We start from the raw sequence: 72089 nt of genomic DNA, 5'->3' as shown, positions 1-72089 counted from the left end.
GGGGGGGTGGGGGGTAAATTATATATAAATGAGCAGTTCCACGGGAAAACCTATATTGATGGGATGACTGCATATTAAGTACATACACTTGTTTAAGATACTGGAATATCACTGTTTATCTGATGTGCATGCGTAGACTTGAATCAAGTATACTATTTTACAGTTATCTAAAAGGCAATCTATTTCTACTATATTTTATATATAAATGTCATTTGTGTTGTCATGGGAACGGAAAACTTCAAAAGCATCCGTTTGTCACTCGTGCGTAGGTTAAAGGCCCGTCAAGAAACTAAAGATAAACGATTGAATTATTTTTCAATAACAAAAAAAATAAATAAACCGTTCCCAAATATTTAATTGTATGTTTTTTATACACGTGATGTGTTGCTTTAATGACTTGAAAAAGGCACGCCATGCACGGCGACGTCGCAGGCCTACGACTCTTTACCTCACATCTCTAATTGCCTTCGGCGACTTACTTAAAGCCATTGTAACTCTTGAAATAGTACTTCTAATTTTCACTAATACTGAAATAAAAGGAAGACGTGTTGTATCTTTATCATGCTTATGTTCAATTTATGAAGTTTGTAGCTAATGTTTTTTTTCCTCTAACAAATAGTAAATCACTTTTTTATTTAATGTTTCTAGCTTGTACTTACAAATATTATAATCAAATATACCCGCCAATGAGTATTCAAGTTTACAACATTCAAACGAAATAGCCTAGTAATTCTAGTCATAAAACAAGCTTGCATTACTCCTCCTCGTACAACCAAGGTTTGCACTGACTACAATACCAAAACCCACCGTCCTCTTCAAGACTCTCTTTAACAAGCTCCTTCTCTGCACAACTCAGACACGCTTCATGGTACCACTTACCACACATTTCCTCATCGCACCCAAACCACATAATCCCATTTACTTCACCGTCAATTATACGATGCACACCACATGTACCACACACATACAAGCTATCTGCCAATATGGCTGTATTGATGTCATTCTCATTCACTTTACTGACCTTTTGTCTTCAACTTTATTCTTCTTCTCTTCATCTTTCGTCTTCTTTTCATCGCTTTTCTTGTCTCGTGCAGCCTGCCTCATAATTCTCTTTGAAAGCTTCTCTTCTTGTGCAAGCTTTTTCTTCTCTCTCCTCATCTCTTTTTTTTTCCTTTTCATCTCTGCCTCCTCTTTCTTTTTAAGTTTTAATTCCACTTTTTCCTGGAAAATATCAGTTTTGTGATGTTCATATCAAAGTCCTGAATTCAAAACCATTAAACCTGATTAACGAACTTCGTAAATTTGTAGGGATAACGCATTTTATATTTCGTGTTATAATTTCTGCAGAATCCAGAGGGGTTGATTGGTGTCCGAGCCCGTAGGGCAAGGGTACCAACGTATGCTGAGGGACTCTAAAGATGTTATAACTAAAAAAAACATGCGCTAAAACTATTCTAGCATTAAGTGCGAAAAAAAATACATTCTCCCTTAACGTTATCAAATATCCATGAAATTAGCGAAAATATCTGAGTTTTTTTCACGTTGTCTTCATTTCCATTTTAAATTATTTTGGGCCGTAATACCTAGCTTTACACCTATATGAAAAGGTTCTTTTCTCTCCCCGGTTAAAACGCACTCAAATAGTGAGAGAAAAAAAAAACGGCAGTTTAGAATAATTGTTGACATATATGCAAATATGTGTGTGTATAAATACATGTACATAAGTTTAATCCGATTACCAATGTTTAAATCACTGTAACAATTTTATGTTCACGTCACTTTGATGTTTTATATATTTTGCGCTATCGATTTTGATAAGATATTTTACAGAAGCATAACTTTCTTGATTAATGATTTATGAGCGCACACGCATACAGTTCATAATAATTTGACAAAGTTGCGCTCTTACTGAACTATTTCGCAAGACGCATTACCATCTCCGGTTCAGGAGCGGATAAACAAATAAGCATGAAGACCTACAATTTAGAAACAGTTCTATCATATTTGATCTAAAATTATAATAAAAGGATAACTAGAATCAAAATAATTTTTAGCAAAACTGTGTTTGAACCGGCGGTTACGTAATTATTTCACGGGGGCGTAGTAGCCCTCGTGAAATTATTACGCAAAAGCCCTCGTCAATTTATTACGCTCGGCGTACAACCGTCCATCGTGAATAGATAGTTTTGCTATAAATTATTTCTGAAATAAAACACTGAATATTTATGAAATTTAAACAAACAGCCAACCTTCAACTGCTTAAGCATGTCTTCTCTGTTAATCATGCGGCCCTCGGAAATGACTCTCTTTTTCTTTGATGCTACATCGCTGGCGGGTTTTACAGGCGCTGGAATCAAAATGTCCGCCAGTGGCTGTGGAGTGAGTCCACGCTTGACTAGGCAATTCACAATAAAATGTCCACATTTATCACGATCAAACGGAGATGTGTTTAAATAGCACATTTAAATGGAGGAGAGACAACAGCGTGTGAACTTTTAAATTTCGTGCAGATATTTAACATTCAAGTTCCTTGAATATTTTCAAATTACACGAACGTGCTTACGGTATGAGGTTTATCTTGAGTACAATATAAATAATAAATAAAAGTGTTATGAAAACATTACCTTCAGAACAAGGCTCAAAGGACGGAGTCACAAGTTGTGGAGTACCGACGGCTGCAGGTTTGAATGGGCATCCTCCGGTAGCGGCAAATGCTTCCTGTACAGAAACCGGTGTTGTTTTGTCCAGGGCATATTTTAAGACAACGGGAAATTTTGCTTTACCGATGGTCATTTACCCACTTGTGAATCCGAGATTCGTAGCTGTCTCGCTGAAGCGACTCTTAAGTGGACCGATCACCTGTAATTTATATTTCAAATGACAAAACTTCTTTCATCTATTTTAGTTTATCTTTAAGTTTTCTATTTTTGTTGAAGAACAGAAGTATAGATATAAGGAACACTACTAAGACTTAATGTCGGCTAACGAAACGGAGGTCACAAGTTCGAACTATAATATATTGACAACTTGTCAGGTTGATCACCAGACAAACAAGTACTGAGTTCCAGACATCTTGAAGTTTTCTTGATAATTTGCATAATCAAAAAAGTTAGCATGAGAATGTCATAATACAAGTTGTATCGAAATATATTTATCTTCTCATACAGGAGAATTGATGTGATAAGATTTCAGATTTTAAAGCAAAAACAATGTCTCATACCTTTACATTAAGGGGCTGCATGATATGTGTGGTGTGTCCAGGGAACCCGACCAAAACTATTTCATTTTCAATAGCCTTTTCAACAACATTTAGAATTATGTGGCTGTGTTGGTTGTCCATTAGTAGCACGACAGGTCATGCCCGGCCACAATTAGGGATGAATAGTTCTGTAAACCATCTATAGAACAACTCTGTATCCATGTAGCCGCTTTCACTCTTGCCAAAAAAAACATGAATCTGGGATTCCATCCCTGTAGCTGCGATGTGGAAACGACCCCTGTCATAAATAGATTTCGTGTTTAGGTCCTCGTTTAACTGTTATTTTATCACAATTGCAAGAAATGTTCCTTCCTTTTAACGCTCTGACTTACAGGTTTAAAGGACATTTATGTAAATGGATAAACATCTTGGTACAAAAGAGGCATTTAACTGTATTTTCATCATACCTGAAATATTACAATCGTTGGAAGGAATCTACCGTCTGCACAGACACAGAGATAGGCTGTTATATCAGTGGTCGTAGTGCGCCTGCGAAACACGTGCCCTAACTTCGGCCCGATCACCTTAGCCTTTGCCATTTCCTTTTCTGACCACCCCGTCTCGTCACAGTTAAAAATCTAAAATTAAGAAACTTCAATAACATAACGGCATTACGAGAAAAAAATACAAAGAATTGATGTGATATAATTCAATAACTATGACGGAGATTATAAATATTATGACTATTGTAATAGTATTTTCCTTACCTGTGACGGTTTGTTCATGACGTCGTACTTCACAAATACATCCTTTAGAAATGAGAAAAAGCGTCCCATAACGCCCTTGTTCGACATGGCTGTTCTGGCTTTGTCCTGATTCTCAGGCTTTCTCTCGGATAGCTCCGGGTGTCTCTGGATAAGCTTTTTGAACCATTTGTCCGATGGCCCTTTTTTTATATTGAAAAGCGTTTTTCGTCCTGAAATTAAATTTACATTGTAAAAAAAACAAACACATGATTTTACCTTTTTGCTATCGCAGTGAATCTTATACCCTTACGTACAGTTTTAATATCAAAGTCCGCGTAAATGTATAATGTTGCTATAATAGTAGATAATATGTCAACTTTTCTACTCTCGTGAACATACAATTTGTATTTTTCAATTACCTGACTGTTTATCTATATCTTGGATATAGCACCTTGCCATATTCCTTGTTAAAGGAAATCCCTGGTTTGCCATATATAGCATATAGCGCACCAGGGCATTTGCTTCCTCATCTGTCATTTGCTTGTTTGGGCCAAAGGCGGATTCTGATATTTTCCCCGAATATAGTCGCTGAGCGTCGACTTTGGCACGTGAAATTCAGCTGCAGCCCCATTCTGTTCTGGCGGATAGCTGAAACTGCAGCATCCAAGTTTTCTTCGGTGTTCTTCCGTTTTGACATTCTATAACATGTAACAGTTCCAGATTATTATACTAAAAACCATAATATTCAATATCTACAACTAAACATATCTAAATGATTCAAATATGTTTTGATCTGATAATCTAGCAAATACTGAAATTTCATATTAAACGGCAAAAAAAAAAAAAAAAAAAGAAAAAAAAAGAAATTCAACAACAAACAAACGCAAGGACTCTGAAGAGACAGACAGGATTTCAGGACGAAGTTTAGAAACGGAATACGTTTTTTCGTGAATTCTGACAAGGGCATTAACTCATGCAGTTATATATAAGCGGTCTTGTACGTTTTGCCTCCCTTGGATTAAAAACAGTCGAGCAGCGGTCCCCCTCCTAACTTTTTAAATGTGTTTGTTTTATTATTAATATTATTATTATTATTATTATTATTATTATCATTACTATTATTATTATAAGTGTGTTCACAGGACATGTTGATTTAAACGTGTTTTCTAACCACTATTCACCATATAGCAGTATTCAGCACATGGCCAAGCAAATAATGCAGACGTTGATTCTTTTTGTAAAAACAGTATTTTACTAATATATTAACTAACTTTTGTTTTGCCTGCAAGCAAAGAACTAAAAAGAAAACTGTCGTCTGCAGTTCTTTGAGTCTGTACTATAATTACTGGAGACCCACTTAGTGCCCCACAAAAGTAAAAAAGTTGCGCATGCGCACTGTCATTCCAATGCCCCAAGGTCAAAGGACAGCTGTTTTGTACACACAGGTGAAAATTCGAACGATATTGATTTCCTTGTTGATACTTACTTGTCCGTCAATGCTGACACTGGACAGTCAAAACAAAATACCGAATGTTTCCGATTAGCCGATAACTCCGATAAAATCGAAATAAAGCCGTAATTACGTTTGTCCGGTATATATTCCTCTCCGGCGACTGGTAGGCACCCAGTAATGTGATTTCAGTAAGAGGGTAGCAAAAACACATCGGAGCAATTTTGAAGCTGAACATTTCCATTTTTTTAGCCATTTCCATATTAAATGTCTACATGCCTTACATATTAAAATGCAAAATTTCTGCTTAATATAATAAAAGCATACATATGTTTATTCATAAAGTCTTGGCGAGACTTTTAAAAAAAAAGATATTTGTATCGCTAGACAGATAATGTACTGGTTTCAGAACAGTTTCCGATAAAAAATGAGGGTTTTCATTATATTTATTTTTAAATACAAATTGTTTACAAAAGTAATCTACAAATAATTAAACCCTAGTCTTTACTCTTTGCAAGGATGTAAACAATACCGGCCTTATCTGCGCATGCGTCGAAAAACAGGGGCTCCAAAAGGGCAGTCTAATTAACGTTAATTGGTTTATCTACAGTACCAGTTTCCGATAAATGGTTTTTAAGCAGCTTTAAAATTGTTTTGACTGAAAATCTTTTCTAATTTTGATTTTAAATTATGTAATTAACCTTTACAACTTTTTCCCATAAATCGTACAGGGTGTGGCTATCTTCCGTTCCGTTACGTACGGTACCGTACAGCACCTGTACAATCATATTATGCAACACTTCAGACAAGCACCTTTCACATCGTGTATTTGTCTAGCTTGTAAACAGTAGTTTATTTGATTACTGTATACATTGTACCCCCGGTATATGGGAGTTTTATATTGATTTTAAGTCCTTAAGCTGTGTTATATAGATTTAAAAAAAGTAATAAAAAAAGATAAAAGTTTATGCGGAGGCTGGGATTCGAACCAACGACCACTACCTTGTAACTAAATACCCATGTGATGCATTAACAATATAATTTCCTTAATTTTTTTCTAATTATTAAGGGAGAGTAATTCTACAACGGAGTGCAAATCATAAGCTCAGGATTTACCTCCCTGGAATAGGACAAACATGGGTTTGTCTTCCGCGCATGCGTGTCATGTGGAATCCCTCAGGAGGCAGTAAACAGTTTTCTGAGCTTCTCGGCCTAGTGTCGTCTACCTAACTTTCAAAACCTCACACAAAAGTCTGTAACCACACACCTGAAATAAAGATATTGCAACATTAACATCACTGTATGTCTATCGTTACAAACCATCTGCAATACATCTCTAATATCTAGTTTTCTGTTTACAAGACCTGAATTTTGTGCTCTCCCGGTCGCGGAAACTGATGACGAAAAAAGCTAAATTTGCCAATTTTTCAACCGCTGCAGAAAATTCCCTGAAAATGATAGCCCCAATTGCTACACTGTTCCATACTCCAGTAACACTGTAAAATCTGAAAATAAGCTGAAATATATGGGCCATCCGTACCGTTTTTTCACTATTCCACTTTTCCTGAGATCCCTGCTAAAATGACAACCCCACTTTAAGCTAGCTCAGAGGAAGCATGTATACGCTCCTGCAAGTCATTACGTCATACTATCAAGATCAAGGCTACTCAACTGATTTTCTTTAAATAAGTGAAACTCAATTCTAGCCGCTGAAACTTCAATTCTAGCAATTATTATTATTTAGAAGTTCAAATATGCACTTCATTACGTAAATTGCCTCTTATTTGTAAATTTCACCCCGGCCAATTCGACACTAACAGCTCAAAACTGTTTACTGCCTCCTTAAGGGAGACAAAAGTGACCCCAATAGTATGACATTTGCTGTTTATTTTGTAATTTAATCAATTCTGACCAAAAGAAACCCAATTTCATACATATCCAACATATGCTGTTGAATATTTTGACAACTGGAGTATATCATGTATGCAAAAATTCTACCAGGAACGCGTACCGAAATTAACTAGTAACATTATAGTTTCATTTAAGGCCCATTGCATACAAAAATGAGGTCTCAACCATGTTTTTAGTATCTAGATCTCGACATCTGCATTTTAACCATATACTTTATATCATATGTATTTGTATATTGACATTTATGTGAAGCTGTGACCAATTTCTGCCAAACATTAATCAAAACGAAATTAGTTAATAATTGCTATGGTAAAACTGTTAATAGTAAAAAGTAATGTATTCATACAACTGTCTTGAGTTGTTCTTTTATAGTATTATTATTTTCTGTGCCAAGCTATCTTCAGTAACAGTTTCAATGTTCTGTAATGTTATAAGTTTATGCCAATCATTTTCCTGTTCAGAGTCTTTCATAAACTTTAACAAATGCTGTAACCCTGCCTTTTGGTATGCTGCAAAGAGATTTACAATTTTCGATTTCCGAAGGTGGAGAGCTGGAAATTCTGGCAGAAACTGTTGATATTTTGAGTTTTCATTCATTAACTTTATCACATTTTGTGAAATCTTATGGTCTGGTGCAAATATAATTCTGTCTTTCTGATTGTTGCTTCTGTCCAATTTTTGCAATGTATCATCTAAGACATGGCGAATGTTTGAGATACTGTCATCTCTGCCTGTTGCTGGAATTGGATGCCTACATAGCAAAGGAGGGACTTGGAACACAGGCAGTAAGTGATCTGTGGCAGCCTTCTCGATATCCACGGAATCATTTCTGCAAATGGTATCTGATTGTTCTCTTACAGAATCTTTCTCTTCAAATGTGACTTGCATATCATGCACTGTAGTTTCATTCATTTGATCCTGTAAATCATTAATGAACTGCTGCTCGTCTAAAGACATGTCTATGGTAAGGGACTTATTAAATTCCATTTCCAAATCATCCATGTCTATCAGACCAACATCCTGGCTGTTGACTTCAAACCTGGTGTCTTCTGTGGTAATGTTGATTTTGGAAATACTCAAATCTTGTTCATCTTCTACCTGTTCATGGTCTTCTTCACTCTGACATATCAGAGAGGGATTTTGATCATCAGGATTTCCACTGGATGTATTACTGTCTTGTTCAGTATTTCTGTTCAGAAATTGGAAGAATATTTCATCTTTCACTGCTTGTTTTACAATACCCCAAGTAAGTTGCAAGCTAAATGTGTTCCAGGCAGACGATTCTGTTTGGGTACACTGAAAAAGAATTTTGGAATCTTCCTTATCCAGTTTGACAGGATCCATGCATTTGCAATCAGTGGACATATCTGTGCAGTCCTCTGTGTGCCATGTTTCGGTGATTTTGTTGTTTCGTGGCAGACCTTTAAATGTAATTGGGAGTGTACACACTTGTGATGTTCTGCTACGTCCAGGATCAGGATCTTCATGGGTTGACAGTCGCACAAGATTGTCCATAAAGAATACCAGAAAGCAGTCTTTCAGGTTCACATGGTGGGTACGTACTTCAGTTTTATAAAGAGACTGATAATCCAATGGATACCTCTTGATGTAAGTCTCATAGTGTGAAACATTTGGATCTGAAGCTATTCTCAACCACCTGTCGGCTGTCTTTAGGCTTTGGGTACATCCAGAACTGGCTGTGATGTCAAACACTGTTGTAAGTGAATGATAATTTACAAGAAGCTCTTCTGAATTAAGCTGCTGAATTATCCCTTGATAATTTCTGTTTAAGAGTGAAAGTCCTGTGTCAAAGAGGGCATAAAGTCTTGTAACCTTGTTCTTCAGGAGTGATCTATGGTCATCACTTTTCTTTAAGCTCTTCTTGTTTATAAACCAAGTTGAAAAAAACAACTGAACTTCAACTGGAACGTGATATATCCATTCTGCCATGACGTCTAATGAGCGCCAGTCGAGGGTGTCATTCAATTGGAGTGAAATTTTGTCAAAGCAGAGTTCACACAGCCTAAGGTTTGATGCTTGCTCCAAAACCTTTGGGTCATTATAGTCTAATTGACTTGTTCTCATAGTGCTCAGGACAACATCTTGTGATTTAGAATTTATGTCACATTGCAGCTGAAATCGATGTGTGTTTCCTTGATCACAAAAATGGCAACGATAGCTATCAAGTGTTCCATCTTTTACAAAGATGTAAAATGTTGCACTTATGTTGTGTGTTCCGAGTAATTCAAACGAAAGTAATTCCGCTATTTCTGCATAACTATTGTTCAAATTATTCTTTAGTTCCACTATCACATGTATGTCCCCTGAATGAGCACAAGAAGTGTTGCAACTTACACATACACACTGCCCACATCCTTGGGAATAATCAACCAAGCAGTCATTTAATGATTTGTCTAGTTTAATATATGAGTGCGTCACTCCATTATGAATGCAGTTTTGTCCATGAATCTCTTCGGCAGCCAACTTCCTAAGCTGGTTTGTCTGCAAGGCTTTTTCGCACTTTTTCAAACTGTCATCAGCTATTTCTTTTGAAACTTGAATTTTTTGCCAGCAGCTAAGCTTCTCGCATAATTCTTCTTCATAATTCAAAACCTTTATGTAAGTTTTTGCAAAATCAAACTCAAAGAAGCACACTTTTTTCCACTCCGTGTTGGTAAAGTTGTTTCTGTAGTTTGAATACAATGTAGGACTTTCTCTTATATCTATGTGTTCAAGCTGCTCTTCACACCATAGATCAGAGTCAGCTATTTTATTATACAAATCCAATATATTGTAGTGGGAAATTTTATTATTTTGCCTGCCAAAAATGGTTTCTGTTATTTCACACAGCACGCTATTACATATTGCATACTTGTCAGAATGTTTAACACAGTATTTAACAACAGATACAGCACAAACAATTTTCTAGCCATTTAAGTCAGACAGTCCAGCCTTACAATTACGTAATTCTCGAAGCAGGTTACTGTTTATTATAGGTGATTCATTTTCTTGTCTCTGCTTTTGAAGGAATGATGAAAGATTTTCACACTCTGTCCATATAGTATCATCTACTTTGAAGAAATTTAAGTCTTTTAAACATCTGAGTTTTGCTGCAACCCCCATTTGCTACCTATAATTGTAAAGACAAATCTTAAATCACAATCAAGGCCACTAACTGAACTTTCTTCTTTACATATTCAATATTTTGCTTGATTAGTGTCATGGTCTGAATAAAGGTCACAGTCATTCTGACTTGAGATCGATCATTTCAATCACAAAATACGCCTGTCATCGAATTTGGACCAATTCAAGGGCCATAATCAAAGAATGCCTGGGGCGCTTTGGCTGATTATCGAGCTTCGCAGAGATATTTTGCCCACTAACATTGTCAGTAAGTTTGGTGTGAAGGTCGGATGAAAACTGTTCGACTTAAAGGGCAGACAAGGCTAAATTCGCAGATCTCGTGGAATTCAAGGGCCATAATCCAAGAGTGCCTGAGGCAATTTGGCTGGTCATCAAACATGGCTGAGATGTATGTCGACAAATGTTATCTGCAAGTTTGTAAATATCTGATGAAAAGTACTGGACTTAGAGAGCGGACAAGGCTAAGTTTGCAATTTTTCAAGGAATTCAAGGGTCATAATCCAAGAGTGCCTGGTTTGATTTTGCTGGTTATCGGACTTGGCCGAGATATTATGCCCATAAACATTGTCACCCAGTTGGGGGAAGATCAAATGAAAAGTATTTGACTTAGAGGGTGGACAAGACTAAAATTGCAAACTTTGAGTAATACAAGGGCCATAACTCGAGACTGCCTGGTGCGATTTTGCTGGTTATCAAACTTTTTCGAGCTATTATGCCCACAAATATTGTCACCAAGTTTGGTGAAGATCGGATGAAAACTGTTTGACTTAGAAAGCGGACATGCTTTTGGATGCCGACCGCCCGCCACCCGCCTTCACATAATATGACCCGATATTTCAGAGACTGGCGTATAAAAAGGTCACAGTCATTATGACTTGTGATCGATCATTTTAACTTAAAGGCATACCCCGTCTGAATATGACTCAAAGGCATTCTGAAAAAAGGTCACAGTCATTCTGCCTTAATGGCATAGGCTATCTGAACTCAATTTAAAGGCATTTTAAAAAAAAGGTAACAATGGTTCTGACCTATGATCAATCATTTTAACTTAATGGCATAGGCAGTCTGAACTCAGTTTAAAGGCATTCTGCACGGGCAATCAGAACTCACTTCAATAGCATTCTGAATAAATAGCACAGTCATTCTGTCTTGTGATTGGTCATGTTGACTTAATGCCATAGGCAATCTGAACTCAATTTAAAGACATCCTGAAAAAAGGGCTCAGTTATTCTGACTAGTGATCGATCATTTTGACTTAAGGGCATAGGCAGTCTGAACAGGATTCAAAGGCATTCTGAATAAAGGTCACAGTCATTCTGACTTGTGATCGGTCATTTTGACTTAAGGGCATAGGCTGTCTGAACAGGATTCAAAGGCATTCTGAATAAAGGTCACAGTCATTCTGACTTGTGATCGGTCATTTTGACTTAAGGGCATAGGCAGTTTGAACAGGATTCAAAGGCATTCTGAATAAAGGTCACAGTCATTCTGACTTGTGATCGGTCATTTTGACTTAAGGGCATAGGCTGTCTGAACAGGATTCAAAGGCATTCTGAATAAAGGTCACAGTCATTCTGACTTGTGATCGGTCATTTTGACTTAAGGGCATAGGCAGTCTGAACAGGATTCAAAGGCATTCTGAATAAAGGTCACATTCATTCTGACTTAATGGCATAAGAAATCTGAACTCAGTTTAAAGCCATTCTGAAAAAAAGTCAGAGTCATTCTGACTTGTGTTCGACTTTTGAACACAGGCAGAGAATGTTTCAAGTACTTAACGTAAGGGGACGACCATTTAGTGCGTGCGTGCGTGCATGCATGCGTGCGTGCCTGTCAGCATGCCTGCGTGTGGGGAGTGGGGGGAGAGGGGTTGAGTTTTGAGAAAAATAATATTTCCCCAATGTAAATGAAATCAATTATTCTCAAAGTAACAGGAAATAAATAAAATATCGCCCGAACATAGGTAATTTGGTGTTGGTTTTTTTTTCTGGGTGAATGCAATTATTTTTCTTCCTTGCTAAGATTACACAATATTACTGGTTATTAAAAAATATATATATCACTGTTAAACAATGTCTGTGCATTCCCTTTCCAGTGTTTTAGTCTGCAACATTGACGACGTAAACACTGGAAAGATTTCAAAAATGCGCCAAAACACACTAATTTGCATCCTGAATGTAACTTTTTTTCCGTAGGGGTGGGGGGGGGGGCGCATGTCCCTTGGCCCTCATTTTGTATCTATAATGTAAAATTTTTCTAGGGAAGCATGCGAACCCCATATAAATGGTCATCCCCTAAGATATTACTAAAAATGTTAATATATACATTTTATTGTATAATACATATATGTAATAAATTACCTACATTTCCATTTTGTTGCCGCTGATGTCTGTAGTTTTTCTGTTTCAGGGAATGTGGCAAACTTTCACTAGTAAATTTTGTTATGTCATATTCAACAACTCCTTCAAATTGTTGAAAACACCATTATTGTGTAAAAACAGTGTAACTTCATGTTTTATCGTGAGTTACAATTATATAAAATGATGACATTGTTTATTCCATAATTTCATCGTGTTAAACAATTTTAATAAACACATCTCAAAATACAACAACTATTGAGATAGAACATTCATTCTTGTTGTGAGAGTCAAAATTTAACATTAACTAAAAGTTAAAACATGTTTAACCACAGTTAGGACAGATTCAAAGCTTATCAGATGGTCAGTGCCATTAATGCACATTATGTGATTCTTAATGGGGCATCAAGCTGAGAGGACATTAAGCCTGAAAGTTCCAAAATCAAAATTGATTCTCCAGCTACCCCTTGTCCTATAACTGAATGGTATTTTTATCACAAGCCTAACTTTGTAACGATTGCCGGTATGCGGCCCGTTGTCGATTTACATTCGTGAAAATAGTAAACTGTAAAACTTGAAGACAGTTCGTTCAAATGTAATTTTCTGATAAAATGATTTGCTTGATTTTACCAGATATATTTGTCGACGCTCGACGATTAAAACACTTTCCTTTAAATATATAATCAGCATGAAAATAGTATATCGGATCCTTTTATCTGAAATTACTATTTTACACTAAGTAATTTAAAGGTGAATCCTGAAACACACTATACCAATTTAGACATCAGTCTCCAGATCTCATTTATACGAGATCGCGAGTTGAGCGAAGAGCCTGTTCTATCCAAATAATGCTGAGCATATTATTGGATCACATCTTTGGTACGCGACCAGGGATCGAATCCGCGACCTTCCGCACCGAAAGCGGGCGATTTTACATTAGACAAAAAAAAATCACTAAATGATCTTGCTGTTACACTAGTAAATTTTGCATGAAAAAAATTTACATATAGAAAAGGAAGATTTTACAATATTGCCAAAACAAAGAATCTGTCATTATGTGTAATAGCCTGTTGGCGATGAATTTTTCCCTCTTTAATTGTACATTCTTTAAAAAGTTAGAAAAAAAAAAATTTTGAGGGCTACTTTTAAACGTCCTAAACTTTTAAATTTTTCAAATTAAAATTGTAAGATAAATGAATTTAATTGGCAGTGTTTTGTAAAAAATAAGTCTAATTCTTGCTTTGTAATTTGAAAATTTTGAGGTGAGGGGCCCCCGTTTTTCAAACTTGGTAATAACCGAGTTTTTCTTGTTTTTAAAAGGACTTGGCATTTTTTAGGTGCAATAATTTTTAGTATTTATATTTCCCAAATTTGTGTTTCCCGGGGCCCCTACCTTAACAACATTTCTCACCCTCAAATTTACTTAAATTTGGCAGTTTTTCTGTAAATATGAGCCGTGCCATGAGAAAATCAACATAGGGGCTTTGCGACCAGAGGGGATCCAGACCATCTGGCATCTGCGCACTCGGTCAGGTTCATGCTTTTTCTTTTTCAAACCCTATTGCTTACTTGCACTTTTTTACTACTCAATACATTCCGCATTAAAATAGACGGTTTTCATGTTTAAAAACCCCACATGGAAGTTTTGCGATCAAAACCGAAAGCATGCTTTTTTTTTGCGGAAAAGAGCAAAAAATTTGTGTTTTTTTTTAGGGTAGCAAACCACAACTGACGGCATTTCCAAAAGGAATATTAAAACCCCCCTATTTTCTTTTCATTTTGTCTTTAAATTTTTTTATGATAAAAATTTCTTTTAAAAAAAGGGTGTGGGAAAAAATGACGTTCTTAAAGATATGAAAAGACGACCTGAATGTTTTTATACGAGACAAAATTTACTGCCCTTAAAACCTTTAAAGAACGCTGTAAATTTTCTTTTTTTTTTTTTAATTTTATTGTCAGACATGGCCTTTTTTTAAAAAAGATTATATAGCAATCTTTTAAAATGTTTCGTTACAAAAATTTTGTATTCATTTTTTGGGAAATTTGAAAAATATTTGACGTCGGATTTACGTTATTAACTTTGGGATGCGGGCCGGGGTTCATAAAAAAGAAAGAATTTTTGATGGTAAGAAATTACGGTTAAAAAGGTAACTTTTTAAGGTACGCCTTTTTTTCACCTTTAAAGGGTGTAATCACCGCAATACAGTTATAGCTTTTTAGGTCGTTTTCAAATCAATGTTAAAAAATTTGCCAACGCTCTCCGGCGACTTGTTTGTCTCATCAAAATTTTATTGTTATTCTTGAAGAAAATTTATATTTCAGCTGCTTGTCAAAATGTAAAATGTTTTTTCCTTAGAAGGAACCTTATAATCAAGTTTCTTTCCTCCAAAACGGAGATTTTCGGACTTTGTCGTATTTTCCATACATGTTTCCCTTTTGTAGCGTCGTCCCGCCGAGGCGGGCTCAAATCGGAGAAGCAATGTTTCAAATTATTCCGGGCAATGCAATAAAGAGCTTTTATGAAAAAATCTTATGCGGCGTATTTTTTTTTGCATATTATAAAAGCGGATGAAGCACTACAGTGATTTATTTTTTGCACACGCAAAATAGTTGGACGATTAAAGTTACGTTACATTTTTTGAAATCATTATAAGAGCTCGGCGGGGGTTTGCACGTCTCGTAAATTATTTAGAAGAGCGTTTATAAAATTTATAGATAAATATGGAAGCCTTCTACGGCGCCTGAAAGGGGAAAATTATAACTATGTGATTTGACGTCCATTTGCTACTTTTCTTAAAAAACGAACATGATTTGATTTGTTTTTAATAAATTTATCAATGTCCTGTAATAGTAAACGTTTGATACTACTGAAAAAACGTTAAATATAAAATATCTTTAAAGTGAAAAATTTTTTTTAAAAAAATTTTGGGTAATTTTTTTAAATGTCAATCATATTTTAGTTATTTCGCTAATCTCCGAAAAAATAATTTCATTTCTTAAATAATATAAAAAGAATACGGGGCGTTTGGAAAAAGGGGCATACATACGCCCCTATTCTTTACTTGCCACACGGCCTGAAAAAACTATAGTCAAATTAAAGGGAATTATAACACTCACTATGAGCAAAAAATAAACTTTTTTTCCAATATGAGGTCTTGATATTCGTGCTCATATTAATATCTTCCCGGCCAGTCCCACTAAATTTGCGCTAAATGGTTTTAATACTTCACTTAGCTCCTGTATTTGAAGATAAAAAAAGTAAAACATATTTCAGCCCCTGGTTTCCGGTTAAGTAAATGTTGTAAATTTTATGAGTGGTTCCCATAAAATTTGAAGGGAACAGTGGTGTTTTTTTTTTTGGTGGTTCGTCCTCAATTTAGGGGTCCTGGGTTCGAGCACTACTGGGTTTTCCACTGGGTCACGACCATGACTTTAATTGACACCAGTCTGGTTTTTTTGGAAGCAGACTCAGTTAGTTCAAATAAGCTTAAAGCTTACTCAAGTAAAGCTAAAAACTTTTAGTAAAAAAACTACACATGAAAATAAGTGTTGTCATTCACACAGGGAAAAAACATATTTCTCCCATACTTATATGCGAAATAAAATATGCCAAAAATTAAGGCCCATAATAAAGGGGGAAAATTTACTGAACCATTCCCATGTATACAAAAGGATAACCAATAAAAAAAAATTTTTTCTTTGTTTTTATTAATTCACACTTCAAAAAAATTTTGTTACAGTTTCTAGTTTTTTACCGGGCGTAGTTTTTTTTCCACAAGAACCCTACATTCCACAAGATTCCATACATTTGCTTCAAGAAAACAAAAAGGGAAAAAGGGGGTTTTTTAATAGATGCAGTGACTTTTTTTGAATCAACCCACTGAACTCATACCCCCAATTTCCCCGCATTTCAAAAAGCGGTCCCCCCGAATAAACCCCCAATTTTCTTTTCAAGTAAAACTGTCCTAATTTTGTAAAATTTCATTCCACGAGCGAAAAAACCCAATTTTGGGGCCCCATTTACCACAAATGCACGACAATTGGAAAAACAAAGGGATCTATTTATTAGAGACTCTTTCGAAAAATTTAAATCAATATATCTTCAAAATTAACAACAAAACTTTTTTTTTTCAAAATAGATAATCAATGAAAAATACTTTTCGCGTTGTAAAAATTGAAATATAGCAACACTTTACCACTTGAAAAAAATTTGTAATAAAATTTAAAACTAGTTTATAACCTAAATTTAATAAGTAAATTTTCCACTACATGATTTTTCAAGAAATAACATTCATATTTGAAATATTAAAAAAAGCGATACGTTTACCCGGATTTAAGTTCAAATGCGCACTTTTGTGGATTTTAAATATTTTACAAATTACAATCAGGTTTGATAAAAAAAGAACAAATCTTTTTTTTTTTTTTTTTTTTTAAAAAAAAAACAACAATTTTCGTTCCATATTTTATGTTTTTTAAGGAATCACGAAGTTTTACCGCTTGGCGAAATGCATGTTTTTACTTGTTTGACAGTATGCGGGTACTGCTACCCGAAAAATTCACTATTTGCAGTATTCTGCAAATTTAGTTTAAAAAAAAAACGTAAAATTTTAGTTTCTTTTTGAAATTTTTTCAAAAAATATAAACAATAGAAACCTGTATTAACTTTCTCTTTTTTCTTTGTTTAAACGGTTGATATGATATAATTAAAATTTACGGTTGGTGTTTTGAAAATTAAATTTCTAATCCTTTAAAAAGAGGGGATGAATGAACTAAACCAATCAAGCGCTATCCTTTTAAATTTCTCGAATTCGAATTTTTCTTGCCCTTTTATGATGTACCGGTACCGTAAATTTTTTTTTTTTAAAATTACCTCGGAGTTCCATTTTTTTACACTTAAGGACAGACAGACTGCAATGCCCGTACTAACAGAGAAAACTTTTTAAACATGGATTTTTTAAAAATTATGATTATAAAATGTTAATAAAAAAACCGTCAGAGTTTGTATGTTATGAAGACCCGATTTAGAGACTTTAATTATTTTTTTTGCTATGGTCAAACTTTAGACATAGCAAACATAAAAAAAACGCGCGCGTTCTCTTATATTTCCCTTTTATGTATCAATGCCAATTTTAAAACACTTATAAAGAATTTGGGGGAAGGGGGCCCCCCCCAATCCCGTACGTCAATTGAAAAAAAATCCTTACTCCATGTCAAATTTAACTACTTTTCAAAAACTGACTTACCCCTAGAACTTTTGAAATCTGTTTGAAAATAATACGTAAAAAAATGCCCACTTTGATAAAAAATCTTACAAATAAAACCACGTGCATTGTTTTCCCGCCAAATGAAAAACAGAGTGCTTTTACAATAAAGTCTTTAATCTCAGACTTCAGGACCAATAATAATATCTGTCATGTTTTACGACTCGGATAAAAATTTCCCCGTCCGAGGCACCTGCGCTTTGGGGCGGTAAGGGGTTCCCAAAATTTACCGCCATGGGAGGGGCCGAGGGACGGATTTTTCCCCATCCGATTCGTAAAAAATTTGACTGATATTTTTTCTTCTATCATACATGTTAGCATTTTATTAGGCAGATTTTTTTCTTGCTCGTTTTTACAAAAAACAAATAGAAATCTTTTTTTGTAGCACTCTTTCTTATAGTAGAGCGCGGGAAATTAACTCCGAAAGCAAAAAGTGCGTCATGAGTTTTCGTTACGCACAATAACAAATTTCCCACTTTAGTTTTTTCGTTTGTAGCGTAACGTTATGTTTTACGGTAAACAAGTATTTTGAATCGAGAAATATACTATAAGGAACGAGAGAAACTTCAAGGTACCTGCTTTTTTCGTGTTTTTTCATAAAAATATTTTATCGTGCATGAACAATATTTTGTCATTAACAGCACAGAGCATCTGGCAGGGGGGGGGTGCCGAGGGGTTTTGCCGGATGGGTAAAATCACCGAAACCCCCGTCCGGGTGCAAGAAAAGAGATATTCGAACCCAATGTAGAAAAAAAAAATGTGATGTAATGAAAAAGAAATTAAAAGTTTAAAACTTGTTATTAAAAGTTTGTTTTTTTCCCCTTTTGCGTCTCAATGTTTACTTTTTTCATTATATCTGAACCGATTTACTATAAACAGAGACCAAAAAACAATTTTTGAAGTTTACAGGAAACGAAAGTTTAGAAAAAAGAAAACTTCAGTAAATTCTTAAAAAACATGCTGTTTTAAAAACATCTGTACCACAAGCTAAAAACAATTTCCATATATGGAATGAACAACAGATGTAAATAAACTATCGAAATTTGTACTGTATACCAGGGATCAAATTTTTCAACAATAATTTTTTTCTTGCACAATTACTCTACAAGATCATAAACTATTTTTCTTTATCGGGTAAACATAAAAAAGAAAGTTTTTACCATTATATGCGCATGGACAATACTCGTGTTTAATATCATTAAGTTACGTTAGGTTTGATTTAATATTTATGAATAGGTCCCCCCTCTTGAAACTTTCAAAACCAGTGATCAGAAATATTTATAGATATTTTTCTTATTTTAGACGTCAAAACTGCAATTTGATAAAACAAATATTTTGTTTTTTGAATTTGTGAAGTTTGTAAGAACTCAGACTTTTTTAAAAATCCCTTAGATATTGTTTAAATTTTAGTTTGTTTTTGTTTAAATTTTTTACGACAAAAACATTATTTTGTTTAATTTTTGTGAAGTTTAAAAAAAGGATAAATGATCATCAAACTCAAAACTTAAGTAGTCTACATCAAAAAATTTAAAGTTTGATAGTTTATTTAACACATTTTCTTTTTCTTTTTTTTTTTCCCCTTTTCTTAAGTGAATACATTTAATTAGAATAACTTTCGGAATCTCGAACATAATTATAAATAAAGTATGTAAATTCCTCAGGAGGGAGATGGGTTATAATCTTTTTAATTTACGTGATTTGTTCATGGGAATAAATAAGACTTAATTTTAAAAAACAGAAATATAATTTATTTACATTTTAGTATAAAATTTAAAAGGATCGTGAAAGTCAAAGAATTACATGATTTTTTATATAAATTATCGCCCCAATTTTTTTATATTTTTGTATATTCTATAAACAACACATCGTAACCGAACTAACGAATAATTAAGCAAAAAAAAAAAATTTTAACATTTGTTTCTTGACCTTGGGAACAGTTTAGCACTCGCCGCCGGAAGCCCTGTAAAAGAAAGCACATTTTTCCTGAAATACGAACAAAGAGCAAAAAATAATAAGTAAATAAAATAAAAAAAAAAAAAAAAAAAAGAATTTTTAAATATAGGCAACCTTTGCTTTTTAAAAAATTTAACATAATTTTAAAAATCAAAAATTAAATTTTTGGGCTAAAAAGTGTTATTAAATTTTTCGATAAATAAAAAGAAGAAAATTTTATAATCATTACTGTTTTTTGCCGTCGTTAGGCCCCCGCTCAACTTGCCCCCCCAATTTACCAAAAAAAACACCCTTGCCCCAATGCGCCCCACAAAAATCGCCCCGCTAAATATCGCTTGCCGAACGTGTCCCTGCGAAACCTCACCAAGAACCTTTAAGCCTAGATTTGCTTGTACTATCCGTCATGATAATAAATGAAATATGTTATCTTACATAGGTTTTTTATGACTAAAACGAAAACGAACTAATAGTAAACAAATAATATTCCACAGAAAAAATATCACAGGTAATCATGTTTATAAATAAGCCATAATGCACTAAAATGCAATAATGTTGTCGGAAAAAAGATTCAAACACTGGAAGTTTTATGTTAACACTAAAAACGACAAAATTTGGAAACACGATTTCCCTATAAATTTTAACAATAAAGGTTAGGTTTTTTTCAGTTAAAAATTTTTTTTTTTAGGGGAATATCACTTTTTACGGACCTCAGTCACAGTTACCCCGGGCAAAGGGGAATTTAGTTTTTCGGGACTGATACATTAGTTTATTACTGACTGTATTCTATTGTTTTCTGATTGGCTGGAAAAGGTTCGAAAATAATGGAAAAATATCTTCAATTTATCTTGGGTTTAAATGTACGAAACAAAAAAAATAAAGTAGGTGTTGGAAAACCCAAAATCAACCCGATTTTGGGCCTAAATTTACCCTTTTTTCTTTATTAAAAAACTTGTAATAAAAGACTGACTATACAATTTTTTCTGTAATAAAAAACCAAATTCGACTTTTTTCATGGGTTTATATCAGGATTTATCAAACCCCAAAAAGTTATAGGGGTTCACCCTTTTCAGGTTATAAATCCCGATATCAACCCCTGAAAAAGTCGATAATTTAATGTTTACTTATTTTCAGTTGTCATGTTATAAAAGGCATTTAATTGCGTTGAGTAAGGGTTTTGTATTTTTTCACGTTTTTTGGGAAACCCGTAAAACAACATTTTAACGAGAAAATTTTATATTCTATAAGGATTTCAACTTTCATAAAATGCAAGCTGTTTCTGTCAATTTTTTTGAGGAAGTTTTTTAACAGGAATAAATGGTTAACCCGGGAATTTTTGCGCGCACGTATGTTTAAAAAACATTTTAAAGCGTGGCCCCCTGGCAAAACGTAAAAATAATACGGGCCCCAAAACGGAAACCAAAAGAAAATCTCAAGATGAAAACAACGGCCCCCAAAACGGAAAAACTCAAAAGAAAATGAGTCGACAGAAAGAACAGCTGCAGCGCATTTCATGAAAATTTTAATGACGTTGAGAGATAAAGTAATATTTTTCCCCCATTTTTTTGCAAGAATAATGTAAAACGCATCATGTTATAACTCCTCAGAATTCTTTAGGATATTTAATACCCTCGCTCAACGGCTCGGGAACCAATCACCCTTTAGGGTTTTGCAGTGTTAAACACGAAGAAACCCTGTTATAACCAAAAAAAAAATGCGTTATACGTACAATATTATTGTTTTGTTGTTGTTGTTGTTTTTTCGGGTTTTAACGTCGAACCGACACAAAAGGTCATTTATACTTTCTACTTTATTTAAAGGAAAAGCCCAGCTGCTTTACAACGAATGATTTCTTACGGATGGGCACGTGCTAGAACCACCTCCTTACGTAAAACACTGGGGGCTTTCCTCACTTAAGAATTCAAAAGGCCCGAATAAGCTCGGGCCTACATCGGTAGGGGCAAAAAATTAAGTCAAAAACGGGGCCGTCCTACAATTTAACGACTTGTAGTAATTAAAAAATGCACTAATCTACTACATAAATGTTTAAAGCCCTCCCTTTTCAGCACGGGTCAAAACCCCATAGTGGTTGGGGGAAAGGGAAACTACACTAAAAGCGGTCGATACTTGATATTATACTATTGTTAAATTCTTTCCATATCATTCAATTCTGCTTTTCAGCTGTTGAAAAGCCTTTCATCAAAAGGGAATAACAAATGCGGACACATTCGAAACTTTCGATACAGATCGCATTTGTAACAAATTTCCTACCACGCGACGCATTCGTAACAGGTAAAATGTGTTACAATGTGTTTGTCCATCATGGGGGTTGACATGAGAACAAAATTTTTCATGTTAGTTTTAATACTGCAAATGTTTAAAACCGCTGATTGTCATCGCAACATTAACAAATACCTGCCATCACACCCCTCACAATTTAGCGCCCTCGTCATCGACTCGATGACGTCACAAAAATAAAATTTAGCCATCATGGAAAAAAATTGGCCCCCGGGGAATCTTTTAGGGTTGCGATATGTCGGCCCAGATCCGCCTTTCCCTCCGCGCAGTTTGACAGGGCCCAAACCGTTTGCTTTATTTCAAAGACATTATTCTACCTGATTATGAAATTTTCCACCCCAATTCAGATCATAAAAGCCAGGTCACCTTTATGTACACTTTTGGGAAATTCACGAAAAAGTCACAACCCTATAATAGACACAACTTCAGCCAAAAACTACGTACCTGACAGCAAATGTAACCCACTGCCAGGTTAGGTTCGAAAAAAACGGTGGCGAATACTTTGAGCTATATCCTAAAAGTGGAGTTTGTGATTCGTGAGTTATATATTAGGTTTTTGTCCCTTGATAACTTTCGAAAAAAAAGTTAAGGGGCATATTTCATTTGGATCCGTTGTTGTCAGTATAAGTATTTTGGGTTTTAAAAAATGCGAATTACAAAGATAAACAAAAAAAAACGAAAAAAATATCGGATTTCGAATTGCCCCCGAGTTTTGGGAAATTTTACGATTTTGGCCTTTTGAAAGCGAAGAGACAATCTTTTTTTTTTATTTTGACTAAAAATTGCACACAACTTATATATCTAAAACAAAAACCCATTACCCATTTCATTGGAGTTACGGGCCCCGAAAACCCGTCACCAAGCTGATCTTTTCCTTTTCAACCAAGGAGACTACATTTATTATTTATTTTTTTTTTAAACTAATTTTGGATCGCACTTCTTTTTTTAAAAAAGCTATATCTTGCCATTTTTTCGGATTTTTAAACTGAAATGGCGTTTCTTTGTTAGTATGTGAACACCCCATAGCTTTAAAATTTAACTAAACAACAGCTTTTTAGCATATTTGTTTTTGAGTTTTGGCCCAAAAAGGGAAATTTAAATTTTGGGATTTTAACATAATGAACAGCAGAGATCAATTTTTATTTGATTTTGACCAAACTTGCATTTAATTTTTAAATCATAAAAAAATCTGTTTTTTTCCCTAAAAAAGTCCATACACGCTAATGGCTAGAGTATGGCCCCCAAAAAAATTACAGATTTAATAATAGAGGTTAACATGAGTATCTTTTCTTTGAAATAACAACGAGTTGAATGAAAAAATTTAAAATGCGGCTCGTCAGCATTTTTAATTTTTTTCACGAGTTTATTAAATTCAAAGTGGAAATCACAAATGTATATCTTTTTATCACAGTTTTCTTTTCCTGTCGATACGAAACGTTTTACTTCTTTTTAATATAAACAAGTCATTTGACCGACGCCCTATACTTTAAACCGTCGAGCAAAGTTTTAACTAGTGACCCGTGTATTATCTTTTTTTGTAAGACTTTATTTCACTCCTGGACATCAAAAAAAGTATAAATAAAGTTTTTTGTACGTTTGTCAAACAAATTAAATGATCCATCGTATTCACAAGAAAAAAGTGAACGACGGCGGGCCCACGACGGACGACGTACAGAGCTTGATCACATAGCTTCTTTGTCACTTCCCAAAGGGGCAAACAGTTACAAACGTTTTCCCCCCCGAAAAAAAGCGCTTTTTTTCCTTTTTTTTCCCATCGAATACGACAGTGACAAATGTGACAATAACACCGGGTCACATTTTCTAAAAACTGTACTTGTTTCTGTTGCATATCATACATTTGTAACACTTGTACAGATCATCTGTTACAAATTTTGGGCTCCTTTTTACTTACGTTTTTCCTTTTTGATTTTCCGAGTTGGGTTTTTTCCATATCTTACAGATAGGGGATATTTAGAAGATAGTGACTATAAACCCTTACATGTCTGCGTGAGACCAGTTTTTCCCTACCCAAGAGACAGTGTTGAATGAATAACCGAGCGTTAGCGAGTTTTTTTTTATCAAAACTATGGGAAGGGTAAGGAAAACAGCCGCCTTTCACATTCAGACATGTGAGATCATTTTCCTTGCCTATCACGTTCAAAATAGATCGTGGTGACAAGTAAATTTCGGTATTTCCTTACACTATTTTGATAATTTATGACGTCATAATAGTGCCAGTACTGTTTGACGTCACCAAAGTGAACGCTGTTTTAGACAACGTTTTTAAAACCCCTATGGAAAGACAGGAATATTCATCCCTGGCGCATGCTCAATCAAATCTACACTTTCCCAATTAGGTAGGCAAGGAGCTCCACCTTTCGAAGAAAAGAATAAGAGAAAAAGCTTCCGTGCGTCAGAATCGCGTCATTAATGTTTTGGTTAAAGTTTTGCGTGAAAGTTCATATCTCCGATACTGCTGCATGCATTTGGTGGAAAGTTCACACACGTCTTTTATGTCATTATGTGAGGTCACTGGCCAAGTACCATAACTTTTTCCTGTATATTAGCAGATTTATGCTCCTTTTTATACGCCCGTTTGAAAAACGGGACGTATTATGGGAACGCCCCTGGCGGGCGGGCGGATGGGCGGCCGAGCGGGCGGGCGGCGTCCACAGACTTTGTCCGGAGCATATCTTCTACATGCATAGAGGGATTTTTTATGAAATTTGGCAAAGTTGTTCACCATCATGAGACGGAGTGTCGTGCGCAAGAACCAGGTCCCTAGGTCTAAGGTCAAGGTCACACTTAGAGGTCAAAGGTCAAATTCAAGAATGACTTTGTCCGGAGCATATCTTCTTCACGCATGGAGGGATTTTGATGAAACTTGGCACAATTGTTCATCATCATAAAACGGAGTGTCATGCGCAAAAACCAGGTCCCTAGGTCTAAGGTCAAGGTCACACTTAGAGGCCAAATGATACAAGAATGAAAAATTCAAGAATGACTTTGTCCGGAGCATATCTTCTTCATGCATGGAAGTATTTTGATGTAGCTTGGCACAGTTGTTCACCATAATGAGAGGGAGTGTCATGCGCAAGAACCAGGTCCCTAGGTCTAAGGTCAAGGTCACACTTATAGGTCAAAGGATACAAGAATGAAAACTTTGTCCGGAGCATATCTTCTTTATACATGAAAGGACTTTGATGTAGCTTGGCACAATTGTTCATCATCATGAGACGGAGTATTCTGCGCAAGAACCAGGTCCCTAGGGTAAGGTCAAGATCACACTTAGAGGTCAAGGATACAAGAATGAAAACTTTGTCCGGAGCATTTCTTCTTCATGCATTGAAGGATTTTGATACAACTTGGCACAAATGTTCACAAGCATGAGACGGAGTGTCATGCGCAAGAATCAGGTCCCTAGGTCTAAGGTCAAGGTCACACTTAGAGGCCAAAGGTCAGATACAAGAATGACTTTGTCCGGAGCATTTCTACTTCATGCATGGAGGGATTTTGATGTAACTTGGCACAATTGTACACCATCTTGAGACGGAGTGTCATGCACTGGTCCCTTCTTTTGAATTATTTCCCTTTGCTGTTACAATAAATAGCTTTTTATTCTCTCTTTAATGATTAACTTCCCTTAGCTGTTACTATGAATAAATTACATTGTAACTCTTTTATAATTGATCGTAGGGAAAAACCAAGACCACTTTTCTGTGGTACAACATTGATGTTACTTTCAAATTTTGGGTGTATTTTAAGGTATCTGTACCTGATAAGGATTTTTTTGTGGACTTAGAAAAATAGAAGAATTACAATAATTTCTAAAAATAATATTTGCTGTGACGGGCGTATATTATGACATTCTGGCACTCTTGTTATACTTAGAAAATAAATCAAGTTAAAGTTTTGCGTGTGAGTACATATCTCTGTAACTAATAACGATATTTAATTGAAACTTCACACATGTCTTCAATGCCATTAGATTTATGTAAGACCACTGACTATGTTTTATAACTCTGACCTACATTTTAGCAGTATTTTGCCCTTGCTTGTACTTAGAATATTCTGGTTAAAGTTTTGCATGCAAGCACATGTCTCTGTAACTACAAGATATACTTATAGTATCGCGATATTTACATACTGATGAGAGTATGTTCCAATATCCACCAATGTTATGACAAGATTATTTTTAATGCAGCTTTCAAAAGAAAATATTGGAAAAGCAAATGGTATCATATCCTCGCTTTTAACTTAGTGCCTAATCAAATTATATTGGTATTGAACGCATACAAGAACGTAGTCTACTGCTGTAGATTCTAATTTATCTATAAATCTTTCTTCTCCACTTCCTTACAACATGTTTTTTGGTTGATCACTACTACAAAATAAACGGGAAATGATCCTACCGATCCTTCTACCGTAAAATGCGATGTACAGATCGAGATTTATACTTAGTCTATCGAATTAAAAGATGTGTACAGAGCGTCTGACAATGGACTTTTTTGGAAGAATAGGCTTTTTCCTTGTGCCGAATAAGTGTCCGCATAATTTGTCTGAACCGCAATGTCTTGCTTATTATTACAAATACGGGCAGTGTTGGTTTTTTTTATTCCAAAATCTTCCTTTAAATTGACAGAGAACCGATCCTTGGCGAAACTACGAAAATCGAGATCGATCCCTCTACGGTAACATGCGATATACCGAATGAGACATTTATAATCGACTTGAAAATTGTGTACCACGGTCCTTGCCATCATCAGGCAGTTCTTTTCAAATGTTACGGGGTGAGTTGAAGTCCGATCGATTCCCGATTAACGCAGTGCTTTGTTTTCATATTATCGTGACATGATTGTTTTCTTTTTTAAAGGTCCAGTAACACTTATAAATAACTTACAAAAGATTATTTTTTGTTCATACATTTCAGTTAAAAAAAACTACTTTACTCTAAAACTTACTTTAAAAAAGCAGCACTACAATTATCTTATCGGCCAAATTCGTCAGAAAGATTAAATTTCTTGTTAAAAGAAATGCTACTTGTGATCATTACATCCAAAGTGCTACTGGACCTTTAAACTATCTATTACTGTAACTCCAAAATGGACTGCTAACTGTGTTTAACTTTCATTGATTCACATGCTATACTTAAATTTCAAGTGTGTTAAATTTCCTTAGCATTTCATTCAAAATACATTTTAAGTAATACATCAGTTGTATTTTTTTCCTGGAGCAATCTGTTATTCTCGTGCAATTAAACCAATTAACAAATAAACTGACCTAATGTTCATCTCAATGTCAAAAGCTGACCGTGGAAAAGGGTTCTGGTAATTTGATAGGGCTATTTAAGCCAATCTTCAGATGCTATCTGTAACTCTCTGGAATTCCATGTTGTTATAACTTCGCGCTCTGATCTGAAATTCTGTGAGAGACATTTTAGTAGGAGTAGTAGCCTGGCTCCCTGGCTGCATGGTTATTTTTTATATAAATACTGCAAGCAAAATAAGAAAATCTTAAGCCTCTAAAATAGCACATTTTTATCTGAAGGCTGAAACATACCTATGTTTGGAGCCAGGGGCAATAAAAATGTCAATGTAAAAACAATTTCCTCTTAATGAATAAACATATATATGTAAATAAGAACAAACATAGGGACAGGAGCCAGTCTATAGGAGTAGCTACATTTTAGCCGTCCTGGGACAAAGTGAGCTCTAACCGTCATAAATCATGTCTTTATGTACACAAACCTGGGAAAGACGGCAAGGTTGACTATACCGTGGCTTCTTTGGTCAATATCCTGCAATTTACAGCCTGCTTCCGGCGATGATTAAGGATGAAAGTTACACACTTATATACTAGATTAATGGAAATAAGTAACGCGCACTCAAACTTCAACGTAATAGTGTGAAAATGAAATAATTTGGATACAAGGTGAGGTATAAAAATGTTAAAAATTCATGTAATTTTTCTAAAATATTTTGAGTTTGAAATGTTAATGTATTACACTACGTTTTATTGTGTGTCGTGCAACTGTGAATTAACGTCATTCAAATCTGGTTAGTATAAAAGCAAATCAGCTTAATTTTTGTTGAACAAGTATTAGGACATATTTATTTATTCAGTATTCTAGAATTTCCCAGTAGTATGAGTCCATTGTACCACTTATAATTAATACATGTATTCAGTAGAGACGTTTAACAATACTGTACATTTATATTATGTTGTCTAGGTTTTCAAAATCAGAAACGAAGCAAGAAGAACTTTTCTGAGGCTTAAGTGTTGAAGTTCAGTTGTGATTGTCATGCCCTAGGATATGCTAATGGATTGATGGAGAAGTATATTGATTCTGTTTCATTGCACTTTTTAAAAAAAATTACAAATATTTCATTTTCTACAGATTTTTATGACATGTGTTTAACGAGTAAATTTAGTAGTTCTGAAACTTATTAATTCTCGCTGTTTACATTTTTTTTATTTCTGGTTTTGAACAATATTATACCTAAAGCGATTACTTTACTAAATACACACATTATTAATACTTATCACAAAACACCTAACTTTATTTCCAGCCCATAAATCAGCTATTGCGTTTCCCACACATATTTTACTTGAGTCTGAAAATTATTTAATATTAAATGGTCATTTATTTTTTCTGCGAAATATGTATTTTTCAAATTTGTTATTTGCAGTCTGCACTGTATATTGGTTTGATTTTTTTGCCGTTTTCAACAGTATTTCATATAAGTAGAACTTCACATATAAGTTTAATTTTATTTTTAAACTTTCCTAGTCAAGTTTCTATTTGAAAAAAAAAAAAAAAAACTAAAAATGAAAAATTACATAAGAGACTATCGAATTCTTTTACTCGGCCCGCCACTTTGTAGACATTTAATTGATTATTCTGAATGGCTGCATTTGTTCAAATAGGAAATTTCGCGCCAATGTCTGTTTTCCGTTTATTTTTTAAAAGGTTGCGCGTTTTTTTTTTTTCAGGAACGTCTGGATTCAGATACAGAAAGTAACATGGTAGACATGTACATATTTAAAGCAAGTGGAAACCTTTAAAGTAAGTAAAATATGTTATATATCTTTATTTCTTTTTTAAATAGTTGGAATGTTTGAACAAAAGGTTATATAATTTCATAATACTTTAAGTTATTACCTTGGCGTGTAGAAATGTACATAAATTCTAGATACAATCAATTATGTTTTAAAGACAACATCTGAACACTAACAGGCTCTATGAAGACCGTCGTTTCCTTTTTTTTTTTTTTTTTTTTTTTTTTTTTTTTTTTTTTGAAGTAATGTATATTAAAATGTATTTTACCTGTCAAAAAAAGAATTCTCATGAGTGAAATTTACATTTCTTTTTTGAGTATTATATGTTAGTAGAAGTGCACTATATCACGCCATGTACCCGGATAATCTTAACTCTGTTCAGCGACCCTAACTCAGTGCCAACATGGCGGATGTAAAGCCGATACAACTTTGTTTTCTGTGTAATTACGATGTATAAAGGGATTTTCTGTTGTTATATCTATCTCCATTGATCAAGTATATATTTATTTCAAAACGTTTCATGTTAAATATATCAGTCCTTGTGTTTTCAGGTGGAAAAACGACGAACAAGGCAACTTTTTCAATGAAAACTTTTACAAAAAATCTTTAAAAATACTTCTATGCTTTTGATGCCTCGACTATTTTGTTCTTTGAAAGCAACGATATACTGCTTTATAGGCCCGTTTACACTATATTGTTAACCCACTACATGTTGACACAATACATGTTCAAATGTACTGACAGCGAGAAAAGGGATAAAAACCTAACTTTGATTTGATAAAAACCGAACTTACACGAAATTGCGTGACGGATAAACACCTAACTGACTAGTATTCTATAGAAATGAATGAGTTGACATGTACATGGTCTGATTATTGTAAACATTACTTTATAAGCGGTATTGTCTTCAAACTTTGTCATTAATTTCACAAGATGTTATATGTATGCCCACTAGAGTCAAATATTTTTTCATAATTTTAATATTATGCAAATAGCAATGTTTGGAAAAATCTGGATAAACCCTCAAAAATAACTCAGTATAAAAGTCAAAATTGTTATACTTATATAAGAAATTATTTAATACCACCGATGTTCGAAGTTCTGTAGTCCCCAACCCTCTCTCCCTCCATCTCTCTCTCACACACACACACACACACACACACACACGCACACGCGCACACACACACGCGCACACACACACACACTGTTTCAGAAGAATTGTGTTTGTTTCAAATCTTGTATATCGTATAGTGTAAGAGATTTTTATAGAGGTGCTAATGGAATAATTTTGATATTGTTTAAATTGGATTAGATTTATGATTAATTATTAAATATGATATTTTTCAGACGGTAAATAGGGAAGAAAAGTGTGTGTGTGTGTGTGTGTGTGTGTGTGTGTGGTGGTAGGGGGAGTGATGCATGGACTGACGGGACAGGGGTGTGGGTATCCTTACATTTTTCACTTGTCCATAGTCAAATTTCACTTGCTCTGATTTGTAATATTAAACCTTCATGAAAGCGCAAATAGACTGGAGATCGAGTTCTTTATTTAGGACAATAAAATAGAAAAGCATATCACAGTAACTGTGGTAAAAATAAGCTGTTGAAATATTTGCCTTTTAACGTTTATAAAAGTCTGAAATCGCGTAAGCAGTGTTCGGGATCTTTTGGGGTCATGCCCGAAACACTGCCCATGCAATGGTGCAAAGCCAGATGAATTCAGAGAAAGACTCTTAAAACTTTCCGACTTATTTTAGTCATACTTGCGATCTCTGTGTGCTTTTGATTTTAATTTGGCTGACTACTGGCTCAAATATTTCCTTTGACAGTGACTTATTGTCTCAGCAGTTGGAATTCTACTTACAAACTTGTCATAATACTTTTTTAAGTTGTTTACGTTTCTGATGTCTTTAAATGTCCTTTTAGTTCTCTTTGTGTAACCCTTGTTTTCCTTTTTTAGTTTTAGTTACAGAATGCTATATGCTGATGATGCAAATATTTTTCTTCAGCTACTTTAAGTAGTTCTTATGTTCCCTTTAGCATGTATACGATTTCTTCTTTTATGTTTTTTTTTTAAATGCATGTTGTAAAATGTGACTCTTCTTATTTTTGTGTAGTGTCGGCTAATCTTTTTTTTATGTTACTTTAAATGTGCTAAATCTGTATGTGGTAAATTACTTTTTCCTTTTATTTGCAAGTACCTATGTGCTATTTTGCTTTAATGCGCTGTGACATGTATGTGATAATTTGTGATTTGTTTCTTATCTACTTAGAGCCAGATGCTTAATTATTTGCTTTAATGTGCTTTAACATATTTGCATTTTATTACAGCTGTTTTACTTATGTCGAGCTTATTTACATGTGTTTGTCGGAAAATGGCTTTAAGCTAGTGTTATATGTTTATACTTATCCGACGTTAAATAAATCTTCTTGTATCTAAATCTTCTCTAATATTTTATCATAGTCACCGAGTTACAGTGTGCGCGAGACCTAGTCAAAGAACCCATTATCTTTATCACCTCCATACACTTGAAGTCACAATCTAAATGATATTTTATGTTTTCTCATTTTATACCTGAAAAAAGTATGCTTGTCCGCGGACACACAGAATGCAAAATGCACTTGTCCGCCGGCAAAAAATCACGAGTCGGATAAGTTGGACATAGGAATCCCACATCCCTGCAGGGGTGGGTAGATCAAAGAACTTCGAGCATCAACAGTCCATAAAAAAGCACAGACGAACAGCCGTTTTCGTTTGGTTATGTGTTTATCCATTCTAAGTTTGTATTTATCCAGCACTGTTTCCTATACCAGTTAGGAATTATCCCCAAATTTAAACCTACTTCATAATCAATACATTTTTTAAGCTATAAAAATCAATTTCAAACTTTGACACTGTTAAACATTGTCAAAGAGATATTTATGGAACTAATACATTTAATAAGTAAGGTCTTACTGCAATTTCTGGTACTTTAAAACAGTTAGAAACATAAAACATGTTCATTTTGAAGACTTTTTGAGTCCATTTTAATGAATTCCAGCCACATAATGTGACATTTCGATTGAAATATTTAGTACACAAAACATGTTATCAATACAGGATATTATGACTATCAAAAGGTTTACGCTAACATTGCATACTCACATAAAAACATGAAAAAAGACAAGGAAATTAACTACATACATCGTCTTTCTGTCAGCCATGTTGGCACTGAGTTAGGGTCGCTGAACAGAGTTAAGATTATCCGGGTACATGGCGTGCATATGATGTAAGACCTTTTCTTTTGATAATACAAAGAAAATTCTATAGCACAACTGACATACTTAATACTTGTTTAGCAATGCACGTAAATTTAACGAAAACGTTAGTATTTAAAATATCGGTATGTTTAAATATGCACTCCTCAGAAGTGCTGATTTTCATACTTGTGTATTTTTATATTGTTTTTAGAGAACGAACAACTAAACTAAGAATTATATGCACATCATAGGATATTGACGTCAATGAAAACAAAATGTTTGTACTAGTTGATCGCAGGAATATTGATGAAAAAGTTAAAAGGTATGGATATAACGATAGATGATTCTAAATTACATTAATACAACTTGTTACTACATGTACGTTAATATCATGAAACCCTAATTCATAATGATATTGTATAAACATTTGATGAGATTTGTCTAGATACGAGAGGAAAATGAAAGCAGTTTAAAGGGATAAAACAAGTTTAAAAATTAGCGATTAATTTTTGTTAGAAATGGAAAAAAAAATGAAAAAAAGAAAGAATGACTAGAATGTTGAATTAAAATCTAACAACTCACAATGAACTTACTGCAACTTTTAAGCGAATTCAAATGCCAGATACTTTTAATATAATTTTCTTATAAATAAGATATTTCTTATCTTAATTCACCTGGAAATAAGTAGTTAATTTGTTTTTCAATGTAATTTCGATAACAGGATTAGGTACGCTTATTGGGAATGGACATTATGTTTGGTGCATTCCTTGTTGTAATACCTCGTTTTAATTATGGGGAGCTTATAAAGGCAGAAAAAAAATAAGAGGTGATCAAAATTGTAAACATTAATGTAACATTAATTAGTGATATGTAATATGGAAGTAATATGGTTACTTCTTCCGCTAACCACCCCCCGTCCGTCTTATGACTTGATCTAAATGTTTTGCTGTTAGCTGGCTCTTTCAGTAGGTAGAGCGCAGATTCAGGATAAGCAGGGTAGTCCGTTCGATCCCAAGGTGAGAGGGGTATATGTTCAACGGAGTAATTTGATAAAAGACAGTAGGGTTGGTAAAATGTGAAATCTGTCTCCTGCAGCTCTATATAGATCGGAAACTATATCTTTTAGTTGTTAATAGTAACCTTAGAACAAATGTTACATAAATGTATTTACAGACATTCAGTGATAGGGATGAAGTGGAGGCCTTATCGATAAACAAAGAGTCCCCAGTTCAGGAAATGGTACACAGTCGCAGAGTTTTTTGAAAGTTAAGAAAGGTTGGTAATTGTTATTGCATTAAATTCATTTCTTATTGCTTGATCTGTGAAATATCCGCATTTAGCTCACCTGTCACGAAGTGACAATGAGCTTTTGTGGTCGCCTGGCGTCCGGCGTCCGTCAGTCCGTCCGTCCGTGCGTAAACTTTGCTTGTGACCACTCTAGAGGTTACATTTTTCAATAGATCTTCATGAAAGTTGGTCAAAATGTTCATCTTGGTGATATCTAGGTCAAGTTTGAAACTGGGTCAACTGGGGTAAAAAACTAGGTCAGTAGGTCTAAAAACAGGAAAACATTGTGACCTCTCTAGAGGCCATACTTTTAAATGGATCTCCATGAAAGTTGATCAAAATGTTCACCTTGATAATATCTAGGTCACATTTGAAACTGGGTCACGTGTCATCAAAAACTAGGTCAGTAGGTCAAATAATAGAAAAACCTTGTGACCTCTCTAGACGCAATATTTTTCATGGGATCTGTATGAAATGAAATTTGGTTGAATGTTCATTTTAATGATATCTAAGTCAAGTTTGAAACTGGGTCAACTGCGGTCAGAAGCTAGATCATTAGGTCTAAAAATAGAAAAACCTTGTGACCTCTCTTTTTTCAATGGATCTTCATAAAAGTTGGTCTGAATATTCATCTTTATGATATCTAGGTCAAGTTCGAAACTGAAACAACTGCGGTCAAAAACTAGGTCAGTAGGTCTAATAGTAGAAAAACCTTTCGACCTCTATAGAGGTCATATTTTTCATTGGATCTGTATGAAATGAAATTTGGTTTGAATGTTCATCTTAATGATATCTAAGTCAAGTTTGAAACTTGGTCAACTGCGGTCAAAAACTAGGTCAGTAGGTCTAAAAGTAGAAAAACCTTGTGACCTCCCTAGAGGCCGTACGGATCTTCATGAAAATTGGTCAGAATGTTTACCTTGATGATATCTAGGTCAACTTTGAAACTGGGTCACGTGCTTTCAAAAAAAGATCCCATGAAAAATATGGCCTCTAGAGAGATCAGTAGGTCAAATAATATAAAAATCTTGTGACCTCTCTAGAGGCCATATTTTTCATGGGATCTTTATGAAAGTTGAGCAAAATGTTCATCGTAATAATATCTAGGTCAAATTTGAAACTGGATCAACTGCGGTCAAAAACTAGGTCAGTAGGTCTTAAAATAGAAATACCTTGTGACCTCTCTTTTCAATGGATCTTCATAAAAGTTGGTCTGAATGTTCATCTTTATGATATCTAGGTCAAGTTCGAAACTGGGAAAACTGCAGTCAAAAACTAGGTCAGTAGATCTAATAGTAGAAAAACCTTTTGACCACTCTAGAGGCCATATTTTTCAATTGATCTTCATGAAAATTTGTCTAAATGATCACCTTGATGATATCCAGATAAAGTTTGAACTGGATCACGTGTAGTCAAAACTAGGTCAGTAGGTATAAAAATAGAAAAATATTGTGACCTCTCTAGAGGCCATACTTTCATGAGATCTTCATGAAAGTTGGTGAGAATGTCCTTGATAATATCTAGGTCAGGTTCCAAACTGGTTCATGTGCCTTCAAAAACTAGGTCATTAGGTTCAATAATAGAAAATCCTTGTTTAATAAAAAATGCTGTGATAAATCCAGGATGACAGAAATGTGAAGTTTGCCCGGGTCGCGAACCTTCTGAGCAAATTGTCAAAAAGTATGACAGTTAGGGACTCGAACTTTGGACCTACCGACTGGGCTAACTGGCTACTTAAAGTAAATCCGTACCGAGAAAATGATATATCGCCGATATTTTATTACAAAAATATATCTAGAATATTTGTTAATCGTGTCATGTTTTCCATAGGAAACTACTAAGATTTTTTTTCAATTAAGCTTGGTCATCACGATTGATAGACCATACTTCCTATAATCATGCTGATTCTGTCCAGGCTGTACTATATTAAACTAGTACTTTCGTGTTACTTTCTTTTAAAATTGTTTCTTGTGCTTATCATTTACGGAGAAAACCAACGCAGTTTTGTTTAACATAATTATTGTTCAAAAAGTGGTTTATACACAAAAACAAACAAACAAACACGGGTTGTCATTTTATCTTCATTCTTTATATTTTACAATAAAGCAGCATTATTTTTTCAGGTGAAATGTATAAAGTGAGATTTCATGAAGATGGTTCCTAGTAAGTCCGGAATATGGCTAGTATTCGAAGAAAAAATGTGATTGTTTGTAAAAGCAGTTTACATGAAATATAGTTTTAGCTTTTAATCAAAATATTGTTCTTTCTTTATATTCAACGGATGTTTTTTTTGTAGTGCAAGTTAGCATAACCTTTAAAAGAGATGCATGCAAACCTGTGTTAAAGACCACCTCTGAACAGAGGCCACCTGACTCTAAAGACCACATGGTTTGTTTCTAGTTTTAACATTTATTTAGCCTGTGACTACCTCCAAATAAAGACCACATTTTGGCTCTACCTAGTCTTGTCTTTATAGACAGGTTTGAAAGTATATGTAAAAGTACACTCGAAGTTTTATCTAGCATTAGTGCAGTGACTGACCCATAAATTTTGGTCTGTCCGTTTGTCTCTCTGTATGTCACAAAACTTAAATGTGCATATCATGTGAAACAGCAATGCGGATTCACACCAGTTCATTGTTTTGTGATCAGAGTTTTATAATACTTTATATTATAATTTGTCATATCGTACCCCGTATTGGCAAGCTCATTTTAAGCGATATCTATATACTAGCACGTGTTTATACCAAGTTGCGAAATCTCTATATTCATGTAGTTATCATGTACATTTCTTCGCTGATGAAGTAAATGTAATAAATATACACTTTTATTTAATAATAATATATATTTATCCACAATTCTCCACAAAAGTGTAGACCTGTACTATTGAAAAGCATTACTGAGCAAACATATTTCATCCATTACTTTCATAATCACTTAAAACAGATGTATAAGCAATGTAATTGTACCCTGGCAGTGCAGTGGATATAATATCATAATAAGAGTATGGTTACAATACATTCCAGAACTCGAAAACTATTCGGTGTGATATAACTGTTGAAAAGCAGAGAGGGGCACGCGAAGTCTTACTCCACCAAAGAAAGCTGAAAAATCGCCATATGAACTTAATTTCTGCGATGTGACTAAACAAAGAATTAACTGGGAAAATAAACAGAAATTAAATGGCGATTTTATCGCAAGAAAGTAAACAGTTAATAAGTTAATAACTCCAAATATTCCCTATCAATTAATTTTCTTTCAAGGATGACGTGAACTAACGTGTTTTTTTTTTTTTTTTTTTTTTTTTTTTTTTGCAGCGTTTCAGCGGAATTACGCTATTCTCAAACTTGAAAATAATTTCCTCATTCAAAATGTTATACTTGTCCGATCCGCTTTTCATATGTTGGAGTAAGCGAATTATTTTAACATACAATTATTCCCTAACTAGCAAACGTGTGCTATTTACACTTTATTCCAAGGGTTTAGATCCTATTCGCTCTTAGCGAAATTTCGTTAAGAGGAGGACGTTGCACTGCAAATATACTCTTTCCTCAGAATGCCTTAGCGAAATTACACAATCTATAGATTGGATGAACCATAAACTTTATAGTATTGTTTGCGAGGAACATTGTATAAACGTTGATGATTATTCTTGTCTAAGAAGAAAGTAACGCATTCCTTCGATACGTACATACATTAGAACACTAAATGAAGTAGCAACAGTCTCGATTTTAATGGTTAAGTTCTGCATTTTTATGGCAAATTGATAATACCGCTTAACGATGTTGTAAAAGTAAAGAAAACATTATTCCAAAATGTCAGGATAAAACGATTTGTATACCAAATTGGCATGTTTTTGACATAACTTGACAGTTTGGAAACTGTCAACTGCAAATGGAACCTGTTCAGATACAGTTTTTCTAAAGCGATCTATCAACGTCCGAATGATTGTATGTTTTATTTCACTGCAGCTCCACGGCATAAAACGTTCCGAATATTTTAGCAATAACTAATTATCAAGATTGCATGAATCATTTTAGATTTAGTAATCACATCCGACTGTGTAAAATGTTAAAGCCTTTCTTAACCATAAAAAATCTCTCTTAGGCACAAGTTACGAGCTCCCACCGAAATACATATTACCTGTTGTGAAAATGCGCGCCCTGTCTGGACAGAAATGATATCCAATCGAAAGGAAAACTGCGTCAGAGGTTTACATTGTAAAACATTTAACACTGTTGCAAGCAAAAAGGCATATTAAATGCACAAAATGCAATATTCTCCCAGACAAAAGTGCCTTTAATTACAGCGGCTATATTTGATATTATTAACATAATGTGGTAAACTGGTATATAGACTCAACAAATCTTATGTACGGAATGAAGAAACCTTGTAATATTTATTTCTTTTAAGATTTAGCTAGATTTTTACTGGCTTGAAAGGTTTTTATTTTTCAGAAATTGCATATATATTGTCGCAATGTCTTGTCATGTGGGGTTCAACAGCCGTTAGACTGGAAATTTTGTAATAAAAAAATAGTAGTGGTATAAGATATAACAATGAAACAAGCTTAATATATACTTTTTCTGCTATTTAGGAATTCAATTCATATCGGAAAATAGAATCTTGCTGAATTTTAATTCAAACTTTGAAAGAACAACTACAGTGAAGAGATCAGTGACCAAATCCTGGTCAGTGGTAGAACTAATGGTGAAGGTTTAAGAACTATGATATTCCTTACATAAAACATAAATATAGTGTTGGCTTTAATTGATGATGGCATTAATGACTACCTAGTCAGCTGGTACAAAAACATATGTAGAGAATATTTTTGTGGCTCCTTTTCCAGGTGTGTTAAAGTAAACTCAGGTTTGGGGGGAGAGGGTGGTATGTATTCTATTGAGTATTTGATTTGAACAGATTTTAATAGGAGAATTATCGCAATAAAATTTACGTTTCCAAGCTGTTTATGCATCAGAAACAGCATTACATCGACTACAACATTAAGGTGTTGTTGTTCTTTGTTTTATTTTCACGGATATAAATACCTTGGATTAATTGAGGTTTATGTGGCTACGCTAAGGTCAGTATGCGAAATCAATCAAAAAAAACACTCAAACATTATATATGCTATAAGTCTCTATATTTCTCAATATTTTATCACGGCGGCCATTTCAAGTGCAAATGGTCAGTATTTCAGCCGAACGCCATCGTCTTTTGTTATATGATACGACCGTTACTTCTTAAATTATCTATACACTCTGTTACGTGTTACAATTTTACAAATATTTTATAATCACAATACACATTCACCTATAACTTGGTTATTTACATTACTGGGCGTTTGATCTGTCTTTACAAGAGAATCACCATGATTTCAGAAAGGAGTTTAACATTAATTTCCAGCAAGATGGGAGCTAAAAAAAACTGTTGTGGTTTTTAATAATCTTAGTGGTGACAGTCTTGGCAGTTATGATATCAAAACGGATTAATCTGCTAAAGGAAACATCGCAGTTGGAAAATATATATCATAAAGACATGAAGAAGTCAGTACAATTGGAAAATATAAATTATATAGACATAATGTCAACACTGAATAGAGATAAGGTTGTCTTTAACGACAGAACATTGATATCTATCGTGCAGAAGTATTATGTACAACCTCCGTCTATGCTGCCATACAACCTTTCTCATTCTGAAATACAGAATCCGTCACCCGGGCAAACACAGTTCATAGACGAGTATTTGAATCATAAGGTAGATTTTTACCGCTGATCTTTCGAAAGTATAAAAAAAACAAAAACAGAAAAGTAAACTTACGAATAGACAATCCGATTGAAATAATTCATATTATTTTAAATGCTTATACAAAAAAGTAATATGTTAAACTTAAGCTGTTTTAGACATCATATAATAGATATAAATAAGAAAGATAGCGATATTCGTAACAAATATATTTCTTTAGAGAAGTCCACCTGCTTCTTCCTGTGTAGTTTGTTAAATTATTGTTAAATATTATGAATTCTTTTTACCGATATATCCCAAACTTACTTATTACTGGTGGTTACCAATTAACGATGCAATCCGAAAATCCATAATATTTACTTCCTGAAGAGCAGAAATATGTCCTTCCTAGGGGTAAGTTACGTATTGTATATGATTTGATGGAAAATATGTTGTGGTTTTTTTATTTGTTTTATTGATAAACTTCAATATCACTCGATGAATAAAGAAAAATTCCTCAGAAAAAAATTGACAGAAGGATCCCCTTCCTGTAAATGACGTCATCGATCACTGCCTCGCGCACGCGCTTTTTGGCGCCCTTTTTGATAAACAATGCTACTGGACTAAACTTCTGACTTTTTATTGTTAAGAACTGAGAGAAAAAAGATGCATTCAATTTTGTGTGCATGTGGTAATTTTTCTTTTTTAAATTCATTACAGTTACCAACCATCGGCAAGGCTACAAAGAGAAGGCGACTGTATGATACTGGGCTGATAGCAAGGGCATACAAAGATGTAGTCTCTTCCTGGATGTTTGTGTACAAGGCAGCCAGGTTATATGGTATACCAGAGTCCACTCTACGTAGTAGAACCCTTGGGCTCCAGCTAGATACAGGAGAGAAAGAAAATCTTCCGAGCAGTGGTCCACCACCAACATTTACTGCACAGGAGGAGCGAAAACTAGTAGAACATAAAAACTGCATGGCAAGCATAGGGTATGGCTATACCCGTGCTGAATTTCTCAGCTTGGCATTTGATTGGGCTGTTACATTAGGAAGGAAGAAACAGAGTGATACAGATGTTGCAGCATCATGGTACAAGGGATTCAAAAGACGGAACTCAGATGTAACTTTAGCCAAACCCCAGAAATTGTCTGTGCTTAGAGCAAAGTGTACCTCAGATGAGACCATGGACAAGTGTTTTGTAAACTGGCAAAAATGTTGAAGAAGCACAACCAGAGTTCATCTGGAATGTTGATGAAACTGGTTTAGTGATGGAGTACAACCCCCGCCATGTTATATGTATGAAAGGAACAACATCTCAGGCCATAACCTCAAACAGGGGGAAAACAGTGACAATCATTGCATGTGGAAGTGCAGCAGGCAATAGATTACCGCCATACTACGTATTCCTTGGGATGAGATGGAACCGGGACCTTTTGACAGGGGCTTCTCCGGGGTCAGCCGGTACAGTTACAGAGATGGTCTAATTCTGTTGTATTTATCGAATACCTAGAACAGCACTTCTTTAAGCATGTTTCAACCAAGGATTATCCTGTCATGATTTTGTTCGACGGTCACAAGTCACATATCAACCTCACACTTTCTACGTCGGGAGAGGCAAACAATGTGGTATTATTTGTTTTGCCACCACACACCTTGCATGTAACACAACCCCTTGATGTAGGTTACTTTGGACCGCTTACGAACATCTACCATAGCGAGTGTCAGGCTTACATGCCAGGGATGCAGATCAACCGCTGCTATATAGCATAAGTCTCCAGCAAGGCGTACAACAAAGGAGTTTGTGGAGAAAATCTCACAAGTGCTTTGAAGAAGATAAAGAAGACTGGTGTGTATCCTCTACAGCGGACATCCATAGGAGCTGCAAAGACTACTCCATTCACCATTTACATTGAAAACAACGAACAACCAATCAGTGAACCTGCTGTCTGTATCATTTCTTGACAGAAAAATAATCTTGAAAGTGCTTGAGACAACAAATGGTACCAGAAAGAGGAAAACTACCAACTACCGTGATATATCATCTCCATCAAAGAAGTTGCTGATGACTCCAGTTGACCATCCAAAGAAAACTGAAGTCAACAAGAAAGGCAAGAAGGGAACAGCACCAGGAGTACCTGGTCCATCTGGGGAGAAGATTATGCCAAAGAAAACACAAAGAGAGTCAATAAAGCACCATTGTCAACAATCCCTGGTCCATTTGGTACAATAACACTTTTGACTCAGAGGAAGACTTCCACAGTGAGATTGCTGAGAAAGACCTTTGTTGTGTTTGTGGAAAGTTCACGCCAGAGCCCATGAACCTGATGTACACCCTGGAACTTGTGCAGTGGGACAGTGTGATAAGTGTGACCACTGGACACACCTTAAATACTGCTGTGATATAAAGTTTTAAGAAGGCATGATGAGTTCTTGTGCCACCACTGTGTTCGAGTAACTGAATGTAATATGTTGGTGATTTTTGACAAAAATGTGATAAAATGCTGTTTGTGATATCATTTATTTATTTCATTCATTTTGTATGTTATAATATACTTTTATTCTCCATAGCAGGTTAGATAACCCAGTAGCCAGAACTTTCAGCTTTCTTTACTTGTTATTTTTATGTATCTGGATGGAAGTTTAGTGCAGTAGCATTATTTCCCACAATTCCACCGATGATTGGTACCTTAAACATCCAAGATGGCGACCATGGTCGGTCAGTATATGACCTAACATTTCCAATTACTGTTTTTCCAGGTGAATAAAATTAACTTTTAATGAAAAGAAGATAATTTTTCTTGAAAATGAGTTTAATTTTGGTAAGCATATAAATTGAATGTTGTGTATTGGGGAATTTTAATCATTTATACACCGATAATTGGTACACCAATAATAAGTCTTGTACTTCAGCGAAATGGATTTTATGTCGACTGTGGAGCTTTCGATGGTGAACGTTTATCAAACAGTTTGTTTCTTGAACGGTATCGCAACTGGACTGGTATTGTTATTGAACCTAACCCTACAACATACGGTTCGCTGCGACAGAAACACAGAAAAGCATATTCTCTCAATGCTTGTCTTTCAACAAACAAATATCCTTCACTTGTGAGTATCATTAAATTTTTTACATACATATGTAAACAGTTTAGTCTACTGCTATAAATAGTCAGACAATATAATATTTATTATGTTTCTTGTTCGAGCAATTATACATATTTACTTAATTAATCGAAAATCCGTTAATGATAGTTATGTAACATTATGGCTTGGCCTGCATTTGCAGCTTGTCGTTTATAATCATTTACCCGAGCATTTTTTATGTTTTACATATCCCGACTTTTGTTGTGTATGTTAGGGGCTGCCTTTACTCATTTCTGCATGGCCCTAATGAAACACATTAAAAAAGATTGAGCTTTGTACAATTTATCGGCTAAAACACTTCCCTATATATATATAAAACATTACTCTATGTTATATAAAAATACTGTTTTACTATTCATGTAGAAAAAACTGATATTCTTTGATAAAGAATGTGTGTTGGGTTTGTATGAAGCATGACTGTTTTCAAAATATACGTGATACTAGTGTTTTTATTGTTGCCAAACAAAAGATAATAGGCCAATATAGACGAAGATTCCACTGGCGGAATCTTGTTAGGTTCTTTCACTTTCAAATATGACGGGCCTTTTGTGGTATACAAATGTTGCTTTGCCGTATTGTATCTATTTATAGTAGATCAACAGTATATTGTAATAAGTCAAAATGGATCTTAAATTTTATTTTCGTTCCAGTTAATGTCATTCTGCAGGTTATATCTTAAGCAATCGATTTTTCCGGTCTAAACGGGTCGGTATTAGAAAAGGGGTTTTTGTTTAACAACAACGAAAGAGACCGAAGCAATCAAATCCCATGGAGACATTTTAACCTTACTTTCAGTGCGAGCAATTGCAATTATATTGGTAAACTGAGAACCAGCTGTAACTGTTCGATGGCATACAAGTATATGTACTTCTCAGATCTTCCAGTCTTAGTAGCATAAGAGTTACTTCAATATTGATTTCTATCTTTGCATAAAGTTTGAAACATATACAAACAAAAATATTTCAAATTTTAGTTAATGTTAAGACTTAACATGAGAACGTTGTAAACATGATAATATGAAATGGAGGAGTAAGGTTTTTCACCAAGTTAATTGAATATGTGCAATAGGTTTATTATAAGAAAATATGAATAGTATGCATACCTTCGGCAAACTTGACGGACGACCAGCTATTCTAAAGATAATACTGTAGTTACATGATTGTTATATTATACGAATATTATCACTTGTGTATTTGTTCACTGTTGCCATGTAAATATATGATGTATATGTACCACGTGGGTCTACTACATACTGGTTGAATGAAAGTTAAACAAGCAAACTTGTAAAAACATGTTTGATTTGAAGCTTTCGAATGATGTCTTTTTTTGGGACAAATAGATACTGAAAAGTTACAGTAATTGGTATACTGGAAGTAATGAGAATCTTATAAAAACGTTTGTTAACAGGCAGAGCTATCTAGGTACTACAAATTAAATATCATTCTTTTCCCGTCTATCCCGTTTAAAACAATCCATTGTAATGGCCTAGGTATCATATTCCCTTGGAAAGAGTTGAAAAACATAATAAAACGTCTATTTGCTCATTATACAGGAAACGTATGGTAACATATTTTAGCTATGAATCGACAGCACTGGTCATTTCGCCGTTTCTTCATTTGGCACACATGTTCTTTCACCCGTTAAAACAAGCTGAAATACATTTAGATACTATCCATATGCGATAATTAAATCAGAGTTATTGACAAAGTTACAGCATTGCCCGAGAGCAAATTTTACGCAGAAATAATAGATAGATATCATTAACGATATGATTTAATTGAATTTCTACCACATATACACATTCATACACATATATCAATTCAAATTCCTTATGATTATTACTTCAGACACGGACGGGTAGCCTACCTAGCTAAAACCATCAATCTTAAGCCAGCAAAATGGCTTCTTTACATCAAAGATTTATACACTTCCAGCGGGGTTTCGAATCCAAAGTGGCGGGTATTGATAAGTAATTCAAATTAAATTCAACGATCATAACCACTCAGCTACTGAGGCCCCCTTAACTAAAATACAGTAAAAATATGCACTGCCTCAATGCTATACGGTTTCAATGAATGTTGCGTTCTATTAACGTGTCTAAAAAACTCATAACTCTTTTGTTTATAATTTGGTAGCCACATGTTTTGTTACGAACATGAAATATCACTGCGAAAAATATGTGCATATACGGGAGTATACGGTCCCGTATATGTCTAATATACGAATATCATATAAAAGGTATCTTTCCTGAAACTTTAAGTATGATCAAAACCTACGTCTTAAACATACTTTTGGACCTTGACAATCCCTAACCTTAAATACTGACATAAACTGTTGAAACGTATTTATGCTAAGTATGAATGAACGAATCCATGTGAGAAAAACATGAATGTCCAATTAAAGAATACGGGATTCCTGTATATGGAATGTTCCATATACGGGAAAAATGTTTCCGTATACGCCCGTACATTAGGAGTATACGGAATGCGTACACTCCCGTATACGGAACCATTTTCCGCAGTGTATGTTTAAACCTTGTTCCTCTTACTAAGACATAAAAATCTTGTTATTTTTATATTTCTAAATAGTTGAAAAACTTATTTATAGATTTTTAAGTAAAGCCTTGGTTTTCTTTACACGGATGATGATTTTTTATGCAAATGCCAGATATTCTTTATATGTTTAATTGCAATCGTCCCTATAAATATGACTTTATTAGCGTATACTAAGAGGAATTGCACATTTCATTACCGCTCATGAACAGACTCATTCAAACCAAGTCTGCTATTATTCTTCTTGGTTGCATTCTTTGGTTCCAAAGGATCTTTTGACAGATTGTATTAACTATCACAACAGCAATCTTTAAGTGCGGTGTGGCCTCCCCATAATTGGATTCAGTGTTGGTATATTTTCTGGTCCTTTGGGATCATGGAGTCCATTCAAAATATGTGTAATAGAGTTCCACTTAAGCCGGTGCTTGGGGCGTAAGAGGTGTTACACATTTCATTACCGCTCATGAATAGACTCAATCAAACCGAGTTTGCTATTATTCTTCTTGGTTGCATTCTTTGCTTCCAAAGGATCTTTTTTACAGATTTTATTATCTATTTATTTAAAGACACATTTAAAAATTCGCCTTTGACATGATGTTTATAATTTGAAAACAGATTTTGCCAGAATTGTTGAGATGAACTGTATGAAAAAATTTAGTTTAGATTAAACATATTTATTCCAAGAATACAGTACCTACCCTACTACGTAATATTATGCAATACTTTGATCAAAGCAACACATGAAAGGACAGACTGAAGAACAAGTATAAGTTCTTGTAAAATTCAGTTTGAAACAATATCAAGAAACAAACGCCTATGTAAATAATCTTTGAAATTGTTATGCTCTCAGTTTGTCTGACTTGTCGTTCCGCTGGTGCTTCCGGAAAATAGCATATAGGAATAGTCGCGACCGATTACCTCCCCTGTCCGCCGAACACTCGTCACCCTCGTCAAGAAAATGAGCTAAAGTTTCGTTTACATTATAATATTAACTGCAGATATGTCTCTACCTTCTTTCCTTTAAAATAAATGCTATATATAAAACGTCTGAATATAATGTAGATCGGGATGATTTAGTTAAGATTCACACATACTTTAAACAGCTAAAGAATTATATATATGCAAACTGTAATTACATAATCACAATTTATTCCTTCAAAACTTTTCAACAGCCCAATTGTATCATATTCAGACAGTTACTTCATAACCAAAGTTTCTTCCTGCACCATTAAAACAATTTAATCAGCCCATGTGTATCATAGCCCGCCGATAACAATATTAATCACAATCTAATACTTTGTCTTCATACACTTTAAACAGTCAAAGTTATAATATCGAGACAGTAACAACATAATCACACATTTTTCCTTTGGCCTTTACACACTTTAAACAGTCCATATGTATCATATCCAGACGGTAACAATATAATCATACATTTTTTTCTTTGGCCTTCACACACTTATAACAGTCCAAGTTATCATACCCAGACGGTAACTACATAATCACAATTCATTCTTTCACTCATCAGACTGTTAACAGTCCAAATATATCGTATCCTGACGGCAATATCACATCCACAATTTATTCCTTCACCCTTCACACACTTTAAACAGCCCAATTGTATCATTTCCCGGCGGTCACTACATAATCACAATATATTCCTGTGGCCTTCACACACTTTAAACAGCCCATTTGTATAATATCCCGACGGTAACTACATAATCACAATATATTCTTTCACCCTTCACACACTTTAAACAGCCCAATTGTATCATATCCCGACAGTAACTACATAATCATAATTTATTCTATAGTGAAAAAATCGAAAATAACATCTTTGTCTTATAATAACTGTCATTTGTGAACACAAAATCGTGGCAACTCTTCCCGTCTGAATTAAAGTGTACGCTTTCAGATTTATGTAAAAAATTCGCAATTTACAAAATTCTTTCAATAGTTAATAATGGCAATAAAATAAAAATATGAAGTGATCTTTTTGTGCATTTTAAGGACATTTTAAATATTATATTGAGACTTACCCTAAGCCCTGTTTACACAAGGGAAACAATCTGTTTATATTGTGAAATTGTTTAGTGAACACCGTCTGTTAATCCTAATCCTGTCCCTTTTTATATCAATGCAATGGAAAAGTAATCTATCTATGTTAAATGCTATGCATGATAAGACAGTCATGCATTGAAAAATCCTGAAATTGATTTCTTTGATTTTCTCATATTTCTAGATGTTTTGCCATATTTTGACGCATATATATGAATAGTAGAGATTGTTCTTTTTCCAGCAGTAGCCTTTGCAACATATTTTACCTTGTGAAATTCTGTGGGTTTTGACTATTTCAAATTAATCGTCTGTTTGTTGACAAATTTCACCACAGAAAATGTCACACTTTCCCCAGGGCTTTAAATTATTTGATCTTTACACAGTTTTCTATTCAGATTGTTAACCTTTGTGACAATTATGCATAATTAAGCATGTACATTTTTCCTGCGTAGAGGTAAAAAGTGCATAGTTTGCATGGAGTACTAGGCCAATAACCATCTAAGCCTACAGTAAAGTCATACGGAGTTGTCTCCATTTTACCAAATATTTTACCCGTGATCATTATTTTTCAGCTCAAATAACTTTTTTCCGAATATGATATCTAATATATTTTTTTCAGTCTACATACTTTGATGCAGTTAGGTACACATATATTTAAAATAAATAGTTCCTACTTGAAGTTTGTATTTTTACACTGCCTATATTATACACTTTTTTTTGATTAAGATGATATATTTAAAACGCCCGAAATTCATGCTATTGAAATTTGATGCAATATAGAAGGAATTTAGTTAGTTTTTTTTTTTTTTTTTTTTTTTTTTGTTTTTGTTTGTTTGCTTTTTACATTTAAATTTCTTAAACAGTATTGGTTTATCTAATACCACTTGCTGTTTTCACTCTAATGAAATTCTAAGACATCTGGAATGATGTCTCTTTTTGATTTTTCACTGATACAAGATAATCTTTTTTTTATAATTTCAATGGTGCATGTCCTTGCGCTTTAATGTATGTTTAAACAAGTTGTAAGTATTTGGTTGTAATTGGTGAAGCCAATACAAATCACTTACAATTATTTCTTTTTATTTAGGAAACATTTTTCTCCGGAAGGAAGGCTGTTCTAGGAAAAGTTCTATACGATCGATATAAAATGAAAAACAGTGCAAGAAAGCTGATCCAGGTGCAGTGTTTCCCACTTTATACAATATTGTTAGCAATTGGCAAGATGGATATCGATTATTTCAGCCTAGATGTTGAAGGCGCAGAGCGTGGTGTTTGTTCTTGATACAATACCATGGGACAAACTTAATATTAAAATGTTCTCAATAGAGCACAACAAATGGGTTGGAGGAAAACAGCATTTGAAACGTTATATGGAAACAAAAGGATACAATTTTGTGAAAGAAATTCGAGTTAATGTTGCTCCAGATTTCATATTTGTGAGAAGGAAACTCTAGTGTTTAACACAAACCTAAAACTGACTGGTAAATAATGTTTTAATTTTAATGAATTATAAATTCACGCTTTCGTAATAGTAGCTGTCAGTTTTCTGGAAGTAATTTAGAGCTCTCAAAATGTTGTGGGAAAACAAACTTGGCAATAGTTTCAAAGCTATTGTAATTTTGATGAACATATTTCAAGGCCGTATTCTACATTTAGATGAACAATTTTTTGTCAGAGCATTTTGACGGAAACAATTAATTTTATGTATATACATGTATAATGGTGTTGGTATGTATTATTTATGTAATGGTAATTTCATCAAACATCAAACAAAGTGTTTCGTAATATGTCGGCTGTAAACAATTCAGTAAAATGCATACACATTAGAATAGCACAGAACAGAACAAACACTTTATCTATTATTATATATTGAACATTTACAGTTCGTCGTTACATGAGAACAAAATTACACTGTAATGATTTGTTGGCTTGTGACTGTCTTTATTGCCGATGTTTTAATTACTTTATCAGCGTATCAATTGCTTTTATAAAAGGAAAATTATATTTATTCCAATAGATATTATATCACATTTACATAGCTCTACATTACATTTATGTGATTTTCACATTTAAAACGGCATATGTTATGCACAGTGGTACTTTGATATAACTTTGTACTTTCTTTTTTTAAGAAGGGACGCTTTTCAGTGTTTACAGTAAATAGTTTATAGTTCTTATTCCGATAAATATGGCTAGAAGGGAAATCAGTTTCGACTTCCGTTTTAAAGCCGGTTTTTACATCAACTAAAACATTTTCAAATGATGCCTTTACACCGCATTTAGGCATGGATATGTTTACAACCAAGAATTATAGTGAGAATATAATTCATTTGATATGCTTCACGTTTCGATATCACCTTTTAGGGAGTATTGCTATAAGATATAGTATGTGTGGGTTTGGCCTTTGGGAGTCATGATACTGGCACATGTTTCCCTATATCTCCCCCTTAGTTGTTAGTCGTGACAACATCTCAGCTGCACAGTACCAACATGGAGTTTTGCTTCCCATTGCCATTCCACACATTTACCTGTCGTGTACCGTATAACCAGATTGCAAAAGCCTCGAAAGCTCCTCCCAAACAACGTGATATTCATCTTTTTGATTGCAATTTAGAATCCCCAGGTCTTTTAATCCAACTGAGATTATTTGATTCACAAGTTAAATGGCCTTGAATTTAAACTTGGGTGATTAAAATAAAAAGGTCGTTTCGTCTCTAAATTGTGTTTGGTACTTGTAGCATGTGTAATTTTTGAGTTCTGCTCCACCGGGGCTATAGGGTGTGCTCTGTAGCATGCATCTCCACTACCGTCCATGAACAGGCTCAATTAAAGCGGGCCTGTACCATTTCCAATGTTGTCGTGTTGAGCGACCTGTGAAGTTTCCACTTTTTTTCTGTTGTTCAAACAAATTTAAATATTTCTTGACTATACAGAATGTTAGTCCTTTGTATTACTTATTTAAACGAAATGAAAGTTCTTATGATAAAAACAACAATATCTTAGCTCTTCTCTATTGTTTTGAAATGTTAAGAAATTATAGTATTCCAAGTTGTGAATAAAATCTTTTTTTTGGAGCTCAGATGCGAAGGAATTACGCCATGCATCTGAACGACAATGATTTTATTCAAGACCTGATCAATGTTTAAGATATATATCATTTAGTATCTTATGCACTATCAAGGAACGCTATCTACATTCTTGAAAATGTCCACCAAATAGTAACTGTTGTCTGTTTTATGCGTTTCTTCTTCCAGCGTTTGATGCGTTGACGTAATAATTGTAACGTACAAACAGAGAATGCGTTGTATGATAACATACAGATTTCAAAGTTCTTTTTAATAGAAAAATAAATCGGACCGTGTTGGAATTGTTGGAATTGTTATAATTGTTATAATAAGCTCCTATTCATAATAATAATTTTATGTTTTGTCATTATTACATGAAATACGTACCTAAAGTGAAATACGATAAATATTTCTGTTTCACCTTTTTCGGGTATGCCACAAAATAAATCTTATGCAAATTATAAAAAATACGAATAAAGTAAATTCAAGATCGTCGCAACAATACCTGTACGAAAAAAGGACCTGTTTTACAGCTGTAAAACGTCTGAAAAAGACCTGTATTTTGAAATTACAACTGTAAAAGACCTGTAAGTGGAAAACTGATCAGAAATACAGTCAAAATTTTCAGGCGTAAAATATGATGGTCTCAGTTTACAGCTGTAAAAAATTTACTGTTGAAAGTTACAGCTGTAAAATGGCCATGTCTCAAAATTACAGCTGTAACATTTTTGGAGGGAAACATGAGTTTTGTCAGCCATCTTGAATGCATTTTGGCGGGATATAACTGAAATTCACACAGACATCACATTTTGTAAAATTTTGGAATTTAAAGCGGTATAGAGTAAGTACAGATGTTTAATTATCTATTATAGTTGTAAAAAGACATGTATAAGTACATACATTACCTATTTACTCTATACTGGAAGCCGATAAGTTTAAAATAAATAATTACAAGATTGTCATATGTTTTCATGACTGACAAAGAAAGTTTTATAAACAAGATCTGCATATGTTTTACTTTGTATCCTACTCTTGAATTTTGCTGTTGCTATCCTGTAATCATACCACATATACTTTACGTACTAGATCATTTATTTTGCCATTTTCATAGTAATTGCTACCTTATCTAGAGAATTGCAATTCATTCTAAAACTTTTGCACCTCTACTTTCGTACCTTAAAATAATGCCCTCTTTTTCAACACCTATAATATTTCTACAGCTGTAACTTTTGGGCATTTTTACAGCTGTAACTTTTTTTCATTTTTACAGCTGTAACTTTTTTACAGGTGTAGCTCATTTGCATATTTCGAACTGTTTTACAGTCGTTTGACAGCTGTAAATTGAAATCTACAGGTGTAAAATCAATGTTGTTATATACAATCTACAGGTGTAAATTTGGAATAAGCATGACTGTTATTTTGAACAAAAATACAGGTCTTTTACAGCTGTAAAATTTCGTACAGGTAGACAAACTGACGAATTGATCTGTATACTAATTATTGATGAATTTGCTTGGAGTGATAAATTTGAATACCTGTATCAAGGATTTTGAATTAACTTGAAACGCTTACATGTACCTCGCTGTCCTGATTTACAGACGAATAATCCTGAAATTGACATGCTTCCAGATGTACATTAAAAAGTTACCTTAATTAATTGAATATCAATTATAGTTTGAAGTTTTGAAGCATATAACAGTGTTCTTGTTTCACATACTAAATTTGAACCCAGTAGATCTTAATGAGTTTTGTATCATTAATATTCAATTGAATGAGTGTTTTAACAACACAGAAATTGGGATTTGTGTAGGAATTAATGAACGTCCGATAGATGACTATTCGGTTTAGATTGTTTTAAAAGATCTCCTATCCTAATCTTAGGATAGTTCTCATTGCACATGCTATTTTGAACATTTAACAGAAATAACGTTTGTATTCCGTGTCCTGTCGTCAAAGCAAGTAGCGTCGCTCGTTTTCTAGATAACTGTAGAAATGATAAATTATAAAATACTGTCAATTTTGACCAAATCAAGGGCCGTAAATCTGTAGATACTGGTCCGAATTTGCTGGTTATTGACTTAAGCCTTGACTTTATAATAATAGTAATACACATTCTACGATAGTATTGTTGACATCAAAGAAGAAATACTTAATTACCACGGGGACACTGTCAGTTCGGACAAATTCAAAGGCCATAGCTCTGGAGATACTTGACTGAACTGGCTTATTATCGAACTTGGCCTAGTTTTTATAGTTAATATATCTTCTGTATAAGTATGGTTGACATCAAAGAAAATTTACTCTTACTAGTGGCAGGTTGGCCTATATTTTATATAGACATGTACTTTGTATAAGTTTAGTTTAATTCCGATACAGATACACTAGCATAGAGCAGACACCATTTTTTCTGCAGGGTGAAAACATAAAAATATATATAATAATGTTTACTGAACACTTGCATGTATATTGACTTATTTTCAGAAATAAAAGAGTTTTTACTTTGCTCAATTTACATATTTTCCAAAGCAAATGTCACAAGGGATATTGTTTATATTTTTCTAATTTGTAAATTAGGTGAGCATAGTTTCTTAGTCGACACAATTTCTTAACTCAGCTATGAGATTGGTGTATTTGTGAATCTTTTCCATTAAGTCCACCACGTCATTCATGCTTTGGACATATGAATTGGAGACATAGTGTGGAGTCTCAATGCAATTAAAAAAATTCTGAGATATCGCTATATGTTTGTTGCACGTAAATCTATATGTGGATTTTCTAAATGAAAGAGTCATAATGTTTATTAAATTCCACCAATAATCCTACTCAAAAGTTTCAGTCTGTTCCATTAATTTTAGTTGTTACTGAGATAAGGCAAAACTTTAACCAAATTTTCTGACAAATATGTTGAAAACAGGTCATAATTGATAAAAATTCCACCTAAAATAGCCATAATTTGTATAAAATTGCACAATAAGTAGGAAGCATTCTGTAATGTTTCAATCCCAAACATGCAATAGTTACTGAGATTTCATCTTGCACACACATTATTTTTTACTAAGGTGTGTTGTCTACAGGGACTATGATGCTGACACTTGGGTGAATAGAATAGATATAACTATAGATAAAATCTAACGCTTGAGGCGTAGCATACTTCATGTGATGAAGCCATCAAGCATGCTCACATGAGGTCGGCGGTTCTTCACTGGTGCCCACCCGGTATGAAATAATGCCCGGAGTGGCATTTGGGGTCTTCTTTTACAATTAAACGTTGTGTCGATGTGACGTTAAGCTGAACAAAAAAAATGCAGTGGCAAGTAACTTATTGGAGTTGTAACTTTCAATTTTATGGTGCCGTTATTAATTGAATATTGCAACAATTAAAACAAAACTTGAAAATTACACCTAGAAGGGTAAAGATACTGACTCATAAAATACAGTAAATTATTCTACTTTTCTCAGGCGATACTGTGTGACGACGTTTTATCTTTTAAGTGCGATTTTCTTTCAATTATAATTGAATTTGCTTGTTAAGGAATCTATGAAAATAGCTTTTCTCTGGTAAATGGAAAGATTAATATTTTTTAACTCTCACTTTCTCCACTACCCCCACATTGCAAGCAATATTTAACTCTGCAAAACACAAATAAATAACACCTGCAGGTAGACTCCGCTGTACAAAATCTCCAAGTCGTTGTAATTCTTCCGTCTTCCAGTCGGAACGCTCAGTACGAGTTGTATGGTGTGCCAAATCATTTGAACTTCTGTCACTCTTTATTGGACTACAACAAATCCATGAAATCATAATTTATATTGGTCACTATTTTATCAATGTCTATGCTGTATGGTAAACATTATTTTTACATAAAAGGGAAGAATAGTAGGTAAACTATGAAGTGTTCAAGGTATTCTGTAATTTCAGCACCAATATGACCAGTTTAAAAGTAAGTGTCTATACACTACGGTGCCGTACGGTACGATACGGGTTCGTATACGGGTTCCTATTTCAGTTAATATTTGTTTGTTTTGTTGGATTTAATGTCGCACTAACATAAGTTTAGGTTATATGGCGACTTTCCAGATTTTACGGTGGAGGCAGACCCCAGGTGCCGCTCCGTGCATTATTTCATCACTAGTCTGCAGCGAAAGGAACAGACTATTTATTTCGAAGCCAATTCAAAGTTAAGGTGTTATGAACTTAACACGTACATTTATCATAATTATGCAGATATTAGCAATAAGCAAAAGTGTCTGTACAAATTATGTCGCAATATTTTGTATTTACATGTATAATATTTTTGGAATAAAGTTCTATTGTATGGCCATTTTCTTTAAATCATAGAAATTAAAGAAAAGAAACTCACTTATTTGTACAGATGATATAGGCAATGTCGGAACAAAATGATTCAGCTCGTAGACAGAGAGGCCCGTCAAGACAAGTAACATGACTACACGTTTTCTGCTATTCCTTCTGTAAAAGAAATGTTTAATTTATGTTCAAGTCAATTATCTTCAGACTGTTTTTAACCAGCCCGCACTGCATCACGTGCAACATCATGGCTTTTGTCTTTAAATATATACCTTTATTGCAATGGGACGATTAATGTCACCCAAATGGGGGCAGTTGATTCGCGTATAAGGCAAGGAATTTTTCCAAACCCGATGTATGCCGGTCACGTGAGTGATAGGAAAATGACCTTACATGTGTTTGTATAATTTTATACTTTCCAGTTTTGCTCCGCGTTCCAAGGATAGGCATATATCTTGATGATAAAAATCGACATATGACTTTAATTTATAAATACAGAGTAAAATATTGAAAGGAAAAAAAGAGGACCAAATGGTAGCTCACCTGAGAACAGCTTGATCAAACTGAATGTATATCCTACCTAAATTGTAACCCCTTTTGCATAGGCAGTATATTTTTTTGATTTCACCAGAATATTTTGTTGTTCAATGAAGTATAGTGATTAGAATAGACAGGCCGTACTAAGGCACTACAATTTCCGATATTTTGATAAAAAATATACATAGACAATTAAACTTTTGTCAGATATTGAACATATTTGTAACATAATTGTACAGAATATGTATATAAACAATAACTAACAAGCAACAAAAATATATAAAGTACATTTTTTTTCTTGAAAACATGAATTGATAATATCTACCATAGAGATCCCTGAAATCAACCAGGAGCACCTCCCTATTGGGAACTTAATCAACCGCAAGAGCACCAGGAATTCTCCTGACCCCAAACAATCGTGAATTGAAAGCGGTAGAGATTACAATCTATGCCTCCAAGATATTTAGGTTTTAGAGCTCTGACTGTTGATGTGACTTTCAAATATAGATGACGACATTTGTGACGTGAATTAATTTATGTACATGTGACGTCAATAAATAGGTGTACAATAAGTGTTTATTTACTACGTTATTATAACTTGATGTAGTCTATAATTGACTAACAAGTATAAGAAACAGGAATTTCAAGTACAAAGTAATCAGACGTTAGGCTAAAATATTATTATAGATTCTATTAGAATTTAAAATACAAATAGAGGTACTGAAAAAAACATTAATGCGTCTGTTACAGAAAGACTTCATCTTAAAGACGTTCACGACGCAAAGTTATGTTTCTTTTTACCAACAGTAAGGAAATCAGATTAAGTTATCTATTGTCGAAATTGAAATAATAGAGTAACAAGATGTGCACAATTACTGTGTCAGTACTTAAAATATACTTTATTTCTAATCAGTATGGGCTTCTTTCAAATACTTGAAAACTTTATTCAGAATAGGATGATTGTACTTCTTATTCTGATAATAATGTTCCAATACTAAAAATTCATTGTACAGTACTTTCATCATATTAATAATTCTTGCCCTGCTATCACTTATCATATAAGATTTATAGATACTTAAGCCAATATGACTTAGAATAATATTAACATCTTGATAAGCTGTGAGCTCTGTTTTATATCCAACGACAAAGTATTCTAGATCATCAAAACATTTACATATTTTAAGTTTTTGGAAAATGGAATGAATTACATCCCAAAGTGGGGTGACATATGGACATCTAAAAAGAAAGTGGTCAGTTGTTTCAACGTTCTGACAGTGATTACAACAAGGGGAGTCAGATATTTTCCAAGTAAAAAAAGTTCTTTTGTTGCAATTATTCTATGTAAAAGTTTTGATTTAAACTGTTTCACTCTATTGTCTATAATAATTCTATTCAACATAAAATATACGGAATTCCAGTGTATAGACCTTTTAAATGCCTGTTCCCAATATCTATGAATATATGGTATTATTTTTAACGCTCCTAATATTTCATCTGTATTTTTCAAGAACAGAGCAGTGTCGTCAGCTAACTGTGTTATTTTGATATTTTTTTACGTTTTCTGAGTCTGCTTTTATGGATATTCCATTAATATTGTCAGATTGTCTTATTTTTGTAGATAAAATAACAGCAACAATGATAAATAAAAGAGCAGAAAGGGGGCATCCCTGTCTAATGCCACGATGTACTGGGAAAAAAACGTGATTTTCAACCATTATTTATGACCGAAGAACATATATTATTGTATAGCACTTTTACCCAATTTATAAACTCTTGTTTGAATCCAAATTTTACCAAAGTATCTATCATGAAGTTCCATTCGATTGTATCAAAAGCTTTTTTAAAATCAAGAAATAATATTACCCCATCTATATCGAACAGTTCTGCGTAATCGATGATGTCTTGTATTTGTCTTATGTTGTAACCAATGAATCTGTTTTAAATAAAACCTTGTTGGTCCAGACTTATAATTTTTGGTAGTACCTTTTGTAACCTCCGCGCTTATACTCTGGCAATAATTTTATAATCTATATTAAGAAGAGAAATCGGTCTTTAATTTTCTAAGTTTTAAGGGTCACCCTTTTTATACAATAAAGAGAATATATATTGTTTTTGACTTCTTGAAAGCTCTTTTTCATTGAAAGAAGTTTCATAAGATTTTAGTATTAGAGGTGACAGTTTAGTCCAAAAATTTTGATAAAATTCCACTGTTAGGCCATCAAGTCCTGGGCTTTTATTTTGTTTCATACTGTTAATAGCCTGGGTGCATTCCTCCAGGGATATTGCGCCTTCACAAATACCAGCTTCAGCAAGGGTTAGTTTATTTTCTAGATTTAATTGATTTAGATATACGTCATGGTCACTATCACGTATAGACAACTTATATAAGTTTTCGTAAAAATCAACTTCTTCGGATAGAATATCTTTAATACTTGAAACACGATTATATTTGTTATCATTGAAGTAATAGTTTTTCTATTTTGTCTAGATTTTTCAAGATTTAGGAAATATTTTTTTTTTCTTTCTCCTTCATTTAAAATTTGTACTCTAGATCTAATTTGGGCTCCAAAGAATTTATAATCATAGACATTTTTTATTTCACTTTCAACCTCAGCAATTCGCTTATTATCCCCTTGTTCTGTATACAATAAATTTAATTCCTTTTCTAAATGATATAGTCTATTGTGCCTTTCTCTTGACTTCTTTTTTTAATTTTTAATGGAGCATTCCTTTATTTTATACTTACAAATTTCCCATTTAACTTTGTTATCTAGTGTTAAGTTAATACATCTGTCAATAATGTCATGAACATGTTTACAATATTCTTTATCTTCAAGATAAGTATTGTTAAGTTTCCAATAGCCTGGGCCTCGTTTTAATGGAGTTTTTAATTAGATGGATATTGCTAGATGGTCAGTACTTTGAATTATTGCAGGTCTAATGTCTGTAGAGTAAACAAAAGGATTATATTTTTATCAATTAGCCAAAAATCAATACGACTCTTTCCAATACTATTTTTTCTCCGCGAAGTGTATTGCTTTTTATATTTATTAAACTCCCTCCAAATATCAGAAAGGTTATTACTCTTAATTAGCTTGTTAAGGTTACTACTAGAAACTATGCTCTGGTTATTTGTGTTCGCAGACTTTGTAATTCTATCTTGAAGCTCAAGAACTTCATTAAAGTCTCCGCCAATTACCTTTATACCAGAAGAATGATCTTTTAAAACTGTTAAGATAGTCTCAAAAAATAGATTGCTTGTCTTTTTATCGTTTGGTGCGTAAATGTTTAACAAAGAATAAAGATTATTATTTGCTTCTATATCAATAAGAATATATCTTCCATTTACATCACTTGAAGTATCAACTACATTAAAATTTATCTGTTTATTTATTAAGATAGAGCACCCTTTACTATTAGTTTCTCCAAAAGAATGAAGCATTTCCCAGTCACTGAATTCTTTATTTAGATTTAGCATTAAGTCTTTCGTAAAATGCATTTCTTGCAGTAATACAATATTAGCTCTTTGTTGGATTAACCATTGGTGAAGTCTAGCACGCTTTAACCTGTCTCTTAGGCCTTGCACATTAAGTGAAATTATATGCAAGATTTCATTAGAAGTCATAAAAAGGTTATTTACATTATTATTTTAAACTTAAAGATGTACTTTTTTAAACTACATAACATCCTTAATAGAACATAACACAAAGGTTACATGACACTTCCGTATATAAATAACTGTTAAAAACATGTACATAGTTGCATATTCATACTTAATGTATCAGATGCTATTGCATTTATACAAACAAAAAACAACTTTAAGGTTCATTCTATCGGAAAAAGAGAGGGTCTAAATAATTTAGATTTGCGGGTTTGTTACTGAACAAAAGTTATAAAAAGTATATACCAATGGATTCGTCTTGGAACGAAGTATACGATGAGATAGTCAAACTACAACTACGTCTCTTTCATAAGTCGTACGATGACGAATTTGATAACAAAATTGATCCTGTTTTTTCAAAATCAAGGGCTGCTTGAAAATACGTGCGGAGTCCGTTTATCGTGTATTTACAGATAGACAAGACATGTATCTAGTTCCTGCCCCCCTTTAAATTACCCTAATTGTTTTCAAAAGGCTGACGATTTACGTTTAAAAATACACTTTAGAATGCTTTAAACGACTGTTTTCATCGCCCTTTGTTGACATGACGGACTCCTTTTTAGTTGCTATAAATATGAAAATTGCACGGAGAAATCGTGTTCGATTCCCGCCAAATATAATAAAGGATAGTTCTTCACGACATTTACCTTAAGGGAGAGTTCTTTATCCCGATAATCATTCTCGACAGGTGTGAAAGATCCAGTAACACTATTCAAATAGTACAGTAGAAATATTTCAAGAATAATTAACAGTTTTTGTTAATTTTTTGGTCAAAATATTCTACAATCTCAAATGAAATCTAAATCATCAGCTTTATTGAACTATCTTACTTTTTTCAAACGGTCTGTTTAATTTAATAAAAGCGTTATCGTTCCAAACTTTGTAAAATTTCTTACTTTCAAGACCATTAGGTCTTTTGAAAAATTCAACTACCAGACTAGTCATTTAAACCTTCAGTCTGTATAAAGAAATACATATCGCAGTCATTTAAACTATTCAAACCTGATGGAGCTCTATTATATCAAATAAATGTAATTATGTCAATAAAGGTCTTCTTTAGGGGTTTTAGCACACCTGAATCTTAAGTCTGACAACAGATTGATTTTATGATCTCCGCTGACTTCGTTGATTAGCTAAAATATTGTAAAACTTTACTAGATCCCTCGTGCGAGTTATATGAAGGAGTGCCTGAAATTTTGTGTATTTAGGAGAAGCAATTCGGACACTAGACAGCGACCTAAAAGGCCTTAGTCATGCCTTAGGACAGGTTCGGATCTAGAAATATCTTTATTTGGTGGGGTTCGGCTCTAGTTTAGAATGAATGTGCCACCAGCGAGACGCATAGCTCCGATCGTGAGTAGGTTTCAGGGTGTTCTGCCCCGGCAAAAGTTTGAAATATAGATATGTAATGGTGGCCTCTGGTCTAAATTTTGAGAAAATATTATTGCAAAAATAGCTGGATGCAACTTTGATGAATATAGGACACTCCGCTTTTAAAACATATGCATTATTTTGGACGTTTTTTCAAGGCTCGGGTTTATCTCAGAAATTTTTGAAAAACATACAACTGACAGAATAAGTTTGGGGAACCAATATCATTAATTGTTGAGCTGTTCCTCTACATAAACAAGTACTGTCGAGAAGTCACGAAATCGCAACATTTATAAACCGACAACTGAAACAGAAAGTACTTTTTGCCTGACTGTTTGTGTTTGTTTTGAGTTTAATGGCGTTTTTTCAACAGTATTTCAGTAATGTAACGGCGAGCAGTTAACCTAACCAGTGTTCCTTGATTCTGTACCAGTACAAACCTGTTCTCCGCAAGTGACTGTCAACCTCCCCACATGAATTATTAGAGGTGGAGGAGGAATGATTTCAGACACAATGTCTTTAATCAAACCGTCATAAAAGAACATATGCCTCGCGATCCGTAGACCAACGCTCTCCCTACTGAGCTAGGCGGACGGCCTTGCATTTGTGTAAAGACTGATGATAGACACACGGATGTAGGATTTCTTTTTACACAAGGTCTTGGAAGCAAGAATACCTTTTTTATAATAAGGTAGAACATATTCACAAACAAAAAGTGTTAGTATATAGCATCTTCTGTTAATGCCTGTGCTATTAATGATAAAAAGAATGAAAGGGACAAGTTAAGTAATTTATGACAACAGTTTTATTTTGCAGCATAACAAATGCATGCATGTCAACACATATAGAAGTAAATATTATCAATACACAATTATGCATAGAAAGGTGTGCTACAAAAGGAACCGAACTCCAAAACAGTGTTACTTCCCCTTATCTGTACAGTTTGGCAATATTTCTTCATGGAGGTTGCAAAAGGAACTAGAATGGTGTTGACAGAAAATGTTTCATTCAATCATGTAGTATACCGACGGCTCAATAATGTTATTAAGTAAAATTGACATAACTAAAACAACTGAACACAAAACAAATGCACATGTCTACATAATGTCCATGATGCTTAACAAATTTTTATTGAAATGAACAGAAATGTAAGAAACTACAATGTAGTTGTCATTAGTCATCTAAGAAGAGCCACACCTCCAGAAAAAATAATCGATCATAAAAGTCAGGACAACATGTACATATCCACTTCATGCCGTTGATGTATACCAAGTTTCAATTCAGTTGGATGGAAACTGTAGGACTCAAGTTTACAATGTGATGGAATTATTTCGAGGTCCAAAAGGGCAACAACTCCAGAAAAAAATAATCAGGCATAGAAGTCCCCATGCATTCATGTTGATGATGTAAACAGAGTTTTATATGAATTTGATGGCAACTGTATTGGTTAAGTTCTTTGACACCGTATGCATAAAAGGAGTTTATTATATATCTTGGAATAAGTATGCTCTAAAAGTTTTCTTAACGTAGTAAGCTGGTTTCATTTTAACCTAGTTTAAAAGGAGCTTCTATATATATCACTAACCTAGAGCTAGAAGTCCGAGTAATGAATTTTACATACATGGCATCTTGTTATGATGAATATTTGTGCCAAGTTATGTGAGCTGCAACACATTCATAACAAGAGGGCCCTGAAGGCCCTGTATAACTAACCTGAAGAAAATCGGTCAGTAGGTCACATTCATGGTCCATGAAGTCAGGTTTTAAGATTGGTGTGCAAAACTGAACATGTCATCCAAATTTCAAGGCTGTATCTTAAAAAATACAAATAAAGTAGGTCAGTAGGTCACATTCCACATGACCCAGATTCAAACTTGACCTACAATTCATCAAGATTAACATTCTGATCAAGTTTCATGAAGATACAGTTGTCTCTAGGGTGTTAACAAGCTTTCCTTTGATTTGACTTGGTGATTTAGTTTTTGACCTCACCTGACCCAGATTTGAATTTGACCTAAAGATAATCAAGATTAACATTCTGACCAAGCTTCATTATAGTATGATCATAACTGTTGCCTCTAGAGTGTTAACTAGCTTTTCCTTTTATTTGACCTGGTAACTTGTTTTTGACCCCCTGACCCAGATTTGACCTTGACCTAATGATCGTCACGGTTAACATTCTGAATAAGTTTCATTAAGGTATAGTCATAAATGTGGCCTCTAAAGTGTAACAAGCTTACCATTGATTTGACCTGGTGACCTAGTTTCTGACTCCACTTGACCTAAATTTAAACTTGACTGAAACATTATCAAGGTTAACATTCTGACCAAGTTTCATGAAGATAAGTCATAAATGTGGCCTTTAGAGCGTTAGCAAGCTTTTCCTTTGATTTGACCCGGTGACCTAGTTTTTGACCTCACCTAACCCAGATTCATAATTAACTTAAAGACCATCAAGATTAACATTCTGACAAAGTTGCATGAAGATATAGTCATAAATATGGCCTCTAGATTGTTAACAAGCTTTTCCTTTGATTTGACCTGGTGACCTAGTTTTTTACCCCCAGATGACCAAATATCAAACTCGTCCAAAATTTAATTGAGAGTAACATTCTGACCAAGTTTCATTAAGATTGATCCAAAATTGTGACCTCTAGAGTGTTAACAGTCAAATTGTTGACGCCAGACGGACGACAGACACGGGGGTGGGGTCAGGTGAGCTAAAAAGTTAAAGACAGAAAAAGTTTAGTTTTTGACTACTTAATTGTGACATTGACTATCATTTGAATCTAGCATGTGTCACATCGAAATATAACATTTAATAACCATGCCAAGTAATTTGAAAATCCACCCAATCATGGAAAAAAACTGGCAATGAGAAAAACAATATTTGAATCTCAATTTCCACACCACAGAAAAAAAGCAATAGCACATTTACATTGAAACATCATGAAACGTTTTCTATAAAACAAGTGCGAAAGACTTATACTTTTTCAAAGACTAGATTATTAAGTTAAATACATTGTTTATGTAGAACTATGCGCAGTGAATTGAAAAAAAATATTGTGCCAGTAGATGATTTATCAAAATGCGCATTTCTAATCGTCCATATGTATAATGTCATTAACAGTTTTGAGGCTTCAAAGTATGTTGTAAATTTATATAAAGCAGGTTCCTCATGCATGACAGATATTTCTTTTTCCCTATTCTTGATATTTCTTCTCTGATTCTCCCATTTTGTGTCTAGAAATATGATTACACGTTTCGTATTCTTCATGTAGCCATGTTACAATTTTTATGTATAATTATAATGTAGAATTATGCTCAGAAAATTGAAAAAAAAAAACAATGTTGTTTTGCTGTATTGTCTGGACAGATATTTTCCAGAAGAGTACACCATTCTTAACTTCCATTAGCAATTGTGAGATTTCAATGTATTTTGCAAATTAATCTAAGGCAGTTCTTCATGCATGATGCATATTTTCCTATCTCCCTAACACTTGATACTTCTATTTCTCTGATTCTGGAAATCTGATTGTACATTCTGTATGATCCATCAGATAGTTCAGTTATGTGTTTTTTTTTTTTGTTTTTTTTTTTGTTTTTTTTTTTGTTTTTTTTTTTTTTGTCTTTTTTTTTGTTGACCAATGCTTCGAACACTTGCGGGCCTTTAGATGACCATCTGAAATGAGACAAATTAGTAACTTCTACACTTAGTATAAATTCTACACGTTTCATTTGTTCATAACAACTACAAATTTTAGAATACAAAATCTAAAATGTTATATCTTAGAATTATAACAATATCAGTCTGACAGATATTATTAAGAAAATGTCATGACTTTATTAAGAAGTGGTAAAATAGTACCCTATACAAGTAATGAAAACTATAACCTATGAATTTTAACAGATGATATATACATTTGTATTTGTCTAAAATTATGTCTTTATACACCCTCATTTTCAGCTAACACTACTAACTATCACTTCATGCTGATAATAACTATTTCTTTTGAATTGTTTGAAACTGTGTGTAAGCCTACACAATGTACAAGTGTATTTGTGATATTTTGAAGATAAAGGACATAACTCAAGAAAAATTAACCTGAAATTGAAGTCTGGCAATATGTGCATGCCTACTTCATGTTGATAATTTCATTTCAACTTACATTTCCATTGTGACACAGTATGAAAACTGTAGGAGGAGATGAGTACATTAAATACAAATATAACTGTTATAATTTAAAAGGGGGGCATAACATCCCTGAAATAGATAAAGGCCCTGACATTTATGGTAAATATTTATAACAAGTTACAAGGGTATTGGATAGAAAGTGGGGGAGGATCTGAGTACATACTGTAGTATGTATTTAATTCAAAGTCCAAAAAGGGCCATAAGTTTAGAAATGGGTCACCAGATTTAAAATTCACTATAGTATGTGTATGTCTGCTGCCTGGCCATGAAGTATACCAATCTGATTAAATTTGCAGGAGTTTTAATACACAAGGTATCAAGGTAGCTGTGATATAAAAATTTAAAAATAAACAAATGGCATATTAATTGAAGGAACAAATAATTAAATTTGATAGCCCTGTCCACTTCATGCTAATGTTGTGTACCAAGTTTCATATGAACTGATAATTAGTATATACATGAAAGAATTTTATAAAAGCAGCAACTATCCTGTACCTTTTTGATGTCTACTGTTCATGGTCTAGCCAAAGCTCCATAAGGCTGCATTGAGGGTATTTATTCACCATATCATACTTCAACTGCAATAAAAGACCAACATGCACATTTATATATACATAAATTTTACTTTCACAATTAAATGTGCTTTCTCTTTAAAATTGCTGATATTTTATATTAAAACAATTTTGAGAAATATATAAATCTAAAATCAATTATTATACCCCCACCAAACATGTTTGGGGGCGCTATATAGGAGTCAGTTTTGTCGCATCCCGTCGCGTCGCGTCGCGGCCCGTCCCGTCGCGTCCCGAAATCTATTATCTCAGTTACTACTATATGGATTTGACTCAAACTTAAAATAGATGTATTACCTTATTACTCACATCATGTGACACAAGGTGTATAACTCTGACACCAATTTTTCATGAATTATGCCCCCTTTTAATTAGAAATTTAGGTTAATTTTAATGCATTTTCAATATATCTCAGTTATTACTGTATGGATTTGATTCAAACTTAAAATAGATGTTCCACCCTATCACCCATATCATGTGACACAAGGTGCATAACTCTGACACCAACTTTTTATGAAGTATGCCCCCTTTTACTTAGAATTTAAGGTAAATTTTGATGCATTTTCACCATATCTCACTTATTACTGAATGGATTGGATTCAGACTTAAAATAGATGTTCCACCTTATCACCCACATCATGTGACACAATGTGCATAACTCTGACACCAATTTTTCATCAATTATGCCCCCTTTTACTTAGAATTTTAGACTAATTTTGATGCCTTTTCACTATATATCATTCTGATTGGCTTAGAGCCAAAGGGAAGTAACCATTTTTTAAACTTTTGTACTGAGTTACTTCCCCTAAAATTCCATAAATTAGTCTATTTTCAGAAATTCTTTTTTTAGATTTTCAGTATTTTAGGTAATTTTTCTAACTTTTTTATTATTAGTCCTGTGTAAAAAGTAAAAACATTTTTCTGTGGTAACATGTGTCGGTAAGACATTTTTTGTATTCATTTTTAGTGTATCTCTTATATTAGAGATTTTCATATTTACCTCATCCCCCATCCTGGGCACATATACTAGTATAAATTATATGTGCCAAGGAAGCCCAGGATGAAGTACTCCAAAGACAAGTAAAATTTTTTAAGTATTAAGTTTTTTTACGTTTCATATTCTTCTAAGTATTTTTAAAATTCTTATGGTTGATGGTTGCCATTATTCGGTGACAAGACTGTATGGTGGGGGTATAAGTCACTTCTGCGACAGTTCTAGTTATAGTTAGTTTAATAAATGCTTTAGTTAATGTCACATTTATTTTCAAAACACTGACACCTACCTGTATAAAAGTGCAGTCTTCTTCTTGTTAATTATAACATTCATTGTTCCATTTTTTATTTGGATCAATTTACTTCTTCACGTGAAATAAGTACAGTATAACAAAACTATAAGTATAATGAAATTCACATTATATGGAATCTTCACAAGTGGTAATTTATGTTTTTTGAAACTTCTCATGTTAGCTTCACTTCTTTAATTAGGCCTATAGCACTGTTGATGTATAAACTTTAATGTAGTTGTACAATTCATGCATGTCATATGAAAAATAATTATTAGAAATTAACATTATATGGAATCTTGACAAGTGTGAATTTATGTATTTTGAAACTACTCATGTAGCTTCACTTCTTTAATTAGGCCTATAGCACAGTTGCATGAGGTACAAACTTTAATGTAGTTGTACAATTCATGCATGCATATTAGAAATTAACATTTTATGGAATGTAGACAAGTGTGAAGTCATGCATTTTGAAACTACTCATGTAGATCTAGCTTCACTTCTTTAATTAGGCCTATGTACAACACACTTGATGTAGTTGAACAATTCATGCATGCCATGAAATATAATTATTATTCTACTAAATCTACTTATTAATCTGGTGTAATCTATGTTATTGTCAGTCAACTTGTATCAATTTGTTAATATTTAAGTCATGACCATGCTTCATTCAGACCCTTGACCTTTTCAGCTATGCAGAGGTATCCTTTCGTTTGCTTACTTACAAACATTTTTTTTTCATACAAGAATATTGTAGACTCTATGAATATTGACATTTGCCTTTCTGTACTGTTGGTCTCCATCATTCATTCCTGTTCAATAGGAAATGTGCGAGGCGAACACGGGTTCCAAGACAGTTTACAAATAGATCTACACTATTTCCATGGCGCAGGTATTCATCTGAAACGAACACAAGAGTTCATAGCTAACCGTATGATTCAAGCTCACGTCCAATCATACATGTACAGTATTAATTTATGCAAAGTGTTTCTAGCCGTCTTCTTTCTAAGTTTCAAATTATGTCAATTTGAATGCAATAAGTGCTTAAACGTTTTGTTTGCTATGACAATGACCCATTCTGATCGATTTACTATCTATGAGTATAAAAATTGGGTCAATGCGTTAATTCTGCATCTAATGATTTATCTTTAGAAACTCTGGAGACAGTAGGCTGCATGCATATAATATACCGGTATGCTATGTTCTCTACTCGTTTAAATGACTGGGCAAACCGTTTCCAGGTCTTGAAATACAGACGACTGATTATCAACCTTGTTTTGTACTCGTTACAAAATAATTAATTTATAAACTTACCTTATCGTCGTTCCTGCAAGAGCAACTCGACCTGTCAAAATATGTAAACACATGGGAGGCCTTTTGACAGCACAGTCATTCAAACATCCGAAGGAAATAGTCCAGATTTATTCCAGTTACTTCCATATGTGATACTATCGTGAACTATATTCATATGCATAATGTATCGCATGTATATTTAAGCATAAATTGAATGTTTGTGAATCCTGTCCTTAAACCATCTTTACGTTAAGCGCCAAAAATTATGTAATCCATAAGGCCATGTGCTCAGCCTGATCACATTTCTACGCACAAACACATTTTTGTGTAAAAAAATATGCTGAAATTTACATTTAATTCTGTCAATTACTTTGTGACCGCAACCGTTTCTAAAAATAAAATTGATACATCTGACTTTTATGTGTATTGGCCTTGTAATGATATTATGGATTTTTATCATAAATACACATGTTTATTTCAAATCAATAGTGAAATGATGATGTCTGTATGAAAAAAAGAGAAAATAAAAGTTATCTGAAATGATCGACTCTAACAGGCCTTTTTATCAAAATTATTTAAAAAATGAATGCTCGCAGGAAGTAGATCTTTCATTTAGGTAGGCTTTGGTCACAATTTTAAACAGAATACTGCTTGCGTGTAGAAGCTGTCGATTTTGAAAAAACATGACCTCCTAAATTATTTTTTCTGTCTTCTGTCCGGATTTTCAGGTAAAAGTTGGCATTTATTTTTCAAGATATATACTTCAAAAGAGAGCTTTAACAATTTCAATAGGCGTTTCCTTCATCAAATTCTGAAACTCGCAAAATTGTTGTAAAGACAAGCACTAAAATGTCGATATTTTGGCTATAGAATGTACCTTAAAGCGAATACCAAATAATGGCATTGCTAAGTTAAGCATTTTGGACCTTATTTTCATTAAAATTGTGTGAATTAAATTATAAAAAGGTCTGAACAATACGCTGTGAATAAATGAAAAAATGTATATTTATCTATATCTAACGCGTGATATTATAGGCTACTATATACACAACCGCGCCTATTATTTTCACGGTCAATACACATGTGCTTTAAATGACATTTAAATATACAACACACAAATTTCAAGGCAAGTTGTATACTATCTACTTTTAATCCGTGATATGATAGGCTGCCATATACACAACTGTGCCAATACCACGCCTGGTAAACTACAGAGCTACCTCTTTAAGAGGTATACGGTAAACTGCTCTGTCGCAACTTCCGAGGTACTGCACGTCGCGATAAAAGAACATCAACATTAGGTGAGTGTCATCATATTTTTTGCATTTGAACAAGCAATGTATCGAATATCAAAAATCGGGGAATGGTAGGCGATGTAGATATGATTTAACTTTACAGAGAACTTTAAGTTTGCTAATTCATTCTTAATTTGTGGTCGTGGTGGTGTTTACCAACAAGCTGATTTAGCAGTAAATTTGGCCATTTCGTCATGAAAGCACTTTCATTGTCAATATTACCATTTTAATTAAAATTAAGAAGCAAACCGAGAAGGCGTGAGAAAGCTGTAAAATAAACAATGCATTTGGAAATAAATATGTACCGAAAATGGTTGGGGAGTAAAATTATTCACTTTTTATTGTGGGAGATAGCTCTGTCGTGAAGGAGATAGTCATGTCGCTAAGGAGATAGCAAGGTGTTGCATTAACAGTTTTGAGCAGTGTTCAATGTATCCAGATAGCAGTTATATCCACTTACGAGATACAATTCAATTATTATACTTTTATATTTATACATCATTTATATAATACATATTGAATATTTTCTTATATTTATTTTGCTTGTTTTTTATTTAGTGCCGGTTTAACAAGTACTTCTGAATTCAGCACCGGTACTAACTTGTTCTCAGCAACTAACTTTCAACTCCTCCTTCAGATACATTGTAAAAAAGGGGGTTAAAATTCAAAGCCCATGATCAATAGATCTGCACTTTCACTTTTGATCTAAGCGAGCGGACTATATTTTCTTACAATCGGCATGTGCTACTTTTTCTATGAAAAAAGTCAGCTAGAGAAAAACTGATGCGTGATTATCTTGTGAAAAGAAAGGGTTGCCTGTAACTTTAGTGGAAGTGGCTCTGATACTTGTTTACACTACCTGTTACACTATATTATATTCAGATATGATTTTACAAGGCTTGTAAAATCATATCTGAATATAATGATACCATTATTGCTTTCCGGTGAGCACACGACCAGTTTGTTTGTACGTACCGGTAAATAAAATATACTTCGTACAAATACCAGAGTCGCTGTGACTTCATCATTGTACGAGAACGTTCAAATGCACTAATGAATCTAAAATCTGAAAGTTTTAAACAGTCATGCTTATTCACGAGCTAGATAAACTTTATAGGACAACTTTACTTGCAGGCTAATCGTAATGCATTTTGTGTTTTAACAATGTACGCATTTAATTAACAACCTCAATTAAACATACAATTATTGACATAATTACTGCAATGATCGAATTCTAAATTTAAGAACTTTCTTTATTATATTAATTGAAATTCTAATATTCTCGACGATTTTCATTTCTATCAATTTATCTTTTATCTGAACCAATCAGACGCGTTTGTCGAAAGGATCGTGACTTCAGATTTTGAATAAAATTATCATTCTTTAGAATTTGAATTTTGTCATATTTTGACGTAAGAGCATAAGCATCTTTAAATTGCAAAATTAGGCTAAAAAAAACATGTACCTTGAAATAATTTAAATTCGCTAGCATGAAATTGCGCGCAAATGACAGAAAGGCAGTTTTGCGCGTGCTTTAATTCATAAATCGCCAGCATCGCATTTGTCTCTATTATGCACCGCATGTCAATAAAAGTGACCTTGTGAAAAATCAATATGACAGTGCAATTGATAATTGGTGTTAATTGTTATTATGGTTTGGCAAAGTGTGAAAGAGTATGAAATAGTTTGAAGTTGCTTGTTTAACCACTCTTAAACAAACAATGGCAGGGGCGAATAATTACGAATGGACAGATCCAAAATTGTCTATCACTTATGTTTACATAAAACAGACTGTCCAGTCAAGACTGCCAAATGTGATTGACCTTGTTTACACAATAGACACATGCGTTTTGTTCGTGATACCGCTTGTGAGCACTTTATCTTGGTATGAATAGAATAGCAATTATAGAGGGAGGAGTTATGTGTAGTTTACTGTGCTCGTGCGAATCAAGTTTCCGCACGATCGCGAGTATTTTTAACTTATGAACACCGATCTAGGAGGTAAGTAACTGACTTACAAAATGTCATATTTATTTGTTATTTTCTATTAGCTCAACAGAGCACAAGGTGCTCAAGTTGAGCTATTGTGACGGTCATTGTCCGGCGTCCGTCGGCGTCCGTCGTGCGTCATCCGTCAACATTTGCCTTCTTAACATTCCAGAGGCCACATTTATTACCCAATCTTTATTAAACTTGGTCAGAATGTTTGTCCTGATGATCTCCAGGTTGATTTTGAAACTGGATCATGTGGAGTTAATAACTAGGTCAGTAGGCCAGATCAATGGATAATCTTGTGAACAGACTAAAGGCCATCAATCTAATTTTTAAGAATATCCAGTGTAACATTCAGCCCCTACTGCTTACACAAGGTTTCTCTTCCTAATTGACCTAGTTTTTTATCCACGATGATCCATATTTCAATTTTACCTAGACTTCATCCAGACAAACATTCTGATCAAAATCCATGAAAATCTGGTATAAAATACAAATCCAATTTCAAACACAATTTGTTTCTTTTATTTTTCCTAATGGCCTAGTTTTTTTTATCCAAGATAACCCATATAAAAAGTTTACCTAGATTTCATCAAGGCAATCATTCAGACCAAAGTTCATGAAAATGAATTGAAAAACTTCAGCCTTTATCACATATTCAAATTTTTCATTTGATTTAATCAGGTGACCTAGTTTTTATTCCAGTTAACCTATATTCAAATTTATCCTAGATTTTATCCAGACAAACATTTTCATCAAATTTCATAGAGTCTAAAATGCAGTTCTTTAATTTGACCATAATGACCTAGATTCTGACCCCAGATAATACATTTTCGTACTTGACCTAGATTTAAACAAGACAATTATTTTGACTAAATTTCATGATCTATTGAAAAATACAGCCTCTATTGCATACACAAGCTAAATGTTGACGGAGAGACAGACAGACGACTGACGACGGACATCGAACACAATAACTAATCCGAGCAAAAATTCAAAATTTACAATTATTACCTCATGAAAAATCTTTATCAAAATAATACTTGGGAAATTCATTCATATGTATATCAAATGGAACAATAACTTTATATTATTTCAAAGAGGATGACCCAATGTAAATATTGAAACGTTTAAACTA

At 33.7% G+C, this 72089-nt stretch overlaps 1 protein-coding gene and 1 long non-coding RNA gene across 3 annotated transcripts; both read left to right on the top strand.

Annotated features, from left to right (window-relative positions):
- The first annotated feature begins 28100 nt into the window (after nt 1–28100).
- LOC128546297 (uncharacterized) lies at nt 28101–32937 on the top strand. Of its 2 annotated transcripts, XR_008365917.1 has the most exons (4): nt 28101–28247; nt 28546–28651; nt 29310–29382; nt 32827–32937. It is a non-coding gene; the product is annotated as an uncharacterized LOC128546297 (long non-coding RNA). The 2 variants fall into 2 exon arrangements; XR_008365916.1 differs by lacking the exon at nt 28101–28247 and having other exon boundaries at nt 28520–28651.
- A 6101-nt stretch (nt 32938–39038) lies between these two features.
- LOC123560523 (protein Star-like) lies at nt 39039–49992 on the top strand. The gene is made up of 3 exons (XM_045352702.2): nt 39039–39658; nt 42541–42735; nt 48469–49992. The coding sequence occupies exons 1-3, from the start codon at nt 39374–39376 to the stop codon at nt 48661–48663; spliced, it is 675 nt and encodes a 224-aa protein (XP_045208637.2). The 5' UTR covers nt 39039–39373; the 3' UTR covers nt 48664–49992.
- The last annotated feature ends 22097 nt before the right edge of the window (nt 49993–72089 follow it).

This window comes from Mercenaria mercenaria, chromosome 10 (assembly GCF_021730395.1).
Source record: "Mercenaria mercenaria strain notata chromosome 10, MADL_Memer_1, whole genome shotgun sequence".
Taxonomy (NCBI): Eukaryota; Metazoa; Mollusca; class Bivalvia; order Venerida; family Veneridae; genus Mercenaria; species Mercenaria mercenaria.
The sequence above is the reverse complement of the archived record's forward strand: the minus strand, read 5'-3'. Positions and strand labels throughout refer to the sequence as shown.

Excerpts from the sequence above, each read along its gene's own strand:
- LOC123560523 (XM_045352702.2), top strand. The coding sequence starts at position 39,374 with ATGATATCAAAACGGATTAATCTGCTAAAGGAAACATCGCAGTTGGAA. Across the intron at positions 39,659-42,540 it reads ACGAGTATTTGAATCATAAG|CGAAATGGATTTTATGTCGA; the intron begins GTAGATTTTTAC and ends CTTGTACTTCAG. Across the intron at positions 42,736-48,468 it reads CAAACAAATATCCTTCACTT|GAAACATTTTTCTCCGGAAG; the intron begins GTGAGTATCATT and ends CTTTTTATTTAG.